The 72,089-nt window shown below is 37.8% G+C and overlaps 1 protein-coding gene and 1 pseudogene across 3 annotated transcripts; both read right to left on the reverse strand.

Annotated features, from left to right (window-relative positions):
- Positions 1–3,542: 3,542 nt before the first annotated feature.
- STAM2 (signal transducing adaptor molecule 2) lies at positions 3,543–55,750 on the reverse strand. Of its 3 annotated transcripts, XM_040475082.1 has the most exons (15): positions 55,598–55,704; positions 39,039–39,150; positions 34,508–34,592; positions 33,072–33,147; positions 32,855–32,953; positions 31,779–31,925; positions 29,325–29,394; positions 28,545–28,731; positions 19,310–19,404; positions 16,395–16,477; positions 16,167–16,254; positions 15,101–15,155; positions 11,293–11,446; positions 8,016–8,185; positions 3,543–6,593 (listed from the first exon to the last, which is right to left on the reverse strand). In XM_040475082.1, exons 3-15 carry the CDS (start codon positions 34,543–34,545, stop codon positions 6,365–6,367), a joined length of 1,491 nt encoding a protein of 496 aa, XP_040331016.1. In that variant the 5' UTR covers positions 34,546–34,592; positions 39,039–39,150; positions 55,598–55,704; the 3' UTR covers positions 3,543–6,364. The 3 variants fall into 3 exon arrangements, with proteins under 3 accessions (XP_040331016.1, XP_040331015.1, XP_040331014.1); XM_040475081.1 differs by lacking the exon at positions 39,039–39,150 and having other exon boundaries at positions 16,395–16,474; positions 55,598–55,750; XM_040475080.1 differs by lacking the exon at positions 39,039–39,150 and having other exon boundaries at positions 55,598–55,750.
- A 15,327-nt stretch (positions 55,751–71,077) lies between these two features.
- The window catches only part of LOC121030564 (non-POU domain-containing octamer-binding protein-like), a 1,498-nt pseudogene continuing 486 nt past the window's right edge, over positions 71,078–72,089 (reverse strand).

The following is a 72,089-nucleotide window of genomic DNA, read 5'->3' on the forward strand; positions in this document are numbered from 1 at the left end:
GGACAGTTCTGACCAATGACATGTAGGTGGAAATCCCGAGGGGAAGTTTTCCAGGAAAGAAATATGGTGAAGATTATTTTTGGCTGGGGTTCTAAGTCCCATTTTTTTCTTTTTTAATGTTTTTTATTTTGAGAGAAAAAAAGCATGAGCAGGGGAGGGGCAGAAAGAGAGGGAGAGAGGATCCCAAGCAGGCTCCACATCTACATGAGGCTCCACATCCACATTGACATGAGGCTCAATCCCACGACCCTGGGATCATGACCCAAGCGGAAAACAAGAGTCGGCTGCTCAACCACCTGAGCCACCCACGCACCCCCTAAGTCCCATTTTTCTATTTAGACAATACACTTTTGGGGCACATGGGTGGTTCAGTCAGTGAAACATCTGACTTGGGCTCAGGTCATGATATCACAGCTTGTGGGGGTGAGACCTGTGTGGGGCTCTGTGTTGACAGGTCAGAGCCTGGAGCCTGTTTCAGATTCTGTGTGTCCCTCTCTCTCTCTCTCTGCTCCTCCCCCACTCATGCTCTGTCTCAAAAATAAACATTAAAATTAAAAAAAAAAAAAAGAGAATGCACTTTTCACACTCTTGTTTAATTACTTGGAGGGAAAAAAAAAATCTATGACAACTGAAAATCACCTCTACATACACTGACACCGTTATCGTATCTGTTCACCATGGCGAGCTATCTCCTAACTAGATAGCACTGACTCCTCTTTAGGTATGTGACAGAAGTGATGAGAACAAGGCTGTTACCTTTCAGGACCATAAACTATATAGCTATGGAGTTGATGCATTACAATTATAGCAGTGTCCAAAAGCAGCTGGTAAAATAAGTCTTCAACAAATGGTGTTAGGACAACTGGATATCTATACGCAAGAGAATGAAGTTGGATTCCCTACCTCACATCGTGTATAAAAATTAACTAAAACTGAATCAATGACCTAATTACAAGAGCTACAACCATAAAGATCTTAGAACAGGAGGAAATCTTCATGACTTGGATTTGAAATGGACTCTTTGCAGGAGCAACAAAAGAAAAAAATACATAAACTGGATGTCATCAAAATTAAAAACTTTGTAAATCAAAGAACATCATCAAGAAAGTAAAATGACAACCTACAGAATGGTAGAAAATATTTGAAATAATGTATCTAGTACAAGTTTAGTATCCGGTATATATTAAGAACTCTTACAATACAACAAAGAGACAACCCAGTTAAAAAATAAGCAAAGGATTTACATAGACATGTCTCCAAAGAGGATATACAGTGGACAAAAAGCATGAATGATGCTCAACATCATTAGTCATTGAGGAAATGGAAATAAAAATCACAAAGAGGTACCACTTCACATCTACTAAGATGGCTATGATTTTTTAAAATTAAAAATAAGTGGGGCGCCTGGGTGGCGCAGTCGGTTAAGCGTCCGACTTCAGCCAGGTCACGATCTCGCGGTCCGTGAGTTCGAGCCCCGCGTCGGGCTCTGGGCTGATGGCTCAGAGCCTGGAGCCTGTTTCCGATTCTGTGTCTCCCTCTCTCTCTGCCCCTCCCCCGTTCATGCTCTGTCTCTCTCTGTCCCAAAAATAAATAAACGTTGAAAAAAAATTAAAAAAAAAAAATTAAAAATAAGTGCTGGTGAGGACATAGAGAAATTGGAACTCTCTTGCATTGCTGGTGGGAATATTAAATGAATGGCTCAGCTTTGGAATTTTGACAATTCCTCAAGAAATTAAACATAGAATTACCACATGACCCACCAATTCCACTCCTAGGTATATATCCAAAAGAACTGAAAATAGTACTCAAATACATATACACACATATCCATAGCAGTACTATTCACAATAACCAAAAGATGAAAACAACCCAAGTATCCATCAACAGAGGTATGGATGAACTGATATATGAACCTTATATACTGTGGTACATGTGGAGATGAACCTCAAAAGACATATGGTATGTGAAAGCAGACACAAAAGGTCTCATTCTGGAACTAGAGGTAGTGGTTGCAGAACATTGTAAATGTACTAAATGATACTGAATTGTTTACTTTAAATGGCCATTTTATGTGAGTTCACCTCAGTATCTTAAAAAAGGGAGATGGCTCCCTAGACGAAAAGGTGATCAGTAGAGGTCACTGACTTGCTGTAAAAGTATTGGAAAGCCTTTATTTTCCTCATTAGGATATGAAATGGTGGGGCACCTGGGTGGCTCGGTCGGTTGGGCGTCTGACTTCGGCTCAGGTCATGATCTCGCGGTCCGTGAGTTTGAGCCCCGCGTCAGGCTCTGTGCTGACAGCTCAGAGCCTGGAGCCTGTTTCAGATTCTGTGTCTCCCTCTCTCTCTGCCCCTCCCCTGTTCATGCTCTGTCTCTGTCTCAAAAATAAATAAACGTTAAAAAAAAAAAAGAAAAGATTAAAAAAAAAAAAAGGATATGAAATGGTGTACAATAAGAAGACCAAATTCCATTCTTTAGTAGCCTTTGTGGGAAATACCCATCCACCAGTTTTGTGTCTTCTGTTTGTCTGCTTGCCTTTGAACAGTTCTCCTTTTCATTCAATACTCACTACTCAAGATGGACAGAAGAGTGGATAGTCATAAATTATAATCTTGTTACCATCTCTGACATAAGGAATTATTGAGATGTGATGTAAAACAAACAAACAAAAAATACCAGTAAAATGGGATTATGAGGTTGACAGAGATCAGTTTCATTTATCCATGCAATTTCATTGGAATATAGAAAAGATAATAAAAGTGCTACTACTGGACTGCAGACATTTGTCTCTGAACTCCTGCGATAATCTTACCCACTCTTATGGAAGTTTGAAATGGTTGGTACTCAGATTTTGCTGTATACCTTTATCTATGTTTATTAGATTCCTAGGGCTGCCATAACAAATTTAGTGGTTTTAAACAACATAAATGTCTTCTCAGGTTGAGGCTAGAAATCTGCGATCAGGGGGTCAGCAGGGCTGTGTTCTCTCTGAAGGCTCTGGAGGAGAATCCTTCCGTGCTTCCTCCAGCTCGTGGCGGCCCCAAGCCATCACTGATCCGAGGTAGCATCACTCCAGTCTCTGCTCCATCTTTACATGCCTCGTCTACCTTGTGAGTCTGGGTGTCTCTTCTTATAAGGCTGCCTTAAATCCAGAATGATCTCACCTCAAGGTCCTTAACTTCCAACATCTGCAACCTCTTTTTCCAAATAAGGTCACATTCTGATATTCTAGGCAAACATGAATTTTGGGGGGACACGATTCCTCCCACTACACTATGTAAGCTACATAATTTCTTTTTTTTTGACACAGTAAGGTTTTTAGAGAACTCTAATTCAAACTTAGTTTGGTAAAATTAGAAAAATTCTTCTGGGGAAAATGCAAAAAAAAAAAAACAACCCAACTTTAATCTCCAAAAGAAACTAAATTGTACTAACAACAAAAAAATTAAATCCCTAGAAATGAATCCTCCCTTTATTTACTGACTAAAACTGATGTAAGTAAATAAGAAAAATGTCCTTTCACAGAAACAAAGCATGATAGGTTGGTGCTCTATTATTTATAATTTATTACTTACAAAAATAACTTGAGCTTTCTCATAACAGTTCAATAAATCCTCTCCTAGAAGTCAAGAGACCAGACACTTATGATTTTTACAATGAAAACTTTTTAAAAGATCTAAGCCATAATATTTTTAATATTCAAAATAAATTTTTAAAAATTTTGGAAGGTGAAACTTTATAATCATCTTCAAAATGTAGTGAAATTTGTTATGTGGTCAACTTATCAACTACTTGAAATAGAATCAGATGACAATGTATCTGCAAATAATTTAAAATCCTAATTGATAAATATTGTAATTATTTAATATTCAGGTAATTTTGTAAATTACCAAATTACAAGACAATGTTGGTAGACCATACATTTTCCAAACTATTTTATATATCCCACCACTCCATATATTTTAACACCCAAGGGAAATTCTACATTGATGAAAAGTGATTTTATTATAAATTTTCAGAAATTTTTTCTAATGTACCAAGATTTCATATGAAAATGCAGAAGTTGTTTTTATTTTTTTATAAAACAGCAAGTATGAACCCAATGTAGAAATCTGGTATTAGACAATTCCTTTGGCAGAAAACATTTAATTATAAAGAGATCTTAAAATAAATATAACCCATAAGATCATGGAAAAGAAAGAAAAATAACCCTGTTATTTCCTATTAACACCAAAAATATCATCTTAGTACACAGATTTAGTAACATTTTTATACTATCAACAACCTGCAACACAAAATTCATTACAGTATGGCCAAAATAAAATTGTTTTTAATTTAAGAGGGAGAAGAAACTTCTGGATGTATAAAATTTCACAGATAAATGCCAATATACAGTATTTATATACATGTCACCTGTTATGTTATTCCAAAACTACATTTGGTGAACTTAATTGGCTGATCCCAATTTAGTGGGTGTGCCATATTTCCCCTAGTTCAAAGACTTAAGCAGAATTAAGCTTTTACAATTCAGAACACAATTATACATGAAATATTTACAGAAACATTAAAATAACTTTATTAAATACTGTTTGGGAGGAAAAAACATTAAGATTTTCGATATATATGCAAACATGAACTATTATCAAGAGCAGCTTCGTAAATGCTTTTTATGTTTTTTCTTTAAAGAATAGAAGTTTCGTTTCCAAAAAAATAAGGTGCCATTTTAGAAGTTTTTTTATAAGTGTATAAACGAATTCACACGGAAGAAAAATACTGGATGAAAAAAAGAACGTGACATACTCAAGGTTAAAACTTTTTCAGCTACTTCTATCTGAAATGAGACAATGACAGAAATTAGGCTTTCAAATACTGCTTGTTTTTTCCTTTAAATGTAGACCAAGTAGTATGTAGACTTTTATTTTCGGACAGTTTCTTTGAAAAAAGAACATACTTATCATTAAATTTCTGTAAATAGATAAATGATAAAAATTTCCAGCACACTGTCTTCAAATGGATCCTTGGCAGAAAGATTAAGGGCTTTCTGTAAAAAAACAATTTAGAAATCTTGCTTCCAGGCAAGTAACCACTTCTGTCCTTTGTTTTCCCAGTTTAAGTACCAAGTACCTGTAAGCATATGTATTCACCATCTTCTATTCCATTGTCTAAAAAGTGATAGATGATGCAGTAGTGTATGAATTTTTAGGAGAAAACATTCCCTACTGGTTTACTACCTAACTCCTACAGTATGTGGAATCTATTAGCACTATAAACTAATTTATAAAATGTAGGCTTCAGAAAAACTGTCTTGATAGCTTCCCTATCAATCTATTGCCTGCTATTATCCCACAGGCTCAGAATTATCTCTGAAAGGAATGGCCAAATTTTTCAACAGCCTGGCATAGCAATGGTACTTGAATTGCCTCTTTAAAGAAACAACACAGCAATAAGAACACTTATTATTGGGATATATCACTTGGGATATATCACATCAAATTACTAGGAATGTCTCATGGCTCAAATTCACATGTAATCCGTAAAAAGAAAATGCAGCATCTCTGCACACACCACACTTATTAGAGGATGGCCAACGTCACTTTAAAAGGTCATTAGTGGCAATTCTAAGTACAAGGGAGCCTTGTTAGAAAAGAAATGTTTATCTGCAGGGAGTGGGGCATTCCTTAGCTCACTGCTGGCAGGACTGGGGACTAGCTAAATGCTTTATCATATATCTGCATTTATATGGTCTTCACTGTTAACTACAGAAAACATCTTTGTTCCTTCCAAACTGCTCTTGCTTCTGTCGACAATTATATGCTAATTATTACTCAACATAACCGGAGAGCAAAACTGACAGGACTGCAAACACAACTGCAATTTAAGGAGCCAAGGGAAATATGTTGGCAAGCTAAATGCTCACCCAAAAGGAAGTTCGCCTTTTAAAATAATGGTTTGTGGGGAATACTGAAAAAACATGCAGACAAAAAAAATATTCAAAGGTTTGAGTGCGCTCCCAATTATCATGACATTTTAAGGATTAATGGTTTCTTTAAAGTAAAATTTTATCTCCTGCTGTTTAGTGTCATAAGGCTACTGATTGGGTGTCCAGATTTGTGTAGAGAGATCTGAAAGGAAGACAGGATTAACTGGAAGGTACCTGAAGCTGCCTCTCATCAAAAGTTGACTTCAAACAAATTGGGCTGAAAAAATCCTTTCATGGCCTAGCAGAGTAAGGTAAGTTTTTGTGCTTTACTTATTCATGGTTCTTTTGAGTTGAGAAAAACTATTTTTTAAATATTTTCAGATTTGAATCACTGGGGTCAAGTAATACACATATGAAGGCTTTGGAGAAAATGCTTGCTTTGTTCTAAAGAAGAGGCTGCTGATGGTAATTTGTTTGCTGCTGTGCAACTGAATGAGCGGGAGCCGCCACCGGAAAGCCTGCCAGTTGCGGCAAATTGGAAGTAGCGTTCCGGTACGATGACATATCCACAGACATCCCCATCTGCTGTGTGTAAGCAGCTGTACCAGCAGCTGATTGAAGGTTAGAGTTCTGGTTCATGTAAGTAGGGTTGGAAACAGTGTCTTGTCCAGTGCTACAAACAAAATTTTGAAAAGAAAACCAGATTTACTTTGCATTATCAAGGTCATGGTCAGAGATCAATCATGAGACAATAAAAATTCCTTTTTCCATCTTTGTAAGTTTATGTAACTCTGCTGTTCCGATTATGACTTCATTATTCCAACTAGCCAACACTGTGAATGTAATTTTTAAATTTGGTAAGGAGAAAGTACTCAAAAATGAAACAAAATATAAGATTATATGGCCTATTTAATTTTGTTTTCTCCAAAATCTATCACTGCAAACATATAAAAAATCTTTTGAGGAGGTGCAGACTGTGTTTCTCACAGTGGTATCCTTGGTCAGCTATAACGAGAACCGAACTCCGCTCAAGTATACCTTCAGCCATATTCTCCCTTACGCTGTCTCTCAATCCAGCATGGAGGAGACCACCTCTTTTCCTCACAGACTCTTTACACTTTCCTTTGATAGGACACTTTCAGAGCTGCCCTGCTAACTTAATCTGAACCTCTACATAAAAATAATAAGGGTAGGGCAAACAGTGTAATCCACACAGGACCCTGAATCTACCCTCAAGGTAGTCTTGACCTATAGTTTACTTATTAACACGACACCAAAACAAACAAAAGAACAAGTTGAGAAATCACACCAAACTGCAGGACTCTGCTTGTTCTTGTAATTACCATGGCATACATTTTTTTTTTAAAAAAAGCTTTGTAATATGTAATTTCAAATTACTCAAATACACTGCTTACAGTATAGGAAGATTAATGTCTATACTGCTCCAGTTTTTTTCTCCATAATTTCTAGTCTCACACTGAATAACAAAATTTTACATTTTAATTGAACTAAATACCAATGTGAACAGGTTTACTTAATTTTCAGTTAATATCTAAAGTTTATACTTACGGAATTTGGGTGGGAAGAGACCTTAGAGATCATCTACCCATGACTGTTTGAATGAACATTTTGTATTGCTAAGCAAAGTTAATAGAAGGCAGTAATTTAAATATGATTTTCAAAACAGAAGTGTTAGTATAAAAAAATCAGACCACAAATTCCACAGCTTACACACACTTGGGAGTCAAAGTTTTCTGATATTCAGGAATGCATGCAAATCAACATGCCTGGGACTACTTTACGAGGCTGATTACAGCATAGTGCTGAGTGTATCATGGGCTTGGTCCCTGTAAGGGACAGTTATCTTTATTTTGTCCCAGGGAACCAGACTTTAGGCCATGTTTGGAGTACCATTTTAGTAGAGGTATCAAAGCTAAGAGCAGCACCATTCTGACTTCATGGGTTTATGAATGGGAAGTTCTGTAACTTCATCTCAATTATTATTATTATAAAGAGGTCAATTTATTCTCATTATGAAAGTGTGTGAAACCTTAATGTATGTAATTACAAAATAACACAGCTCCCCAAAACTTACCTTAAATATGGAGTCTGTGCAGGCTGTGTTGTCACTGAGGAATTTACATTTGGAGGCAGAGATCTCAGTGGACCAATCTGATCTGGTCCTAGGCTGTAGCTTTGGGCCACAGTGACTTGGTGAAGGCTTTGACCCATATAGTTTCCACCATGCGATTGAACTGGGTATGTCTGTTAACCAAAGAGAAAAAGTTGACTCACTGATTTCCCAAACATCTGCCTAACATATTTAAAACTTTAAAAAACTTAAATGAAATAAAATGTTACCGTTCTTCAGGGAGCAATCTGGTTCTACCAATCTATCTACCCTAGTACAAAAAGTAGACAGCTTCGAAATTACAGTGCCAAATCTGTGGAAATTTGTGATTTATTTGGTTGTTCTTTTATTCTGCGGGAGGTTGAAAGGAAAGGAGGTGGCATATTTTTCAGCAGCAGGCTGGAGTCCATCTGGGTTGCCTATTGCTCAGTGACCTGCCTTGCTGCAGAGCCACAGGAAACTATACACTCCTCGAAGGGCAGCCCATCATCACTTCAAGTCACCATCCAAATGGTGAACTTCACCCTCATCCCAGGATGACTTATTCAACTCCTTCCTAAGAATGAAACTTGAGAGGATAAGAATAAATAGTATCAGGGGCGCCTGGGTGGCGCAGTCGGTTAAGCGTCCGACTTCAGCCAGGTCACGATCTCGCGGTCCGTTGAGTTCGAGCCCCGCGTCGGGCTCTGGGCTGATGGCTCAGAGCCTGGAGCCTGTTTCCGATTCTGTGTCTCCCTCTCTCTCTGCCCCTCCCCCGTTCATGCTCTGTCTCTCTCTGTCCCAAAAATAAATAAACGTTGAAAAAAAAAATTTTTTTTAAAAAGAATAAATGGTATCAGGGCAGGGCGCAGATGCTCTCTATAACATCTCCTTTATTTTCTGCCTTTACAACAAATAGGACAAAAGCAAAGATGATTTTTAGGTAAAGGAGAAGATGTATCCTCCCTCAGGAAATAGCAAAATGGTCTAAGTCTCTTTGGATATTTCATGTGCCCTACCTAACTTTCAGGGTAGTATCTCCTTTAAGGACCTGCCTACCAAAGACAGCATTCAAAACAATGCACATACTTAATAAATAAATATTGGACAGTGATTATCATCACTCCAATTTTAAACAAAGCTATTTGTTTTTTGTTTTCTTTTTTATCTACATATAAGTTTTTAGTTCACTTACACAGTTATGGGGATTTCTGGAGGCAGTTTGAACTGCACGTAATAAACAAAGCTATTTGTAAAGCCCACTGACATGAAAACAGCATGCTAGAAGTGCCAAATCAACTTTAATGTAGTTGCAATCATACCGCTTCCTTTGTCAACATGTAACAATCCACTGACAATAAGCTGGGAACTGACCTCTGCTGCAGTGTAGGGTTCCTGAGTAGCCTTTACAGATTCAACTAATGGTGTGTTACTCCAACTTTTTTACTATGGACTTTTCTTCTAATTAGAATAGGAACTGTGAATAGTTTAAATGCTATTACACATAAATAGTATATAAAGAAGTTATGTGAAAAATCAGAGAGACAGAAAGCTTAACTTTTTAAAACACTGAGTTGTGCTTGTTAGCAAAACACAGATTGTAAGTAGTATGCAACTAAACACAGAAACCTGATACAAGAATGACAAATAACCCTTTATAGACACACAAAGAAGCAAATAAAACACAGTTCCATCATACAATGGTGGAGACACTTCTTTTTTGTTCCACTTTCACAGGAGCAGCAAATTAACTCGTTGAAAACAGAAGCACTTGGGGCGCCTGGGTGGCGCAGTCGGTTAAGCGTCCGACTTCAGCCAGGTCACGATCTCGCGGTCCGTGAGTTCGAGCCCCGCGTCGGGCTCTGGGCTGATGGCTCAGAGCCTGGAGCCTGTTTCTGATTCTGTGTCTCCCTCTCTCTCTGCCCCTCCCCCGTTCATGCTCTGTCTCTCTCTGTCGCAAAAATAAATAAACGTTGAAAAAAAAAAATTAAAAAAAAAAAAAAGAAAACAGAAGCACTACTGAATAAACTCCAGCTGTCTTTTGCACCCAGAAATCCTTTCTACCCTCACATATAATGATCCTTTCACCATTTTCCAAAGTTTGGGACATGGCATATTTGATAAATGCATCTTGTCTGATGTGACAGTTACCATAGTAACCATTCTTTTTTACTTAATTATGTCATGTCAAGTCATCTAGATTATGCACCCACATTCTATCTTTTCTCCTTGGTGTCTCCTTCACACACTCCTTTACATATCAGTTCCCATAAATTAACATGAATTTTGTTCATCCAAATTCATTCTGAATTCAATTGCTAACTGAGTAAAATTTGAAAAAGGCTTCACAATGCTTGATAATGATTATAAATGTAAGTATTCACTTCAGCAGGAAGCACAGACAAGGTGTAAATCCTGGAAAAAGAAGCTGTTCATGAATGGCTTACGGACCCTGCACCTATAGGCCTGCATCATATCCTTGCCACACATGAATTTTTGACAATATAAGTCATTCATCAAAGGAAAAACAGAGAACATGATCTCAGGATAAAAGAAGTTCATTAACTAATAAGCCTTCCACTAATCATGTAAGTCAAATAAACCTTGAGAAAAAAAATTTTTTTTTAACGTTTATTTATTTTTGAGACAGAGAGAGACAGAGCATGAACGGGGGAGGGTCAGAGAGAGAGGGAGACACAGAATCCAAAACAGGCTCCAGGCTCTGAGCCATCAGCCCAGAGCCCGACGTGGGGCTCGAACTCGCGGACCGTGAGATCATGACCTGAGCCAAAGTCGGCCGCTTAACCGACTGAGCCACCCAGGCGCCCCAATCTTGAGAGAAATTTTAAAAGAAATGGTAAATCTTGCTTGTTGAGCAACAGGAACTGCATCAGTATCTCATAGAGAGGACTTGTGATGGGTCAAGCATTGTCTTAAATCAAAGGACTTAAACTTTTAAATAAAGGATTTGTGCTTTATATTTACAAAAGCAAATGAAGAACCAGAACTCCCATCATATATTTAACGATCTCATTGTTCACGTTAAAAATGAACTAAAATTATTTGTAAAATATCAATATCTAATTTCTCCTGGCAAACGCTAATTGTTTAGCCCATATATTTTTTTTTTTTTTACTATAAAAGATGAGTTTTATGATTTTATTCATGGACCACAGACATTTTGATATTATGCTTTAAGACATTTTTTTGAACTTAAAACTGTTTTCCTCATTTTGAAAAATGTGCTCAAAAATACTCTCACCTGCATTGGAACCCCAGCTGATGAAGGTGGGTAATGTGCTGGAGGATGGAGCTTCGAATAGACTGGATATACTGGTGCTTCATTCACCAACCTGTTATATAGTTCCAGGGCTTCCAAGACTTTTACATTCAATTCAGACAATTCTGAATGCTTCCTGATATAGAAAAAGCACTTTAATTTTCTTCAATGCTTTTCAGCATGTATTTAGGAACATAAACTACTTTTTAAATTTAGCACATTTTCTATTCATATTTTAAAAGGTTCTTTACATACAATGAAATATTCATCATGAAAAATGGGAGGAGGAATTACTGAATTCTCATAATAACTAGGCTAATATGACATAATATTAGGGAAAGTCCCTTCCACACTTCATAAAAATGCAATCAATTCATAATTTTGGTGCCAGGACAATTCTGTTTCACATGTTATAGGTTTCTCTTGAAATCTCAAGTACAAAGAATAATAATTTCTCAATTTTGGAAAAGCCCAAGCTTTAATTAAAAATCTAAGTAAAAGAAAGTACTCAGGCAAGGTCCAGAGCCTGCTCTGAAGCACGATATGACTGAAATCAAAACACACTCACAAACAAAATTACACATTTTCATTTGCTTATATTCACTAATGGATCCAATGAAAAAATCCTAATAATTAACTTTGAAAATGCAAATGAAAACAATGTATATATATAAACTAGTCTCTACTACTCTTGTTTGTTGGTTTCTTTTGAGAAGGGGAGTGAAACCAGATACCTTATTGTGTAAATAACAAATCCAAGTAAGAGCATTCTCAAATTTGCCCAAGGAACTCTAGTTCAAATCCTTCTGACTTGGTACAACTTTGTCTGTTACCCTGGAGAGTAATAAAGAACTCCCATTGCAACTGACAAGTTCATATGAATTAAATGGCCACGTCATGTGGCACCCACAAGCCTATTTATTAAATATAGCTCTTTTTATATATATACAAGGAGGCTAAAAAGACAAGAAGCAGAGGCAGATGACCAGACACAGGGCTACCAAATAAATGACCTGGATTGAGTCATGTTAAGACTTATCATCTTTCCTCTCTTATAATCTGTTATGTCTGAAATAAACAAAAAGATGCAGTTTCCTGTCTTCCATGTGTAACTATATACAGCAAATCAAACTGTTTTCAGAGATATCATTTGTAAACCATACAGAAAGGATGAGAAATTAGTGTCCATGCTAACAAATATGTGACTAAGAATTAACCATGGGTATTTGGTCCACATAACCCAGTATACTGATGAAACACCAAGGAGAACACAGAAATCACCTTTAAAGATTCAAGACATAACCCCAAAGCAATTAAATTTTTACTGAACTGTGTCCAAACACTATACTATCACAAAGAAAATGGAGCAGAAGGTGTGGATCTCTCCTTCAAAGAGACTGCAATCTATTAGACAAGGCTAAGCACATGGAAAATAGCAAACAATATAAGATGGCATATGACTGCAAAATTATATAAAATTATAGGAAACAGAAGAGTTTAGAGGAGGAGGAGGAGACTAACTTGGGTTGTGGTAAACTGAAAAGGCTTTATGAGAAGCTGGGACTTAAATAGGCACCTGAGGAAGGATGGATAGGCCCAAGTAAAAAGGAAGACTAAGATCAGTGGGACAGTGCAAATCAAGTCAGGCAAAAGGAGTGAGGTTACACAATGGAAGAATGAAAAGGGCAATTTGATCACGGTGGTAGACAATGATTTTTGGAGGGCAGTAGGAAATAAGGTTAAAATAGTCTGGGATATTGTTAAGTTCAGACTATGGATCTCTTCAATAAATCTATCTAAACTTTTTTGGAGTCAATTTACATGTTTGCCTGACATAATTTCTTAGTGTGATAAAGTCTATAAAATCTCATTCCAAACAATTACAGATAGAAAAGAAATGTAAAATTTCTTTTTCTGGCAGTAAAGTTGTTTTTATTAGGGAAAACAAATTGATGGTGATCCAGTCAAGGGAAAAAACAGTATTTTATTCATCTTTGAATGCCTGACAAAGATAAAGAGTCAAAATTTGTTGAAGAACAGCAAGCGTTTTCCAGAACAAGAGCTGCATCTGTAGTCAGTGACCATGGGAAAGGAAAATGCCAGCTGGACTACTCAGAAACTGAAACTGAAGAGAGAACTGGTTAACAGGTGAGCTATGACTCAAAAAATTAACTCCTATCAGAAATGGTCGCTCTGATTTTTAACTGTGCTAGACCTTTTCCTTTGAAAATATTCCTTTTATCGATAAAAAAAAAGATTATGTATACTGTCATATCCTCTGCTTTTTCATTACATAGTATATCTTTCTATAATCAATAGATATTTATCAATGATAATGCTTTTTATTGTAGAATGTATGGATGTAATTATTTTTAAATCAATCTCACACTTAAAGACATTTTAGTTACTGCCAACTTGGTTGCTACAAACCTAATTTCAATAATACTGTGAAGAATAAGAGTTAAATCTTTGCATATGTCCCTGTATACTTAGTATGGGCCTGAATTTACTGGGTTAAAGATTATGGACTATTTTTAAGGTCCAGAAAGGTTTATGATAATTGTACTCCTAGCCACACCTAAGGTAATACTGGCATTTTTCTTTTTTCTTTCTTCTTTTGTAAGTTTATTTATTTTTGAGAGACAGCACATGCAAGTGGGAGAGGGGCAGGGAAAGAGAATTCCAAGCACACTCAGCTCCGCCAGCACGGAGCCCCATGTGACTCAAATCCATGAACCATGAGATCATAATCAGAGCCAAAATCAAGATGCAGACACTTAACCCTGAGTCACCTGGGCACCCCTGACATTTTTCTTTTTAATCCTCTCCAGTTTTATTCACTGACCATTAACACCCTTGCACTGAAATAAAAATAGGAGATGTGTTAAGTAGACATTTAATGCTTTTTCCAAAATAAAAATATGATGAAACTACCACCATCATTTCATTAATTTTTGATGGGTATTTATTTTTCATTTCTGTAGAAGATATAAGGAATTTATAAAAAAGGTCTCATGGAAACAGATTATAATCTTCAGTGACTAGAAAAAATCTTGCTACTACCCTTCTCTGGTAAACGCAGATAAGAAGTAGTTCCTGTTCTTTTTGTGCAGTTTTATACTGTAGTTCAATAAACAGATTCCAGAAAGGGATGACAATGGAACACTAAAGCCTTGTCCTTGTCTTCCATTCACCATAGGTTCTCCCTGAGACTTCAAATAGAAAGCTCCGAGGAACCAAAGGAGGCAAAAATCAATGAGAAGTTCCAAATGCTGATAGTCTGTCCTTCAGTGCTGTTGCTGTTTCTAAGGAAGAGTAAGACTACATGGAATAAGGAGATTAAAAGGATAACAGAAATACAAGGGAGAAAAATGAGGAGAGGTATGTGGACTGGAGTTAGCTTCACAAACCCAAGGGAAATTTCATTTGAAAGATTTACAAATACTACTTCTCATCACGGAGTAAGACAATGCTTGCCCAAGATCCCAGTTCTCAATCTGTGCTCTATTCAGTTTTTATTCCTCATTCCTCATTATCCCTCAATTCCAGTCCAAGTAAGAAAATGAAAGTTGGCACCATAAGAGCAAGAACCCACAATTCTACGTATACTATATGGCCATGGAAGAAAACTGCTACCAAAATAAAAAGTACCACCTTACTATTCACTTGTAAGAGTTTTGGAAACTGAGAAACAATTTCAACAGATTGAACAGTTCCACAAAACTCAGTCTAAAATTTTGCCAAAAAACAAGAAAATTATACTTGTTATTCCCTTAACAAAGAATCTCACCGATCAATCTCTTCAAGTTTTTCATCTATCATTGGACCCATCTGTTGGCAGATATCTGTAAATACAAAAATACTTTTGAATCTTGAAACTTAAACCAGTTTAAGTCAATTTCAAAAGCTTTTGACAATGGACCACACCAATATACAACACCATGCATAATACAAAGAAAATGCAATTTATGCTAGAGAAACGACTATGAAAGACCTAATTTTAATACTGTTCATCACCAATATTAATATCATACAACTAAAGGCAAAGTCATAATCAAAAGAGAAATCCCACCATGTCCCACCAAGTAAGTGCTAACATTACAGACTATTAAATCTGGAGTTATCTTAAAATCTGGAAAACTATTATTAGCTACGTATATTAACTTGAGTCACAATGTATAAAATATATAATTATGTACAGATTAGATATGAACTTTTTCATGTATTTAAGCCATTTCAAAATCAAACATTTTGTGCATTTCCAAATGTAAACACTGATACAATGAATAGAGTAGTATCCTGTATTTATAATTAGACTTTATTCTACAAAAAGATTTACGAAGATTTATCCATTTATCAGAGATTTTTCTGATTAAAGGATTAAAAAAAGGCATAAAAACATTTGTTTTAATTGTTTCAAATTTCTGGGGATTAAAAGGACACAGCATGCATCAAATGACTACATTACAAAATTAACACAGACCATATAGAATTTTGCCCTTTAAAATCATGATACAAGAGAATTAAAAGAGAAATAAGAATTGCTAAAATTTTAATTTAATTAATTTAACATGTTCTTATTCTTAATTCTGTCCTTTTTCGGATTGCAAATGTCTTCATCCAGTATCCCTGGTGGGTTTACAGAAAAACAAAGACTTCCTTCTTGAACAGGATAGGCAGGTTTGTAACAACATCTTCCAAATCATATATTTACTATTTTACTATACTGGTCTGTTTTCCACCAGAGAGAGAGTTCTAATTTATAGAAGCAAACACAAAGCAGAAGATATTTAAGACATTATAAACAACTAAAATATTAAATGACAATGAAGTAATCCCTAACACTCATTAAGTACCTTCTAAATCCAAGAGGTCTTGGGAGTCTGGTTTTGAATCTGTTGGATCTATACTCTGGAGTACCTGCAGGGCTCTATCCATCTTATCCTAAAAAAGTAAATGGGCACTTTAAAAACGCAAAAGCTTTCATTTCAATGAACATAAAAATTACTCTTTCCAAGTATTCTCAAGGATAATAGATTTTAAAGTATTGATAGTTTAACTATTAAACAAAAGAAGAACTCTACCTCATCTATATAAACAGGCTCAGGCTCTGATTTCTTAATTTCCTCCTCCTCCTCATCAATTACATTCAATTTGTCCACAGCTGCTATGGAAACAAAGTAAACTTTAAGTTCCTCAGCATTTACTTTGGTATTTTAGTTACTAATATATAAGTAGCCTGTGATTATCCGCAAGAAAAAAAAAAAAAGGAACTCTTCAGTCATCACATTTCATAGGTAACATACATTATTTCATGTGTTCATCCACTCATGCCACCGACATTTATTAGTGTCACGTACTGTTCTAGGCATTGGATATACAGAGTGAATAAAACAGACCAGAATCTCTGCCCCAATGGAACTTACCTTCTAGTGGAACAAGTGAGCAATATTAACGGGAACTGTCATTATAGGCATTTTCTGAAAAACTGAGTGTTTTTAACACTAGGGTTAGAGTCAAATATATGAGCTCCTTCAGTACACTTTCCTTGCTATAAAAATGTATTTCCCATATGAACAAAAAAACACTCGATTTCATCTTCACAATAGGAAAAAAATATCCAATTTAAACCTAATTTTGATAATAGGTTAAAAAAAATTTTTTTAATGTTTATTTATTTTTGAGAGAGACAGAGAGACAGAGTGTGAGGGGGGCAGGGCAGGGCAGAGGGATGGAGACACAGAATCGAAAGCAGGCTCCAGGCTCTGAGCTGTCAGCACAGAGCCCGACACCGGGCTCCAACTTGTGAACTGCAAGATCATGACCTGAGCCGAAGTCAGATGCCCAACTGACTGAGCCACCCAGGCGCCCCACTTTGATAATAGTTTTAAAGCAATAGGAAAAAAAAAAAAAAAAGCCTTTCATAAAGAGAAGGTTAAAAGATAATTCATAAACATACATATCCAGAAAACTATTTAAATGTTCACTAGAGGGGCGCCTGGGTGGCACAGTCGGTTAAGTGTCCGACTTCAGCCAGGTCACGATCTCGCGGTCCGGGAGTTCGAGCCCCGCGTCAGGCTCTGGGCTGATGGCTCAGAGCCTGGAGCCTGTTTCCGATTCTGTGTCTCCCTCTCTCTCTGCCCCTCCCCCATTCATGCTCTGTCTCTCTCTGTCCCAAAAATAAATAAACGTTGAAAAAAAATAAAAATAAAAAAAAAATAATAATAAAAATAAATAAATGTTCACTAGAGTGCTGCTATAATGTACTGTATTTTAATAAATTTTGATAATAAAATTACAATAAAAACCTACCTTGCCCCTAATCCAAAAATCTCTGTGCTCTGTAGGCCACATTGAAGACACTGTGTTCTCTCTGAAGAGTATATAAGGTTTCCAAGAAAATGTATAAATACCACACCCCCCCCCCCAGAAAAAAGAAAAATCTCTATAACCAAAGGATTTTTGAGTCCTGACAGCTGCTTACTTCAAATATGTGGCTAACTTTCAAACAGGTCCTAAGGAGCAGAGCTCAATATAACATGAGGATGTACTGAAAAGCCAGAGTATTTTTTACTTTTAAAACCACAGCTCAATCTCTCCAGCCTATGCCAACGGGAAATTTCTATGTAGGATCCCCTGAGCATGGTCTCACCAAGTTATTAAAAACAGTGCCTCCAATTTTCATAACTACTTAGTTTACAAGAATAAAAAGTACAAATACAGGCAAAGTGCTCAGTCTTTAAATGAGTCTTTACATGTTTCAACTTTAACTGAATGCCATCACTCCATACAAAGATGATATTACACACAATGCACAGAGCTTTCACAATTTAAGTTTTTTCCCTAAAACCGATAATACAGACTAGCACTGACATGTCCCACAAGTCAGTTTAAGTACATCTAAGAGCACACCAGCAGACTTTAGAATCATGGCTCTAGCACCTACTAACCCCATAAACCCTCAGCCTCAGTTTCTTTATCTGTAAAATGGGGTAACAAAAGTACCTATCTCACAGACTTGTGAGGATTAAATGAAATAGTGCAAGCCAAGGACTTTGCACAATACCTAATAAATGAGTACTCAAGAGGAGCCTGGGTGGCTCAGTTGGTTGAGAGTCCAACTTCAGCTCAGGTCATAATCTCATGGTTTGTGAGTTCGAGCCCTGCGTCAGGCTCTGTACTCACAGCTCAGAGCCTGGAGCCTGCTCTGGATTGTGTGTGTGTGTGTGTCTCTCTCTCTGCCCCTACCTGGCTCATGCACTGTCTTTGTCTCTGTCAGCTGTTCTTTACATTCAGTTCCCCCCCACCTTCCTGCCTGTGTAACAAATGGAAGCTTTCTCTGCATGGTTGACAGAAGATCTGAAGCAGGAACCTACAGTCTTAATTATACTGCTGTATTATTGCTTCAAGGTCCCAAGTTCCGTGATCAAATCAAGGTGAGGAAAAGTCTAAAATTTAGGAGTACTCCTAACCCTTGTGATCACACTTGGCACTTGTCAACCAGCCCCCCACCATGCCACCTACTACTCCCTTCAGTACTATGGTTCAGTGATGAATAAAATCCATATTCTACACTGAACTGACACACACTGTCTCTTAAACCATAATTATGCTGATTTAAATATTTACATGGTCATCACAGATTGTTTTATGCCTTCTATGTAACTATGTACATTAATTCTCAAAGGGTGTAAAATAAAATAATTCTTGGAAATTACCTGGGATAAATTAACCCCTTAAGTTGTTAAGAAGTAAGCTAAACTGTAGTGTCTATAAATAATTTAAAACAAGAGTTAAATACCAATCTACTTTGTATTCAAAATTGAACCAGGGCACCTGCCTGGCTTAGTTGGTAGACCATCTGACTCTTGATCTCAGGGTTGTCAGTTCAAGTCCCACGTTTGGTGTAGAAATTACTTAAAACAAACAAACTAAACCATAAACTTCAAGTGTAAAAAACCTTAATAGATTTACTCTTCACCCTTAAAATTTAACTTACCTGCCTCAGACTCTATGTTTAAATTAGTTGTTACAAAATTAGATGGGAAGAGTCCTGTTCCTCTGTGATTTTCTCCTTTCCACCAATTGGCATCACTGAAAATACAGTACAAAAATGTCATTTGTTCCTCTACATTTTAGTACATTAATGGCAAGAAGAATTAAAATAAAAATTATATTCAGCTTATTTTGAAAATACCTCATATCCAACTATATTTAAACAGTTCTTATACTTAATAAAAGATACAAAAAAACACAAATAAAGCAAACATCCATATTCCTATATTAAAATTTAGAACCATTAGCAAGTGATCATATCGGAATCTGGGCTTTAAAAAAATAATAAAAATTATAGGTAACACTGAATCCTCTTTATCAACAACCTCAAGTCCCAATCCCACATCTAACCTGCCAAACCACTACCATAAAGCTGGTATGTGGCCTTCCTGCAAGTGTATATTTTATTTGTTTACAGATACTTATAGCAAAGTCTATAGATATATTAACCATTATAGATTTCTACAATTCACTTTATTATTTTCATATCTTATTTATCCCTTTTAAAGACTCATTATACAAACACAGTATATTTGATTTACTGATCTCCATAATGATGGACACTTAAATATTTCCAGCCTTTCACCATTATAAAGATTGGAGTGATGATCATTCTAGATTCTAGTGCACACAAGCAACAATTCTTGAGGCTTATTCACACACATGGACTTGCTGGGCCAAAGGATATAAACATTTTCCATTTTACCAAATATTGCCAAATATTCTCAAAAGTGGTTGTAGCCATGCACCATCCTACTTCCCTGAGCAACATGTGAGAATGTCTTTTTCCCTCACCTGTGTTAACTGTCCAAGCAACACTTGCTATCAGACAGGAGAGAAACCCTATCTCATGGCTGTGCTCATTTGCACTTCCTGAGCATGTGCATGTGTTGCTGGCCATTCAGACTGCCTCTTCTGTAAACTGCTCATTCATGTTTTCTGTCCATTTTCCTTTTCCCACTGGGCCATTTATTTGTTTTTATGGATCTATAGGGGTTCTTTATATATTCTGGATAGCAACTGTTTGTCTGAATTATGTAAATGCCTTCTCTCTACTTGTCTTTTAACATACATTTATGGTTTCTTTCATCGCATGGTGTATTTTGTTTCATGTAATCAAATTTAGCAATCTCTTACGGTTTATAGTTTTCTTAAATCTTTCACTATCCTTGAGCTTCTAAATCTGTTTTCCTATATATTTAATAGTTTTAGGTTTTCTTTTTTATTTGTCCCCTGCGTGTAAATCTTTAATCATTTGGAATGAAACTGTATGTACTATGTGAAGCTGAATCAAAGTTTTATTTGTACTGTATAAAGAGCTATTAATCCCAGCAAAAATTTATTGAATAGTACATCATTTTTTCTACTGATTTATAATATTCTATCTTAAGCAGGCTGCTATCTGTTCGTGAGCAGATGGATCTGGATTCCATTCTGTTGAACAGTCTATATATTTATTTACTACAGCTTGTTAATATGCCTTGATACTTGGCAGGGAAAGTACTCTGTCTTGCATACTTTCATATTTCCATATTAATGTTAAAATTAAAATGTTTTCAAGTTCTCTGGGGGAAAAAAAAAAGTCCTGTTGGGATTTTAATTAAAAATGCACTGGGGTGCCTGGGTGGCTTAGCCAGTTAAGCACCAACTTCAGCTCAGGTCATATCTCATGGTTTGTGAGTTTGAGCCCCGTGTTGGGCTCTGTGCTGACAACTCTGAGCCTGGAGCCTGCTTCAGATTCTGTGTCTCCCTCTCTCTGCCCCTCCCCCATTAACATTCTGTCTGTCTCTCTCTCAAAAATAAAATAAACATTAAAAAACTTAAGGGGCAACTGAGTGGCCCAGGTGGTTGAGCATCCAACTTCAGCTCAGTTCATGGGTTTGAGCCCCATGTCGGGCTCTGTGCTGACAGCTCAGAGGTTGGAGCCTGCTTTGGATTCTGTGTCTCCCTCTCTTTCTCCGCCCCTTCTCTGTTCATGCTCTGTCTCTCAAAAATAAATAAATATTAAAAAAAAATTGTTTTAAGTTAAAAAAATAGTAATTAGAAATGCACTGAATTTATGCATTAATATGGGAAAAATGACATCTTTAGAACATTAAAGTTTTATTCACCATGAACATGGTATCTCTCTCCATTTATATTTATATAAACGGGTGCCAGAGTGGCTCAGTCGGTTAAGCGTCCGACTTCAGCTCAGGTCATAATCTCACAGGCTGTGAGTTTGAGCCCCGCCCCGTGTCAGTCTCAGAGCCTGGAGCCTGCTTCAGATTCTGTTTCCTTCACTCTCTCCGCCCTTCCTCCACTCATGCGCTCTCTCTCAAAAATAAAAAATAAAATAAAAACATTATATTTATATAAACATATTATATGTATATATTTCTTTACATCTTTCAAAGAATTTTATAACTTTCTCCATAAAGTCCTTATATATCTTTATTAGGTTTATTTATCCCTAGATCATCTATATTTTTTATTACTACTGAGAATGGCAATTTTTTTCTATTTTCTAAAAGCTGTGATTAAAGCACCCACTGATTTCTGTATGTTGAGCTTGTATCCAACAACCATGAACTCTTACCAATTTTAATGGTTTGTCCATCGATTCTCTTGGATTTTCTATATGGACAATCATAGAATCCAGAAAGGATAATTTTGTCCACTCCTTTCCAAAAATTTGACTTATTGAGCAGACATTCTTAAAAATGAAATTTCAGGATGAATTAACTTCTACGATTATGAAACATAATTTGACTTAAAAAGCACCACAAAGTGAACTCCTGGGTGGCTCAAACAGTTGGGCATCCAACTCTTGATCTTGGCTCAGGTTATGATCTCGCGGTCCATGGGTTTGAGTCCTACGTCGGGCTCCACACTGACAGGAGCCTGCTTGAGATTCTCTGTTTCCCCCTTTCTGCCCCTCCCCTGCTTGTGCTCTCTCTCGCTCTCTCTCTCTCAAAATAAATAAATAAACTTAAAAAAAAAAAAAGTACCATGAAGATGCAAGCTATGTATCATCCAAATGTTTAAAACCAGAAAATAATTGATGTATTGACAATTGTAATATATCATGTCTGCTGATGTCTATTTAGAATGAGAAATTCTCTCTTACACACATGCTTTTTTAAATTAAACCTTCCATTTTTTTTTTTAAATTTTTTTTTTTCAACGTTTATTTATTTTTGGGACAGAGAGAGACAGAGCATGAACGGGGTAGGGGCAGAGAGAGAGGGAGACACAGAATTGGAAACAGGCTCCAGGCTCTGAGCCATCAGCCCAGAGCCTGACGCGGGGCTCAAACTCACGGACCGTGAGATCTTGACCTGGCTGAAGTCGGACGCTTAACCGACTGTGCCACCCAGGCGCCCCAAACCTTCCATTTTAAAAAGGACAGCTGAACTCAGAGCAATTTTTATATAAAACCAGAAACTTCAAACCTATGAAATGGACACACAGATTTGAACTTATCAACAATTTTATGTGTAGCCTTTCCCAGGCTTGATGAAACATAAAAGCAGACAAAACAACCAAATGCCATGTCAAAGCATGATGACTCCTTCCTAGCCCTAACCCAGCTCTACATTCTCTCCACTGACAATGAGTTGATTCTTTGGAATGTTAATGATACAAAATACTGTTCAATTTTTAAATTTCTAAATTAAGGTAATTCAGCACAGTAATTTTACACAAACTGATCATTAAACACAGCATTTATATTTAGCTTTTTATATTAAGTAAAAATAAATCACAGCTGAGTGAAAAATGATAAACACAGAAACTTCACTGTCAATGAGCTGATCATTCAGCTAACACTTAGAAAAGACTACCAAAGAGAGGACAAGTGACATTAGACTAAGCAATGAAGTTACAAAGCTAATGGAGATAGGGTTTCTGCCCTCAAGAACGAAAATCTAGTGCAGTATTTTTCAACCCTCTCATACCAGTTAAGAACATGTTACCTTGCTTTACCTTGTAGGATTTGTTTTCTCCTTCTCCCTTCCTCTCAAAATCAACTCATGTAGCAGGACAGACATGTAGAGCAGTGACTGCAGTATAGTATGAAAAATGCCACTATGTTCAGGGATGTATAGCAGCAAAGAGAAACTATTTCTAACTACCGGAAACTAACAGCAGAGAAGATTTAAAGGCTTCTAAGAAGATATAAAATCTACATGGGTTTTGAAGATTAAGCAGGCAGTGCCAGGAAGAAAATGAAATTAGGGTTATGGAAATAAAAATGACATTCTCTATTACCATTATGAATAAGCAAGAAAATAAAAATACAAAGAAACAGAAAACTGCACACTAACAAAAAACAAAGTTATCCTGGCTCATTTTAGGTCTCAAAAAATGAAAACCTGAGCCTCTCCTTTAAGCTATTGACTTCCCAACTAAGACAACTTATTTACTGTCTTTTGTAATAACAATGGCTGAAAATAACTGATGCTCTATTTATGGATATGATAATCATGTGAAAAAAACACAAACATACAAGTAGTGAATCTGGAAATCTTAGTGATCTTGTGGGGATCATTTCCTTAATATACGTATTTTTTAATTTAGGGGACCAATCCTTCTAAAGCCTGGACTCCCTTGCAAATCTTCCTTGCAAGTAAACTTCCTTTTCTTTTCTAAATGTGTCTGCCTCTTTCGACAGGAGTTTCCAGGAATAAAGAATCAAATGTGCAATGCTACACAGGATCTAATCACAATATGGCATTTTTGGAAATGCAAGAATTCTACTTGATTATTTGAAATAATACGTAAAGAGTCAGCAAGGAGTGGTGAGATAAAGCTAAAAATGTAGAAAGTGAAAAGCTTTTTTAGTATACTCTGTTAATAAGAAATGTGTGCCTTTTCTATTAGTTCAGTGTTTCTTAAGCTGAAATCCAAGAATGATGCAGCTTCAAGCAACTTCAAGTTGTGTATGTGAAAATTTTAATTTTGTGCTTTCATTTCCACAGCAATATGAAAACAATGAAGATGGGCATATTCTGAATCATTTAGATGAACTTCTTTCAATTGAAGACTGCCATTTAACTTTTTTTAATTTTTTATATTTTTTGCCATTTAACTTTAATACCCAAGTTTGCATTTGAGCCTAAAAACCTTTGCAAAGATAATCCATCATCCAGAATGATAACATGTAACCTATAGGTGTTAATGAGGTCTATGGCAATTTTAAGATTGGGGTAGCCAATCAAATGACTGTAATCAACCTACATATTCCACCATATTCATGTTGAGTCTCTTAGAAGTTACTAAGATAAAAGTTCTTTTTTATAGTGTTAAGTCTCCACTGAAAATAGTTTTATATGAGTCTAAGTTGTTAAATGTATTTGTGCCTAATTAAACATGTGCGAAAAGACACATGCAGCACAGCAACATAACCCTTTACTCATGGCAAGCCTGTAGACTATAATAGGAGTATAATGCCACGTGAACACCAAATGATGTCAAGGGATACAGTATGCATGATGGATTCATGACAATTACAAAAGAAAAAGTCAGAGAATTGAGTTATTATAGCACAGGGTAGTAGAAGCCTACTGAAGATAAGTGATAAAGTATCTGTGCCATTAATCAGTACCCTGTAAGTAGCAATTTATTTTCGAATATTTTCTCACTAGATCAAATACTCAAAATTTGAATCTTAGAGCAAAAACTACTCATTTTATAGTTTTCTTTCCATTTATTTTATAAATGTCTTTAATTTTCTAGTTGCATAACAGTATTTAAAGTATAAACTTAAGTTCCTTTGTAAATATTCTAACTAAAATTACACTAAGAAGCCTGACATTTCAGACTGTCAGTGTTCAGAGCCCACACTACTTAGTCGTCTTTTTTTTTAATGTTTATTTACATATTTCTTTAGAGAGGGAGACAAAGAATGAGCAGGGAAGGAGCAGAGAGAGAGGGAGACACAGAATCCAAAACAGGCTCCAGGCTCCGAGCTGTCAGCACAGATCCCGACGCAGGGCTCAAACTCACAAACTGTGAGGTCATGACTTGAGACAAAGTTGGACGCTTAACCGACTGAGCCACCCACATGCCCGTTTATTTATTTTTAAGAGAAAAAGAGACAGAGCATGAGCAGGGGAGGGGCGGAGAGACAGGGAGACACAGAACCTGAAGCAGGCTCCAAGTTCTGAGCTGTCAGCGCAGAGCCTGATGCAGGGCTCGAACCCACGAACTGCGAAATCATGACCTGAGCCAAAGTCTGATGGTCAACCGACTGAGCCACCCAGGAGCACCAATATTTATTTACTCTCATTCAGGAGTCATGTGTTCCATTCTCAATGACTTAAAAAAAAATTTTTTTTTCTTAAAAAAAAAGATTATTTTCTTGATCACCTAAGAGACCTTCCTTTTCCTACTCTCAATTTCTTGCAAAATTTTTCCTATCCCATCAAAACCAAAGTTCACCTGAAATGAACTCTCAGCTTAAGCCTTCTTTCCCAGATGCTTGCATCCAGTACAAATCTGGTCTCTTCTGGACCCCAACATTGCCTCTTTTATGGCATTCACAGTCTGCATTCCATACTAATACCTGTATAGAAATTTCAACTCCCTTACTTTAGATTTTATAAGACAGAACCGCATCCTCATTCATTTTTTATATAAACAGAGCCTAGTACATAATACTTTTTCAATAACTATTTACTGCAGCAAAGTAACACTATTTTGTGTATATACTCATTTAAAAATGCACCAGACTAAGCATCCTTACTAAGTTATTTGTAATGGATACCAAATGCATCTGCAATCTCTGTTCACAGTATTAAGCTATTATGTCCACCCTTACTAAATTTCATCAACTTTAAAAAAAATTTTTTTTTTTAATTTTATTTTTTATTTTTTAAAATTTACATCCAAATTAGTTAGCATATAGTGCAACAGTGATTCCAGGAGTAGATTCCTTAGTGCCCCTTACCCATTTAGCCCATCCCCCCTCCCACAACCCCTCTAGTAACCCTCAGTTTGTTCTCCATATTTATGAGTCTCTTCTGTTTTGTCCCCCCTCCCTGTTTTTATATTATTTTTGTTTCCCTTTCCTTATGTTCATCTGTTTTGTCTCTTAAAGTCCTCATATGAGTGAAGTCATATGACTTTTGTCTTTCTCTGACTAATTTCACTTAGCATAATACCCTCCAGTTCCATCCACGTAGTTGCAAATGGCAAGATTTCATTCTTTTTGATTGCCAAGTAATACTCCATTGTATATATATACACCACTTCTTTATTCATTCATCCATCGACGGACATTTGGGTTCTTTCTATACTTGGGCTATTGTTGGTAGTGTTGCTATAAACATGGGAGTGCATGTGTCCCTTTGAAATAGCACACCTGTATCCCGTGGATAAATGCCTAATAGTGCAATTTCTGGGTCACAGGGTAGTTCTATTTTTAGTTTTTTGAGGAACCTCCATACTGTTTTCCAGAGTGGCTGCACCAGCTTGCATTGCCACCAACAATGCAAAAGAGATCCTCTTTTTTCGCATCCTCGCCCTATTTTTTTATGTTTATTTTTGAGAGAGAGGGAGAGACACAGCATGAGCAGGGGAAGGGCAGAGAGAGAGGGAGACACAGAATCTGAAGCAGGCTCCAGGTCTGAGATGTCAGCACAGAGCCTGACGCGGGGCTCGAACCCACAAACTGTGAGATCATGACCTGAGCCGAAGTCAGACACTCAGCCAACTGAGCTACCCAGGCACCCCACATCCTCACCCTATTACATAATACTTTTTCAATAACTATTTACTGCAGCAAAGTAACACTATTTTATGTATATACTCATTTAAAAATGCACCAGACTAAATATCCTTACTAAGTTATTTGTAATGGATACCAAATGCATCTGCAATCTCTGTTCACAGTAATAAGCTATTATGTCCACCCTTTTACTAAATTTCATCAACATTTTTTTTTACGTTTATTTATTTTTAAGACAGAGAGAGACAGAGCACAAGCAGCGGAGGGGCAGAGAGAGAAGGAGACAAAGAACCCGAAGCAGGCTCCAGGCTCCGAGCTGACAGCACAGAGCCCAACGTGGGGCTCAAACTCCTGAACCGTGAGATCATGACCTGAGCCAAAGTCGGACCCTCAACCAACTGAGCCACCCAGGCACCCCTCATCAACTTCTTTTAAAGGCAAAGTAAAAAACAGAATTAGGCCCAATAGAGACAGACCTACCTACCTACCTACATACATTTATTTATTTTAAGTTTATTTATTTTTGAGAGAGAGAGAGAGAGAGAGAGAGAGTGAGAGGAGGAGGAACAGAGAAAGAAGGAGATACAGAATATGAAGCAGGCTCCAGGCTCTGAACTATCAGCACAGAGCCTGACGCGGGGCTTGAACCTACAAACCGTGAGATCATGACCTGAGCCGAAGTCAGATGCTTAACCAACTGAGCCACCCAGGTGCCCCATGATCTACCCTTTTTTAGAAGTTGAAGTGTAGTTGACATACAATACTATATTAGCTTAGGTGTACAACAGATATATTCTTTACTGCAACTTTAAGTGATAGAGTAATTGTGAGGGAGGGTACAGTAGCAGATTTAGAATTAGAGAAGACCTGAGCATAGCTTTTGGTTGCTTTTACCAAAGATAATATAGCTGTATTTCTTCCCAAATTTTTTTACCAGTTTTTTTGATATACACAACTCCCAGTGCAAATGGATTCAGAGGACCAAATATTTATGCTTCACAATTGTGATAAGTAACATTATTTAATACATCTTTTATCCAAGAGAATACTACCAAACTTAACAAAACAATAACAAACTCACATTACCTAGTCTAACTAACTTTTATTTTTATTTTTTAATTTATTTATTTTGAGAGAGAGAGAAAGAGCATAAGCAGGGCAGGAGCAGACAGAGAGGGAGAGAGAATCCCAAGCAGGCTCCACGCTGTCAGCACAGAGCCCGATACAGGGCTTGATGTCACGAAGCATGAGATCATGACCTGAGCTGAGCTCAAGAGTCAGACACTTAACCAACTGAGCCATCCATGCATTTCTGATTAAATTTTATGTTAGAAAAAAATTAAGGTATGAAAAGGCTCTATTATGATTTAAATATACTAAGTCAAAGACCTTAATATCCATATTCTAAATTAAGAATATTATACTTAATAACTTCAAAATATTCCAGAAATAAAGATAGAAAACTTACCTGTCATCCAAAACAATAATAATTTCACCATGTTTAAAAGTAAGTTCATTGTCCTCAACGGCTTCAAAATCGTATAAAGCTCTCACTTTCCTTGCAACTTTATTATTTAACTGAATTTCTGCAGATGGATATAAGGATTTTGTTTCTGTGTGCTGCTGCTTCTGCTCTTGTAATGATAATTCAATAGCTAATTTGAAAAATTTAAATGCAAAAAAACAAGATAGCCAAAATTAATTCTGATTTTTTTAAAGCAAAAAAGAAATACTTTTAATGTAATACTTAATAAAATAAATCAAGTTGAGTATTTTATTTGTCCAATTAAATGCTAAACAGTTAACTTTTCTGGAGTGTGGGAGGACAGGGCAGAGAATCATGACATTTTTTAAAATAAAGTTTTTGCTCATTCCTTATTATCACAGTCTGTCATATACAGCAGCTATTATTTTTATAGCAAACAGATTGTGACATTATAATATGGGTAGCTTTCCATATAGGACAAGCCGTGAACATATTTCTGTGCTTGACTCATAACTTTGGCATTAAAGAAAAGGTGAAATGAAATCTCTCCAAAGGTAAGACACTAAATACGTATTATTGACAATGATTATGAATTAAATCATTCTTGTATCATGTTAATTGTTTTCCTTACTTTTGAGACCCTACTAGATATGAGGCAAAATAGTAAAAGCATACCCAGTTTGATTATAATTTTTATTTAAATAAATTGTTCTGGCAAGGATGTTTTAAGCAATATTAAATTATACACGCTTGAGCATTTACCTTTAGCTATGTCTTCATCTTCTTTGTTTTTGTTCGATGATGTACCATTCTTGGCAGCAGCTGAGACAGTCTGTAAATGTATGAGTAAAATGAACACAACTACTGTTTCAAAGAAAACACAAGCTCTATAATTACTCGCACATGTTAATTTTTAAAAAGCTGACAAGAGTTTCTTCTAAAAGTGAAGTTCTTTGTAAAAATTTAAAGTAGCAGTTTTCAAATACTAAAATAAAATACCATGGTTTTCGAGAAAACATAATAAACTCACAAGGCACAAACTGGCTTACATTATGCATAAATCTTAGTATATGACACAGATCATGGCATACAGAAAATACTGAAACACAAATCTTTCCCAATTGGACTTTCCTAACCTCAACTGTCCAAGGTATTTTATTCAGTGAGGGACACTGAAGTCTAGGAGAGGCAGCAAGAAGCCATAATAATTACTGAAAAGAAGAGGGTGGATGGAGACAATAGGTGCGGTTCTAGGAATACTTATTAAGCTCTTTTAGTACCATTGTACTTGAATCATGGTGGCACCTCAGGCACATCAGAATTAGGAGGCTCATGCTTAAATTTAAAGGCATGGAAGACAGGGGTGCCTATGTAGCTCACTCAGTTGAGCTTCTGACTTCAGCTCAGGTCATCATCTCACGGTTCATGAGTTTGAGCCCCACACTGGGCTCTGTGCTGACAGCTCAGAGCCTGGAGCCTGCTTCGGACTCTGTCTCTCTCTCTCTCTCTCTCTCTGCCTTTTCCCTGCTCAGGTTGCCTCTGTCTCACAAAAACAATTTTCAAAAATAAAAAATAAATTAAAAACAACGTTAAAGCCATGGAAGACAGAGATGTCCAGGATCCTGAACCATCAACCAGTTCATTAAACACAGGTTTTTACCATAAGAGACTCTCCTAAAGACTGAGAACAGGGGCGACTGGGTGGCTCAGTCGGTTAAGTGGCCGACTTCGGCTCAGGTCATGATCTCGCAGTCCGTGAGTTCAAGCCCCGCGTCGGGCTCTGTGCTCACAGCTCAGAGCCTGGAGCCTGTTTCAGATTCTGTGTCTCCCTCTCTCTGACCCTCCCCCGTTCATGCTCTGTCTCTCTGTCTCAAAAATAAATAAACGTTAAAAAAAAAAAAAATTTTTTTTTAAATAAATTAAAAAAAAAAAAGACTGAGAACAAACTGAGGGTTGATGGGGGTGGGAGGGAGGGGAAAGTGGGTGATGGGCATTGAGGAGGGCACCTGTTGGGATGAGCACTGGGTGTTGTATGGAAACCAATTTGACAATAAGTTTCATATTTAAAAAAACACACACACAGGTTTTTAACGACATGCAGAAAGGACAAAGCAGAAAAATGCTTGCTTTTATTACTTATAAGGTTTTTGTCCCCAAATTCTCCCTTGAACCCTTAGTTCTGCTCAGCTATAAAGATTCTTTTTGACTGTGTAGTCTACAGTCCAAAGACAAATAAAATATACAGTACTTCTCTTAGTTTCTTTCCCTAGTCCATATCCCAATATTAACTGGAAGGAAAGAGGCACTGAAGCAAAACTCAAGATAGTGTTTTTCTCCCACACTTAGCCCACTCTGTGGCTTATTATCCTGACCTTCACCCCTGTCCTACTGAAGCTATCTTCCCATCTCCTCAAATAAATTTCTAGTCTTATAGTTCCCCTTATCTATTTGTAAACCATTCCCTGCAGGCATATTCACTCTTCAAAAAATTGGTGTTGAGCTTTCTCAATTCCATAAACTTGTTTGTATCATTCTTCCCCCAGTAGGATCTCCTCTCCTGTCTACATACTGAAATGCATTCCAATCTAAAAATTCTACCTCTTTACCATCCCAGTCTGTAGTTACCTTTCTCTCCTGGCATCCTGTCTTTGTTACCCATCCTACCCATCCCTCATCCATATGTGTCACTTATAATTCAGTTATTTTTCACCTGTCTATAACAATCCAACTTTACTACAAATTTCTTAAACATAAGGGCTCCCTCATACATATATGCCTTTTGCATGACTCTAGACTTAGAGTATCATTAAACAGATTATTTATGGCTGATTCACTTTTCAAAGTTCTGATAAGTATAAGACATTCACTCAAGAGGGGCGCCTAGATGGCTCAGTCTGTTAAGCAGTCGGGTCATGGTTTCGGATCAAGTCATGATCTCACGGTTTATGAGTTTGACCCCACACTGAGCTCTGTACTGACAGTGATAAGCCTGCTTGGGATTCTCTCTTTCCCTCTCTCTCAAAACAATAAACTTAAAACAAAAAAAGAAATTCACTCAACAATTAGAACATCTACTAATATAAGGCGCTATTTCAGATAGGCACCTGGAGAGTGGAGGTGGGAAATGATGATTAAGACAGACTTTGCCCAGCCTTTATATGATACGTACCTTCAAAATAGTATAAGATCAACCATGGGTGTAAGTGAATTTCTCACCTGAGAACCTGCTGGAGGAAAAGTAATTCCTTCTTCTTTCATAGATTTAATAGTTGCAGATATTAGACTAAACTGAGGATCCTTCTGAAATTCTTCTGACCACTCCACCATTAAAGATTTCAGTTTTTCACACACTTTAGGATGAGCCTTTTAAGGGCAATGCAAAGAAAGAAATAAAACTATGGTTAAGTAATGGTTAAAGAACTTGAAACATTTAACAAAGAGAATTACCACCAAAATTAAACATCAACGAAAGTCCAGCAATCCTCAGCCTACATGAGTACTTGGTAAATGCCTATTTTTGCTTTAAGATAGAGTTATTTCTTGTAAAATTACCCTTTTAAACATCAATTTCTAACTCTTACTACAATGACAACAGATTTTTTATATTCAGAGGTTATTTCTTGTTTTCTTAATATGCTCAACATTAGACTAAGCTTTTTATATCAGCCAAACTAAAATTCTGGAATTTTACTAATAGCAAGAGAACGGTGCTTCAGAGTTTCTATCCCAAGGATATCAATAACAACCCTATCGTGAAAACACCCCCCGCCCCCCGTCCCGGCCCTGCTCTAAAGTAAAGACCCCCTTTGCTTGTTATCTCTAATGTGAATCTGGACAGGATAGTGGTGGTTTGGACTTTGAAGGTACGGAAACCTAGATCTGAACCTCAGCTGTGCTACTTACTAGTCACATGACCTAGGACAAGTTACTCAACTTCTCTCTAAGGCTCAGTTTCTGTATTGATAAAAAAGGAATGACAAGAGAATCGAACTTCTAAAAGTTATTAAGAGCATTAAACAAGATAGTATATGTAAAATTCTTAGAGCAGTGACTGCTTACTAACTCTCAATAAAGAAGAGCTATTATCACTAGTATATATGTTTTGGGAAGAAAAACAGGTTTTGGTGCTTCAAATGAAAACATCAAGTTTTACAAAAGGAAGTTTATTTCATCTCAAACTTATCTAAAAATTATTTCATTTATAACAATTTTATTAACGCTATATAGAGTTAAAATGACATACAGTATATGCACTTTTTAATGACTTAAATTCTTCTCTTTTTAAAATTTACCTTATTTTTTATCACAGCACGTACTTCTGTTGCAAAATCACGGGAACATACTTCTAAATGAAATATCTTTCCACAGTTTGCCACACAAGCCCCAAGAAGCTATTAATTAAAATAAAAATCAATATACAAATGTTGAGATATTATCTTATTTAACTTACTGAAATAAATACACATTTAAAATTTGGGTCAAATAATAAATAACATGACTTTTACTTACAGTTAACGCCTGCAGAGCAACATGAGGAACCTTATGATTTACCCTTTTCATTATGGCTTTTAGGCAATCTTTTGCTCTAAGAAAAAAATGAAGAAGGTTAAGGATTTATTCAGAATTTCAACTTAAACATTAAAAATATAAGGCCTACCAAATAACTTTAAATTTAAAAATAAAATCCTGCAAGGGCACCTGGGTACCTCAGTCAGTTAAACTTCTGACTCTTTGGATTTCAGCCCAGGTCATAATCTCACGGTTTGTGAGATCAAGCCCCATGTCAGACTCCATGCTAACAGCTCCCTGGAGCATGTTTGGGATTCTCACTCCTTTTTCTCTGCCCCTCCCCCATGTGTACATGTGCTCTCTCTCTCAAACATTAAAAAAATATTTCCTAAATTGTACACCATAAACTAGTATTACACTGTGTATTAAATAACTGGAATTTAAATAAAAACTTTGTCCCCCCCAAAAAATATTTTCCACTGTCCACTTTCCTGTGCCTTAATATTTACCAATGCCTTCCAGTGATTTAGCACTGCCCTCCCCTGCTTGCTTGCATACACATGCGCACAGGCTCTCTCTCTTTCTCTCTCTCAAAATAACGTTAAGTAAATGAGTAAATAAATAACATCCTGCAAACTTCATTTCATTAAAGGATTAAATCTGTAAAATGATTCTACACAATCTTTCGTTCATAGAACTGCAGAACTCAAAAAAAAAAAAAAAAGGAGCTTGCTGTAAATGTTGTATATTCCCCAATCAAGAGCCAAATCATTTCCAAAAGATCAACACAAAAAAACTATGTCATATAAATTACCTTTTTTCTTCAAGACAGGTTTAGTGTTCAGACAACAAATTCTTATCATAAAAAAAATTACCGAGACATAGTCTTCAAAGTTTTCAGTATAAACATGTATGAAGGTACTTTGAAAAGTTGTAATGTTAAAACAAATACTTTCATCAGTCTGCTAAACTTCTAAAGTATAGATCAGTTCAGCTTACTTATTGCATTCTCTCCCAAAAGCACTCTTTTTTATATTCACTTTTTCATCATATTACTATTTTCATCTATTCATTATCAAAGAGCTTTTTCAGTATATTACCTACTATATTATTATATTTATCTACTTTATTAAAAGGCTCCCATACATGTCTAAGTCACAGGGGAATTCCCTAAACAACTTTCACTGTTAACACGTGTTCCTATTGTGTAAAAGCCCTAATGACATATTTTAATATGTCTCAGGTTTTCAGTTGAACTCTTTTCCATTTGTTCTTTCATGATAAGGTTAGTCCCATAAATCTGGCCACCAGGATCTCTTTACTTTTGTCCCCCAAAAGTAAACAGTAAAATCCCATTTTCCTCTCAAAGTTGTATCAGGCAAAGAGACAGGTAATTAAGCTCCTAGACATTCACCATGCATGACTGGGCATCTTACCCATTAGGAGTGCTCCCAACTTTGTCACATATGTCCATAATAAGACTCCAATCTTCTGTAGTGTTGTACTCATTTGTGGCTTTTTCTATAAAATATCAGCACACACAAAAATTAGGACATGTCTCAATTAACAATAAAATACCAAAAAAGGCACAGTAGTTAAAACCTTTTCTTTTGCCAAATATAAAAGAACTACAGAAAAATTTCAGAAGATAAAGTATTTTCAACTTTAAATTGTATAGCTATATGAATTAAATGTTCTAAGGTACACCAATAAAATTTCTTCTAAACAGTGAAATAATACTAAATAAGTTACAAATCAGCAATAATTCTATAAAATTCTAGGGGCGCCTGGATGGCTCAGTCAGTTAAACGTCTGATTCTTGATTTTGGCTCAGGTCATGATCTCATGGTTCACGAGATGTGCTGTCAGCACAGAGCCCGCTTTGGATTCTCTGTCCCCCTCTCTCTAAGGCTCTCTCAAAAATAAACAAACATTAAAAGCAACAACAACAACAACAACAACAACGCTTTGGGGCTCTTGGGTGGCTCAGTCAGTTAAGTGTCCAGTTAAGCGTTCAACTTCAGCTCAGGTCATCATCTCATGGTTTGTGAGTTGGAGCACCGCGTCAGGCTCTGTGCTGACAGCTCAGAGCCTGGAGCCTGCTTCGGATTCTGTGTCTTCCTCCCTCTCTGCCCCTTACCCACCCTCTCTTTCGCTCAAAAATAAACATTGAAAAAAAAATTTTTTAAAAACCAATGCTTTTGCAAATAGTGAACAGTAATCCACATTTTCTTATATGATGATACATATTTTTAAGGCTTTCTTTCAAATTAGAATTTGATAGGATTTTTTTAAAGCTTATTTTTTTATTTAAAAAAAAATTTTTTTTAAACGTTTTATTTATTTTTGAGACAGGAAGAGACAGAGCATGAACAGGGGAGGGTCAGAGAGAGGGAGACACAGAATCTGAAACAGGCTCCAGGCTCTGAGCGGTCAGCACAGAGCCCGACGCGGGGCTCAAACTCACGGACCGCGAGATCATGACCTGAGCCGAAGTCGGCCGCTTAACCGACTGAGCCACCCAGGCGTCCCTAAAGCTTATTTTTGAGAGAGAAAGAAAGACAGAGGGCACAGAGGAAGGGCAGAGAGAGAGGGAGAGAATTCCAAGCAGGTTCAGCACTCACAGCATGGAGCCCCCGACATGGGGCTCATCTCATGGTTCATGAGATCATGACCTGAGCCAAAGTTAGAAACTTAACCAATTGAGCTACCTGGGTACCCAACAAAAGCATTGTTTTTAAAGGGCAAAAGAGGAAAATGATTAATAAAATAACAGTAAATTCATACAACAGAATATGAAAATTGAGTTATATGTAACTAAATGTTCAAAAAATGTATAAATCCCAAAATATAATGATTTGGTTTATACTGAGTTTAAAAAGCTAATGGCAGAATATATGACATTCACATAAACTTTCTAAACAGCTTTACTGAGATACAGTTCACATCACAACTCACCCAATTTAACGTGTACCATTTGATTTTTTTAGTGTATTCAGAGTTGTGCAACTATCACTATTATCTAATTCTAGAACATTTCACCACCCTAAAAAGAAGTCCATACCCATTGGCAGTCACAGCCCAATCTCCCCCCATAATCCCCACCCTAGATAACCACTAGTCTACTTCATATCTCTATAAATTTGCCTAATCTGTATTTCTCATATAAATAAAATCATACATGGTCTTTTGTGACTAGCTTCTTTCATTTAGTACAACGTTTTCAAGTTCATCTATGCTGAAGTATGCATCAGTACTTCAGTTATTTTTATGACTGAATAATATTCCATTTGTAGATCTACCTCATTGTATTTATCCATTCACCAGTTGAATATTTGGTCATTGTTTGGTTTTATTTTTTTTTAACTTTTTGGCTGTGAGTAGTGCAATGCTACTATGAACATCTCTGTGCAAGTTTTGTGTGGTTTATACCTCTCTCTTTGGTATGTACCTAAGAAAAGTGCTGCGTTATATGGTAAAAAAATTCTGTATTTAACTTTTTTAGGAACTGGCAAAAGTTTTCCAAAGCAGTTGTTCCATTTTACATTCTCACTAGCAATATATGAATGTTTCATATAAGGTTGTAAAACATTAAAACATACACTATAGTCTTTAGTGACACATACATAGGTAGTAAAAATATTTTAGCATACCCATAAGAATGATAAATACCAAACTATCCCTCATCCTAGCAAACTAGGATGAGGGATCAAAACTGGGTACACAGGGGCTTACTTGTATTTATAAAATTTTATTTATTAAGTTGTACATGAAACATCTAGAGATTATTTTATTCTCAGCATGTTTTTGTGGTCTGAAGTATTTCATAATCAAAATAACAATTAAAAAGTGAATTGTTAAAAAGCATGATGAGAGTATCATCACTGAATTATGTTGCATTTTTACTTGATTGACTTTTACAAAATTTCAAAATCAGGAGATACTTCTTTTCTGCTAATATAGAGGGATAAGGATATAAAAATTATGACTTTAGCAATATTTTAAAATCTAATCTCTTTTAATAAACACATAATTTCAAATATGGTCAAACCTGAGTATTATATTCATATGGACTTATCACAGTGATAAGCAGGAAAGATGGTAGAATTCTAGAGCTGTTCCTTTTTTAAAAGGAATAATAAAAGCCAAAAAATAAACAGGCTTAGCAAACAGCTATACTTTACAAGTAGGAGAGAAAAATACAGAATCTAGTTAACCTCAGTTAAATGCCAGAACTCACTTTTAAAAACCATGCAAACTGCTTCACACTATTATAATGGATGGAAAGCAATTATTGTGACAAGTGTAAAAATGACAAGCCAGAAATTTAAGAAATGTAATAGATTTTTACCTAGTATAAGTTCTAGACTCAAACACTAGGCTATGACATGGAAACTATTTGCGTCCAGCTTTTGTCCTTGTACAAAGATGACTAATTCTTCTACATGGGAAGTCAGACCAGGCTGTATATTTTAGAGGTTTAAAATATTTAACCACTTTTTTTTCTTTTCTCTTTTCTTTTCTTTTTTAGAGAGAGAGTACAAGCACAAGTCAGGGAAGAGGAAGAAGAGAGAGAGAGAGAGAGAGAGAGAGAGAGAGAGAGAGAGAGAGAGAGAGAATCTTAAGGAGGCTCCACTCAGCACGGAGCCCAACGCAGTGCTCAATCCCCCGCCCTGCAGCTCGTGATCTGAGCTGAAATCAAGAGTTGGGCGCTCAACTGACTCAGCCACCCAGACGCCCCTTAACAATTTTTTTATGTCATAATAAATTCAGGGGGCCAAGATGGCAGAGCAGCATGGAAGTTCCCGGCTTGTCTCATCCCTGAAATGCAGCTAGATCAGCACCAAACCATTTTGCACACCTAGAAAATTGATCTGAGGATGAACACAACAATCTGCATAACTTGAGCCATAGAACTCGGCAGATACAGAGCTCAGAGAGGTGAAATGGAGGAGAGAAAAGCCACAGGGGGTAGGGAGCTGTTTTTGCGGAGAGGGGACAGAGAAAGGAGGGGAGAGTGCGTGAGAAGCACTCTCCCCAGAAGTAGGTGGAGAGAAAGAGAAAGAGTGGAAACACCCACACGGACTGAACAAGAAAGGGAGAAAGAGGCTTCAATTCCATTAGGACTCTATAAACAGGGGACAGCAGAGTCAGAAATTCTGTAGCTCAGTATCTAGCAGTGCCCTGGTGGGAAGGGCAAATTCCCAGGAGCAGGCAGTGAGATCTGAGGGGTCCGTGGGCCACACAAGAAGCGGTTCCTCTGCTAGGAGGGCATTTGGTAGAGGCCATATGGCCTCCTCACAGGGAAAGGTCCCAGTGGACCCTACCTGGAGAACAGCCACATGTGCTCATATTGGAACAAAGACGCAAGGGTGTGGTGAAACCTGGTGCCGGCCGTGTGTTGTTTTGCCATAATCTCTGAACCTCTGCTGCCGGGCAATTGCACAAACTTTTTCTGGGGCAAGCAGGCACCCAGCCACAATCTCGGAACCTCTGCAACAGTGACCGCACAAACATTCCCAGGGGCGAGCCAGGACCCAACCACTGCTCGGCAAGACCCTCCCCAGAGTGCTGGAGTCAGTCCAAACCACAGGGCTCTCAGAAGTGAGGGGTTTGGAAACAGCCCCATATAAGATATAATTCAGGAGGGAGGTGCTGCTGCCAGGCTGACAGCTTGGAAGCCGACAGCATAGATGTGGGGAGTGAATGGAAGCTGAAGACAAAGGAGGGGTGCTTGATTGCCGGTCACAATTGCTGAGCGCAATTATTCTGGTACCAGAGACTGGGAAGCTGGGTGATGCCATTTTCACCTCTCCCAAGCATGCACACACACCTGCACGTGCACCACAACAATCCACCTCAGTAAGCTAAGCAGCACCATCTAGTGGAGAACAGCTGTTACACCAAGCCCCGTCCAACTGCGCCAACCAAGCTCAGGCCCTAGAGGACCACCACAAGTCTCTCCACCTGCTTAGTGCTTCACAGTTGACTTCCAGGGGAAACTAGATGTAATTTCATTCGGATTTCATTCTGTTCACGGGTCCATCTATTCATTTCTTGTCTTTGTTCTTTTCTTATTCTTGGATACAGAAAGAGAAAAATTTATTTTTATTTTCTGGGGTTTTTTAAATTTTTATTTTTTTTTTTTACTATTTTAACTTTTTAAAACATTTTTTGTGGTTTACTTTCTTCATTTCATTCTATTTTATTGCATACACTTTTTAAATTTTTAAATGTTTTCTTACTTTTTTTCTTTTCTTTCCCACATCTAATGAATTCGGTGAATTCAAAAGTACAGACAAGAAAAAAAAACTTCTACCAACCTCTTTTGAAACCATGATGCTTATCTTTCCAGACATTTTTCTACATGAATATGGAAAAATAAAAATATATGCAAAACTAAATAAAATAGAATTGTATGTATGAGGTGCCTCCAAAAAGAGCACCCAAAAGCTGATACCTCCTTCCCTGCCAAAGTTATGAACAAGTTGAGAAACAAAGAATAAAATATCATTGCTATTACTAACAGATGCTGTAGGTTTATTAGACAAATGGGCTTGCTAATTGTGAACCTCAGAGGAAAGCATGTCTTAGCACTAAACAGGCACAGACTGCTCCCTGCAGGATAAGCCTCTGCACAACTTATTCCATGGAGGAGATGAGAAATCACTCGATGGCTGTGGAAAGACTCGCTAGCTCTGACACATCAATGAAGTGCATCCACTGGGCCAACTAGTCTCAAATTTACCAGTCAGATAAGTCATTACATCAAGGTTGAAATGACTAAGGGAGCCAGAGCAGACTCAGGGTGAACACTAACGGAATTCCCTTCTCAGCAAGGAAACCTCAGAGGTAGAGAAAAAGTATTCCTCACTAATACTTGTGATCATATTAAATGTATTATTTGCTAACTTGCATTTGTACTTATATAAACACCTATGTTCATAATTATACACCTATAACAATATTTTTAAATAACAGTGTGATGTACCATATATACAGAGTGGCCACAAAATACCTATGCAATCAACACATTGATTTTTTTTAAATGCTTTCTCTGCCTTAAGTGCATTGTTTTTTACTATTTTTTTAAGTTTATGTATTTATTTTGAAAGAGAGAGCATGTGCACATGGGCTCATGAGTGGGGAGGGGAAGAGAGAGAGGAAGAGAAAGAAACCCAAGTGTGGAGCCCAATGTGGGGCTTGATCTCACAAAACATGAGATCATGACCTGAGCCAAAATCAAGAGTTGGACGTTCAACCAACTGAACCCCCCGAGGAGTCCCAATACACCGTGATTTTAAATCCACCACGTACTCAGCCTCTCTTATACTCACTGATATCACTCATACTGATGCCCCACATAGAAGAAATATAAGATAATTAAAAGTGGTCAGGATTTCACACAGAGGCCCTTCAGCATACTTTGTCTTTCATATGTCTCCACCCGACCTCTCTTCCTCTCCTCAATCCCAATAATGAAGGTAAGCTCCATGATGGCAGGAATTTTTGTTTTGTTCACTATTATTTCTAGTGCATGGAACAGTCTGAAGCACACAGTAGATACTCAGTAAATTCTGGTTTTGATAAATAAATTGAATGATGCTGGTTGCTCCTCCACATCCTATTGCCGTGTGTACAATGATGCCCAATGTGGTCTTTCTAAAGTGTGCACAAAGTTTTGGACTAGCAAGAGCTTCTGGCCAGCTAGTTTGCTGAGCAAACATCCAAAGGGGCTATACAGGATCAAACTTCACTAGCAACACCATGTGGCAATAAAAGGCAATAGCACTAGTGGGCTTATGAGGTTCCAGTTCTCTGCTTGTTTACTAAAGAGGAATGACAATACCTTTTTGGGAGTCTTAACCAAAAGCCAAGGTAAGTAGGGAAGGGACTGTCTCAAGAAGGAGGCAAAAGGCTTCCTGTGCTGTGATATACAGGTGACTTCAATGGAGTCTGAAAAGCAAATCACATTTATTATACATGACTTGCCAGTCTCATGCTCATCCTTCTCTTTGCTTATGACAGGGTTTTGTTTTTGCTGTACAGATCTAACACTCCTTTTCATACTATCATTTGATACAGTGTTTAGAACTACCTGATGATTCGACATTAAGCTATATTCTCTTTTATATATGTATTATTTCTCGTTAATAGGTAAATCTTTAGTCTCTCTGGAATTTCATTTGGTACATGGAAAGAAGGATAGAAAAATATTTTTACTAATTATTTGTCAGTAGTTCTAACATCTAAGAATCTATCATTTCCTCTTTGATATGAGAAGCCAAGCATCATCATTTACCAAATTTCGTCAGTACACATATGCATACAAAGAGTTGAATCTGATTTGAGACCATCTAATAACCTACCCATTATTGATTACTCGACTTTTAATGATTATTTTTTCAATTTCAATCCTGTGATACACAATTAAATGTGAAATCTATTTAATACCTACCAAAAACCATTCCAACAATTTTAAGTATATCTAAACAGTGTTTTTTATTTTATTTTTATAGAAAATGCAAAAATCCTGATTTGAATACTCTATCCAGCATAGTTTATGGTCTACAAATACAGGGCTCACTTTTTTAAAAAAGTATAAAATCTGAAGACTTTATAATGGTCTGCCAAAAAGGATTTCATTTTTCAAGTGAACTAAGTAACAGTCAAATTATGTACTTAGGAGCATTTTAAACTCCTGGAAAAAATTTTAAATATTATAATTAAGGAACCATTCTTTTATAGCACTGTCACTTTGCCCAGTGTTGGGGGCATACTTCACATTATCCTGTGTCAAATGCATAGAGTGGGAGAGAGTTTAAAAAGCCCTCCTGCGGCCTAAATTCTAAATTTCCAGGGTTTGGTGGGTGTAAGTCATAATGTTTCATCACCAGGTTTTGATTATTGTATATAGAAAGCCTCAAATATCCTGAAATATTTCAGAAAGATTCTAACAATATCATATTCCATCAATACCTATAAAGAACAAAAAGGCGCCCCCTCTACACAGTGCATTGTGTTTAGCATAAAAATTTAAGAAGAATTCAAGTCTACCGAGAAAACTTTTTTTTTTAATTTTTTTTTTTAACGTTTTATTTATTTTTGAGACAGAGAGACAGAGCATGAACAGGGGAGGGGCAGAGAGAGAGGGAGACACAGAATCAGAAACAGGCTCCAGGCTCTGAGCCATCAGCCCAGAGCCCGACGCGGGGCTCGAACTCACGGACCGCGAGATTGTGACCTGAGCTGAAGTCGGACGCTTAACCGACTGCGCCACCCAGGCGCCCCTACACAGAAAACTTTTAATGAAATAGGCTCTACCTGTAATTTTTAAAATTTAACTATATAAAAGAAAAATGCTCAGAAGAGATTTATAAGGTTCCTCCTACTATGTTTGCAAATAAAAACTCACGACTGGTCTGCCTCCAACCATGGCAGAGTGTCCGCTATCAGATTTGCTATTCTACCAAAAACAAGAACAAAACAGGCCACAATATATAATGCAATTGTGTTCAGGAAATGAATAACAGGCAGTGCAGGTCTGAGATCTTTGAGGGAAGGGAAATGTGAAGTAAGCCCCATAATGTCCCTAGTTTTTGCCTGGGAATACTTTCCTGTCCCAACACAAGGAGAACTAGCCCAAGTAGAGCAACAGACCAAATTTCTGAGCACAGGGACTTACCATGGGTCCTCGGTCAAGGGCTAGGCTACTTGAGTCTCTAAGAAGTCTAGCAGAGATCACCGACTATGGGGCTGAAAGGCTGTGCAGTGCAGGGAGTCTTTGCAGTTCTTGTTTGTGTTCCCACAAAATTCAGATATTGAAGCCCTAACCCACAGTGTTGCTGTATTTGGAGAATAAACCTCTAAAGGTTAAATGAGGTCATAAGGATGGGATCTTGATCCAATAGGATTAGTATCCTAATAAGAAGAGAACACAGAGCTCACTATCTCTCTCTCTCTCCATACATGCACCAAGAAGAGGTCATGCAAGCACACAATGAAAAGGTAGCCATCTGCAACCCAAGGGTAGAGACACCTCACCAGACACCAACCCTGCTGGGACCTTGCTCTTGGACTTCCCAATTTCCAGAACTGTGAGAAAATAAATTTGTTGTTCAATTCACCTAGTCCAAGGTAATTTGTTATGGCAGCCCAAGCAGACTAATACTCCACCCAACTAGAGTACAGAGAATATTTCAGGCATTCAACTGAAACACCAAAAGAGAATAAAGGCCCCCTATAATTTAATTCAATATCAAAACAGACCTGTCACACAAAGAAAACCAAAACGATCCTCTAATAACATAATTACCTGACAGAAAAAACTCAGGACTCTTTAAAGGAAGACAACATAACCTAGCCTCCTTGCAAAGAATAATCATAGTGAACAGCATAATATAAAAAATTACCAGTATACGAGAAAGTATCCCATAATCAAGATAAAAGTAATCAATAAAAAGAGATAATAACACAACTGAAATATCAGAAATAGCAAAAGAAAAAAGTACTTTAAAGCAGGTGTTACCAAGAACTTAAACCAAAGGCTGGTGAGTGCTCAGCAGGGAAAAGGAAACTATAAAATTGAATTTGTGGAACTAAACGGTACAATATCAACCAAAAAATTCACCAGATGGGTTTAAAAGCAGAATGGAGACCACAGAAACAGTGAATGTGAAGAAAAATCAATAGCAGTTATCAAATTTGAAGAATAAAAAAAAATTTTTTAACTGAACAGTCTCCATATATTGATTTTTTAAAACTTGCTATGTAACCAATTACTGCAAATTAGTAGTTGAAAACACCCATTATTAGTTCATAGTCGTACAGTTAAAATCTATGCAGCCTTGGCTAGGTTCTATGCTCAGAGTATTACAAGGCTTATTGTTGGTGTTTGATGTTACTTAGCTTAAACATGATAACTAGATTCATGCATATTGGAACTATGTAAAGTGAGGCCTACCTGTACATTAAAGAAAGCCAAGTTTAAATCTTTCCTCAAATGTGCATGAACTATCAAAACCTAGAAATAATCTAGGACAATATACATAATATATTCTCCAAATACAATGCTTTTTTATTAGACCAAATGTAATACCCAACCAGATGGAAATTAACAATGAGGCATATAAATAATTAAGACTGTAACAAAGCAATACAAAAACTTGTTATAAATAGGATATGACATATCAGTATCTTGGGACATAACTAAAGCAATGCTTAGAAGGTAGACAAAATTTGTTTTTTATGTATTAGTAAGAAAAAGACTAATTATTTTTATACCTTAAAATTGTAGTAGGAGAATAGGAGAAAACTGGAAAAAACTTTTTTTCAATAGCAAAAATAAACTGGAAAATGGAAAGTAAATGAATAGAATTCATTTTTGGTTTGTAACAGGAAACCACAGCTGACAGCTTTTACTAAAGATATAAACATGTTCTTTCTTTGGACCAATTCATTATGAACTAAATAATTACTGAAAATATAGTAGAGCCAATTCTTTCTAGTTTGTAAATAAATCATGGGGCACCTGGGTGGCTCAGTTAAGCATCCGACTCCATCTCAGCTCAGGTCATGATCTCATGGTTTGTGAGGTTGAGCCCTGAGTCAGGCTCTGTGCTGAGAGGCTACTTGGGATTCTCTCTCCCCCCATCTCTCTCTCTGCCCCTTCTCTGCTCGCACTCTCTCCCTCTCAAAATAAGTAAATAAACTTTAAAAAATAAAATAAATCATACATGCTTAATGACTAAAATAACAATATACACTTGTTATTAAGTTTCCAGACCGTACAATTTTTGTGTAAATTTACACTAAAAATATTTAAATGTCCAAAGCCTCAACCTGACGTTTATAAATATTTCACCTCTTTCTCTGACTTCAATAACACCCATACTTAGCATTCTACAATACTTGGGTTTAACATACATTTTCTCATTTACTCCTCATTTAATGTCTTGATTTGTTTGGGTATATTTCATTGCTGTAAATCTTCAGTTTACTCTGGGGAAAGCAGTAATATAAATTTTACCTTAAAATACACTGTTCATGGGGAGTGACTCCATCAGTTAAGCATCCCACTCGTGGTATCAGCTCAGGTCATGATCTCATGGTTCCTGAGATAAAGCCTGACATCAGGCTCCACATTAGGCTCTGTTCTGACAGCATGAAGCCTGCTGGGGATTCTCTCTCCCTCTCCATCCCTCTCTCTGCCCTTCCCCCACTTGCATGTGAGCGAACATGCTCACTCGCTCTCTCTCAAAATACATAAACATTTAAAAACATACACTGTTCATTATCTTTTAAAATGAAAACCTACTTACCACTCTGAGTGCTGAATGATAGGTAATAATTTTTTTTAATGTTTATTATTTTTGAGAGAGAGAGACAGAGAACAAGCAGGGGAGGGGGGGGAAAGAGAGAGAGAGAGAGAGAGAGAGAGAGAGAGAGAGAGAATCAGAAGCAGGCTCCATGCTGTAAGCTGTCAGCATAGAACCTGACGTAGGGCTCGAGCCCACAGCCTCATGAGATCATGACCTGAGCTGAAGTTGGGCGCTTAACCCACTGAGCCACCTAGGCGCCCTGGTAATTTAATTAAGAAGTAACAGCTTCAAAACATTTTACATATACTAAACCAGTTACACTTCAATCCAACAAAGTAAGGATTCCCCATATTGTAGATGAGGAAACATACACAGAAAAGTAACACAAGATCACACAACTAGTAAGTAGTAAAACAGGGATTTCAATTTGGGAAGTCTAGCTCAGAGTATCCTCTCTAGTGTAAATATTAAACAAACTGCCTCTTGAGTGCAATTTTTGTTCAAAACTGCTAACGTAGCTCTTCCCAACAAGTTAATTTTCGGTTTCCCTATATACGAATATTTTAAACATACTGAATAGGACAAACACAAATTCAAGTCTTATTTATAAGGAAAGGATCATCCAGTATCATCTAATCTACAGCCACATCATCTAAAAATGCAATATATTTATAGCTTCTTGCTTTGGTAGAATACTTAGAAGAGTGACTGCCACTCTTTTGATTTCACGTGTTACCACTAACATTTTTGGGGGGGACTAGGAAGAGTTAGGTGAGTTAGGCACGTAAGGAAGTTAGGGAGGGGGAAAACCACATCAAAATCACCTTTTACTGCCTTCTAATATTACAAACCATCTGTTAAAAAAGGCAAAAGGTCTGGGCGCCTGTGTGGCTCAGTTGGTTAAGCATGTGACTTAGGCTCAGGTCATGATTTCATAGTTCATGGGTTCGAGCCCAGCATCGGGCTCTGGGCTGACAGCTGAGTCGGGACCCTGCTTCGGATCCTTTGTCTCCCTCTCTCTCTGCCCTTTCCCCACTCACACTCTGTCTCTCTCTCAAAACCAAATGAAACATTAAAAAAAAAAAAATTTTTTTTTAAAGGCAAAAGGTCTAAGACCAACCTTTATATTCCTGCAAGTTCACTTTCTGACTGGCTATTACTTCCAAGGTCCCATCTCTAACCTGTCAGATGAGACCCATACCACCTCCCAACTCCACAAAATGGGCATGCTCATTTCCACAAACACACTTACATTAGGGAAAAAGGAAGAAAACAGAAAGGTAGTAAGCATAATTGTAATTGACCTATCAGGAAACCTCATGTGCAAGCTGGAAAAAAGGAAAAATGAGTCTCCGAAGTAGCCAAAACGTCATAAGCAGAGGAGAATCAAAAGCAGTTAGACTGGACAGGGGATCATATGACCTCTGCAAACTAAGGAAATCATCATGCATACTCTGTATGCACCTGTGAAGTACACATATCACCCATTAAACACTTAAGACCTGTCTTCTATACACCCAGCTCTGAAACTACCTTACTAGCCTAAGGTCTCTAGGTAGGTCACCTCAGCTCAGACACAAATCTGAATCATGTTCTTATTTGTAAAATGGAAATTAAGATGGCTGCCATGCTTAAAAGAGGAGTTGTGAAAAGTAGATGAAACACTTAAACAGATACTTCAAAAAAGAGGCTATTCATTCATTCATTTTTTTAAGTAAGCTCTACATTCACCATGGGGCTTGAACTCACAACTCCAAGATCAGCAATCGTATGCTTCATCAACTGAGCCAGCCAGGTGCCCCTCAAATAAATATGTTCAAAGGTGTCCAACATCAATAGTCATCAGATAAATGCATATTAATACAATAGTGAGGTAACACTAGAATGGCTAAAATTCTTAAAGTATACCACCAGTTACAAATTTCTGACATGAAATTGAAGTCATATGAGCTAAAAATAAATAAATGGCATGCTTCAGAATACTGACTATGTTATGTGGGGCACCTGGGTGGCTCAGTCAGTTGAGTGTCCGACTTTGGCTCAGATCATGCTCTCGCGGTTCCTGAGTTCAAGCCCCACATCGGGCTCACTGCTGTTAGCACAGAGCCTGCTTTGGATCCTCTGTCTCCCCTCTCTACCCTTCCCCAGCTTATGTTCTCTCAAAACTAAACAAACAAACAAACATTAAAAAAAAAACAAAACACTGATTTTCAGAGGACAATGTCTGATCTGTGTCACACTGACCTTCTTAGGTTCAATCCCTAAACTAAATACAAATTAAATATTTATTCACTATCAAGTAAAGCAACAGAGCCTCATTAGGCAATAATGTTAAAAAAAAAAGTTCTTCCCCTTCCACCCTCAAGGGCATAGCACTACTAGGAAAACCAAAACATGTCTATGCTAGATTTAAGCAGAGTTTTTAGAAAAGAATGTTAAGATAATTCATCCCATGACATATGAAAGCAAAAGAAGCTGGTCAGATTACAATAAAAAATCCCTTTTAGTTCAAATGAACTAAATTCTGAGCCACTACAATTATCATGTTGCATGTGAAAATTAATAAATGCTTCATAAAAGAATATTTACTGACCAGAGTCTGAGAGTTTTTAGATACAATAAAAATTTCACTAGCAAACAAGTTTTTTTCATCCTATATCATTATTATCATTTAAAAATCCTATTAAATAGGGATATTGCACATAATACAAATTTTCAATTTTTCATTTCTCTTCATACTTTTATAAAAGACCTATTAAATACAACTTCTGAGGATGCACTGAAAGTCAGTCAGAACTGTAAGTACTTCATGGGATCTTCAGTTTTCAACATTCCTTAACCAGAGGAAACTAAAGAAAATCCTCCTTGAACGGAACAGTGATGGCTGATACAAGCAAGCCTCAATGGTAAAGAAACAGAAGTGGTTTACAGGGTGTTGTAGGAGAGGTGCTTATCCTTCAGACACCAGCAGATATACGCCCATTAAAAAAAATAACGTTAAGGGTGGTCTAAAAGATGGGAGCAAAATTTATTACTCCAAAAGAAAACTGAAGGTGCCAATAAGCCAATGTGAAACTCAGCCCTAAAAAGGAAAGGATACGAGAAAAAGAGGAGCAACATCAAAATGTCTCAGGTTTCTAGAACTATTCTCAGCAATGGGGATTGACAAATATTGCTGATTGACAGATATCTGAAATAGGAAAGAAGACCATAGGTAAAAACATTTTTGAAAACTTTGTAAAAGACAAAGTGAAAAACCAAAAGGAGTCAGGAGGGAAAAGGCTAGATCTGGGGATAAAGGCAACCAAGGAAGGAAAAAAATAAATTTGAAAAAAAATACATATCCTTAAGTTTTATTTTGATATTTAGGGGACAGATGCTCAGAATTATCAGTTGTCGAGTAACCAGACTTTGTTATTCTATACTACACACTATAAATAAGGTCTACTCTTTTATCACTCAAAACACCTTTACGTTTCTTTCATTTAAACAAACAAACAAAAAAAAAAGTGGCATCAAGACACATCCACCTAAGAACACTTCTATGGTATTATGTTGTATATTCATTCACTTGTAGAAAAATTATTCTCTTGCCCTCTTGCCTTACTTTCAAACTACAATCTAAGAAAGCTTAGAACTAAATATTATTGTAAGGAATAAAAACATCTATTTTTAATTACCAACATCATCAATTCACATGAAACAAAAATTATAATGCCTTTTCTCTTAAATTCTAAGAGCATAAAAGAAATTTCCTTTTAGGATTTCACCACTCTGATCATAAACCCAAATGAAAGAACAAAGGCCAAAAACAGCTAAGACAGAGGAACTTGCCCAAGGCCACTGGCATTTCAATGTGGTATTGGTGCAGAATAGATAGAGAATAGTGTAGAAGGACAGGAAGCAGAGACACAGACTTCATAAAAGGAAATGTACTGTAAGGAGAGAGTGTTTCCAAAGTCATGGGGAAAGGACAAACAATGCAATAAGTAGTGATTAGACAACTGATTGTTGCCTACTATAGACTGATTATCCAAATTCCTCCTCAGATCCTATGCAAAGATCAAGTCCAGGTGGATTAAAGACCTAACTATGAAAATCAAAACTCTAAACTTTCAGAAAAAATATGAGAAGATCCTTATAACCTAAGGGTACAGAAGGCTTTCTTTTTTTTTGTAAAGTTTATTATTTATTTTTGAGAGAGAAGGAGAGAAAGAGAGAAAGCAAGCAGGGGAGAAGCAGAGAAAGGGAGACAGAGGATCTGAAGCAGGCTCCGCGCTGTCAGCACAGAGCCCAATGCAGGGCTCGAACCCACGAACCGTGAGATCATGACCTGAGCTGACGTTCCACGCTTAACCCATGGAGCCAGCCAGGTGCCCTGAGAAGGCTTTCTTCAAATAAGAAAAATGAGGGCACCTGGGTGGCTTAGTGTCACACTTCAGCTCAGGTCATGATCTCATGGTTCCATGGGTTCAAGTCCCACTTGGGGCACTGTGCTGACAGCTCAGAGCCTAGAACCTGTTTCAGATTCTGTGTCTCCCTCTGTCTCTGCCCCTCCCTCATTTGCACTCTTTCTGACTCTCTCTCTCAAAAATAAATAAACATTAAAATAAATTAACAATAAATTTATTTTTTTTAATTTTTTTTTATTTTTTTTTTCAACGTTTATTTATTTTTGAGACAGAGAGAGACAGAGCATGAACAGGGGAGGGTCAGAGAGAGAGGGAGACACAGAATCTGAAACAGGCTCCAGGCTCCGAGCGGTCAGCACAGAGCCCAACACGGGGCTCGAGCTCACGGATCGCGAGATCGTGACCTGAGCCGAAGTCAGCCGCTTAACCGACTGAGCCACCCAGGCACCCCAACAATAAATTTAAAAAACAAGAAAAATGAAATCAGACAGTATCACTAAATTAAAACTTAGATTTTCAGGGCACCTGGGTGGCTCAGTTGGTTAAGCGTCCGACTTCAGCTCAGGTCATCATCTCATAGTTTGTGAGTTCAAGCCCCACGTCAGGCTCTGTGCTGACAGCTCAGAGCCTGGAGCCTGCTTCAGATTCTGTGTCTCCCTCTCTCTCTGCCCCTCTCATGCTCTGTCTCTCTCTGTCTCTCAATAATAAATAAACATTAAAAATTTTTTTTTAAATTAAACTTAGATTTTCTTAATAAAAGACATCAGAAAATAAAACACAACAAATTGAGATATACACCTGCAACTGACATAACCAACAAAAGATTAGGAGAGAATGTACAAGGAACTCTAAACTCAGTAAGAAAAAATAACCCAACAGAAAAATAAGTAACAAGCAGATAATGTATAGAAAACAGAATAACCACGAAATAGATGAAAAGATGCTCAACTTTACTAACAATGAAGTTGAAATGAAATGAAAACACTGCCTACCCTATTTCACACCTATCAAATGGGAATAAATTTTAAAAAATATGGCAATACCCAGTGTTTGTAATGATGTGGAACAAGAACGAACTTCACTACCACTGCAGGTGGGAGTAAAATCTCCCACAAGCACTTGGAAAGGCAGTTCTACACTAATATTTTGCAAGTTTTCACTATCTAAACTTTAATTAAGGCATTCTCCTTCAAGACACAATCCCTAGACAATCTCTCACTCATGTAAACAAGAAAACATGAGTAAGAGCCTTTACTGCACTGTTGTCTATAGGAAAAATGGAAAAAACTTCATGTCCATTAATAGGAGAATGAACAAATAATGTGGTACATTTGTACAGTGGAATATTACACAACTATTAAAATTAATGGAAGTAGAGCAATAAATATCAACAGAAATAATCAACAAAAATGCTGAGGTGCATTCACAAAATGCAAATAACAAAGAATGACACTTTTTATAAAGTTTACAAACAAATAAAATACATACAGTATATTTGTATGTATATTATATCTTTTTGGAGTGTTTAACTCTGAGAAGGAAGGAAAAAGAATTGGATCAGGTAGCTACTAAATACACCAGAGAAATTAAACTCTATCAGGAATTTTTCTTAAAAAAAAAAAAAGTGTATAAAATATTAGGCTGGACAGAGTTGGCTGATAGGAAAAGGACTTTATGTCATAACCTATACTTTATGTTAAAATACATTAATTAAAATTTGTAACTATCTGAAAGCTTAACACTGTAAGCAAAATACAGAATGAAATTGGCTGTTAAAGCTACCATTCTCATCCATAAGCAAAAAAATTTTTAATTGTAAGTTTTTGCAAAGATCACAGCAACCTCATTGTGTTCAAGCAAGTATGTTAATAAGTATGTAAATGTTATAAATTTGAACATATTAAGTAAATTGTATTATAGGAATACTATCCATTTTTTATGTAAACATTTTTTTTTAATTTTTTAATGTTTGTTTATTTTTGAGAGAGAGAGAGAGAGAGAGAGAGAGAGAGACAGAGCGTGAGCCAGGGGAGGGTCAGAGAGAGGGAGACACAAAATCTGAAGCAGGCTACAGGCTCTGAGCTATCAGCACAGAGCCCAACGCTTGGCTCGAAATCACACACTGTGAGATCAGGTGAAGTCAGAAGCTTAACAGACTGACCCACCCAGGCGACCCTCTTTGTTTTTTGTTTTTTTTTTTTAAAGTAAGCTCTATGCCCAACCTGGGGCTTGAACTCAGGACCCCCAGATAAAGAGTTGCATGCTCCACCCACTGAGCCAGCCAGATGCCCCTATAAGCATTTCTTATAAAACGTCACTGGAGAAGATTCCATGACCAAAAGCCCAAGTTACCTCATGGGCAAGCTCGTCTAACACAAATGAAAGAAACAGCAATATGTGCATTCAAATGTCACTTAAAAAAGTCTACTTTTAAGATGAAAGTTCGCCCTTCAATGCACTGTGTCAGAAGCATTTTACAGAGATAGAATTTGAGCTCAGCTTTGTGAGACACAAGTTAGTGTATCTGTAAGGGAGGCAATACCAAGGTTGTTGAAAAAAGAAAAAGGTGGGGTGCCTGGGTGGCTCAGTCGGTTAAGTCTCCGACTTCGGCTCAGGTCATGATCTCATGGTTTGTGAATTTGAGCCCTGCGGTAGGCTCTGTGCTGACAGCTCAGAGCCTGGAGCTTGCTTCGGATTCTGTGTCTCCCTCTCTCTCTGCCCCTCCCTCCCTCCCTCCCTCCCTCTCTCTCTCTCTTTCTCTCTCTCTCTCAAAAGTAAAGACAAAAAAAAGAAAAGAAAAGAAAAAAGCTACCACTGAATAGTAAATGGTACAAAGGCAAAGAATGGCAAAAAAAAAAAAAAAAAGAAAAAGGTTGTCTGGCTTGAGTATCAAGAAAAAGGATGTCCGAGTAAGAACCAGACGTGGAGAGTAGAACAGACGTCCTGACTTGGGAAGCAATGTAGGGAAACTGAGAAAATTGGTACAAAATATAAGGAAATGACATCTTCCTTTTTAACACTAACCACTCAATCCTCCTACTGTGGTTCTGTCCCTCATGTTTCACTCTCCCCTTGGAATTCCCTCACAATGGCTGCCCCAACCAGGCTCCACCTCAAGAACGCTTACACACCTTGGGGGTGACGGAGGATGGTGGCATGTGTGTGGATATATTTTTTTCTTCAGCCCAGCTTCAAAGGAATTTTATGGACCAAAAAATAAATGCAGATTTGAAGAAATCCAATAAAATATTTAAAGATCTCTAATGCTACGACAGCTAACATACCCTTCAGGGTTTACAGGATCTGACTCCAAGAAAAAAATAGGAACCTGCCAAAGATCCTTACTTCCTAGGCTTTGGCCTGCTTCCATCTGACAAGTCATTTACCATCAACAACTTATGAATGCCTTCGTAGACATTCTGACCCACTACAGCTTTTTCTCAAGGTCTGAGGAAAGAATTTCTTCCCCACATGAATAATGTCAGAAAGAATTCTCAACCTCCAGTGAAACTGCACCTACAAAAGGAATGTAGTTTCATCTCTAAAAACCCTTAATTATAAAATGACCATATACAATTCTGCAGGCAGAATTGCTGTCAGGAAAGGAGTGGGGGAGAGAGAGAATAATGTCAACACCTTTACAGAGAAAGCATGTGCCTGAAAAGTCCTTGCTGTCTCTTCAGGGAAGTTGACTTTTAAAGAAAAAAGGAATGTAAAGCATCTTGTGTATTTCTAGCACTGTATTTATCACACTATGTGACAATTATCTTTTTATATGTGTATGTATCCTCCATTAGACTGAGAGTTCCTCGAGGGCAGGGATTTCTGTGTCCCCAGAACTTAACACAAATCTGAAACACAGTAATCACTCAATGCCTGTGTGTTGAATGAAAAGTGAACAAAAGAATGACAAAGAAAATAAATATGAACAAAAGAATGACAAAAAAATCTGACTGAATCACAAAGGGTAAGTGAAAAGGCAATGACATTGCAAAGGAACATATTCCTGTAGACATTTTACATTAAATAATAACTTTCTTATATTACTTAACTATTTCAAATTTAAAAGAGATTTAAGTTCTGAAAAATGTGATATATAACTTTTCTTCTGTGATACAGAGTTAAGGGCAATTTAAACTCCTTCCTATTTCATTCCACTTTTTCTTCTAATTCCATTCATTTGTCTAACAGGAGTTAGCGGTGGGCCTTGATCCAACTTGCTTTTACTATCAAACTGACTTTTGGACAGTGACTTCAATCATACTTAAACTAACAAGGACTTGAAGCTCTGGTTGGTGGCACTGCCCATGAAATGATCTCTACACAGCAGTGGTTTTTGTTTGAACAGCAGTGCCTCTTTTACTACAGGGGCATTAAACTGTGATCCACTAAGACATTCAGGGACATCAAGAGTCACTTCGGGGAAGGGTTAGGAAGGCAAAACAGGCAGAGCAACTCCGTCCACTTCTACCAGTTTTCAAACAGAAAACAATAGGCTTCCGGGAAAGATTTCCCTTGAAGAAAGAGTTCTACAGATTTTCAAGTCAGAAAATAATTTGTCTTATTCTATTTTGACTTGTTTGATTTCACTAAGACAAAACGAAAGTCTTCAAATCAGCAATAAAAAGGAGAGGTCTCACTGGAACAACAGAAGACGTCCTTAGGTGTTCCTAAAAGCAGAGCCTGTGAGCCTCGACCTGATGCTTCCTAGATTTATGCCAGTCACCTGTGTTAATCCACCAAGAAAAAAGCTGAAAGAAATTATGGAAATACATAGTTGAAGACTATATAAGGGTCAAAAGATAATCATAAATTTTTTAGGTCTCTAGGAATAGAAGAAGGTTCTAACATACATTGTATTTGACTTTTGAACATGTTTTTGGAATCACATAACACACCAAAATAGGGCACTTTCTATTAAGTCTACTCATCATTAGAAAAATGTAACTGAAAAGGTGGCTCACCGCTTTGATGTGCTGTATTCTATGTGACTGGCAATTTTCAGCCATGGGTTTTTCCATTCCACTAAGTCCTAAAACTCTACCTAGGGTTCTGTTAACTCCTGCTACAGAAATGTATACGTGGCCAGTTTATTTTACTGTTTTTCTCATTCCACAATCACTAAAGACAGCAGCAGCACTCTTACAACTCCAACAAATAAAATAGTAGTTGTTCTGATCTGTTTTGACATTCTAGTGTTATCCTTTTCATACCCTAAGACACAGCATCTCGTAGCACTTGCGCCGTCCATGGATAGAGAGTAACACTCCCAAGCATTGTAAATAAATCCCGAAGCTATGCTATCAGAGCTTGGATGCGTTTGTATGTGAGTGAAGTGAAGTGAAATGGGTTTCTCCTACTGAACGGAGGCAAGTCGAGGTCCCTAGTGTTGCGCTGCCTCAGACAGCTGGGTCTGTCCACCGCTGCACCATCTCAAAGCCGGGGGTGAGGGGTGAGGGGAACGGTAATGAGCCAACTATAGAGGGAGCAGGAAGTTTGTATCATAAACTCCGCAATTGCTTAATTAGTCCAGTCCCCTGCGAGCCACAGGCTCTTCCCTATTCCTGCGATTGGCAAAGGGAAATAACCTCTTTTTCAGGGTGTCCAATCTCAGGTAAGAGGTACTCTCCAGGCTGCCAGCGACGCGCCAAGGTAGCCCCACTGAAACGTCCCCGCGACTAGGCAGCGGCGCCGCCCCCTTCTCTCCCTTTGCTTGGCTTTCCAGTCCTCGGAGTCGCCACCGCCCACTTTCTAGCACGACAAACAGCGTCCTGTGCGCGGGCCCAGCACTTACCCACGTCTTGCTCAAAGGGGTTTGCAGTGAACAGAGACATCTTGCCGGTGCCCAAGCCCTAAACGCTGTGGTCTGGCCGAGGCTCGGCGGCTGCTCCGAGCTGGGTGACCCGCGGCTGCCGCTTCCTAGACGGCTCCGCTCCGACCGCGTCCTCGCACTTCCGCCACCGCCACTGTCCAGCCCCCGCCTGACAGGCCAGCTGCCGATTCGCACTCCACCCCCTCGCTCCGGCCTAACTCCCCTCCCGGAACGAGGTCCCGCCGGCGCGGGGATTCTTTCAGCGCACCTGTCGCCTCCGCCTCTCAGGAAGAGGCAGCAGCCCTGTCCCAGACGTTCGTGGGGGGGGTCAGGCGGCCGCCGCGGCCACCTCTCCATCGCTAGGACCCCGGCAAGCCACGGAGCAGGGGACCTTCGGGGCCGGAAGTTGTCGCGCCTAGAACTGGGCAACCCTAGAGGCCCGGAAGCCGCTGTGCGTGCGGCGACACCCGGAGGGCCGCGGTGTTGCCGGATTTTCCGCCTTTGGAGTCTCTAGTTCTCGCTAATTTAATTCGTTCCTAAACTGCAGCCTAGTCCCTGGAGGGCGGACCAGTGGCTGCGTTCGCGTCACAGTCCCGTTGCCCTGGAAATGGATGGAGCCTCCGCGCCTAATCCCTGCTGGAATAACCCTCCTGGAAATTGGTGGTGGACCTATGGCTCTGTGGGGGACTCCCTAACTTTTCGCTTTCCATCGTGTTCTCTGAACACGTGATCACACTCCTTGACTCTGGGAATCCAAAGACGAATGAGGCACACACTCCCTGTTTTCAAGTTGCAGACAGTTTTGTAGGGCCAGTGTATAGCTTACACAAGACCGTATATTACGATCCTAATAGAGGGGTCACAAACTCAAATATCCATAGGAGCCAGCCAGATACTTAGATGAATGTAAAAGTGCAAGCATGCTTCCCAACCACACGCTCCCTATCCCTCGTACCCCTGCTTTCTTTCTCTGTAGCATTTATCACTTTCTAATAATTTACGTAATTACTATGTTTTCTGTCTCTCCTCTTTAGAATACAAACTCCGTTACCAGTTTTGTTGATTGCATTATCCCCAGCATCCAATACAGTGTCTGGCAAGTAATGGGTGCTCAAAAAGTACTTTTCGAATGTAATTGTGACTATCCAACTGAACAGTACATATCTAAAGATGGCAGCTTCTAGTGAACTTTAGCCATTTGTTGCAGTGTGGGCCCCACTAGAACTTAAATGATTTTAAAATGTTTAGAATTACTTTCACATTTTAACAATGGGTTAAACAAAACCATTTTACAACCTTTAGTATAAAGAAGATGTATAGAAGAGTGAACCCTTGCACATGGAATACTTCAGAACAGTGGTTGCATATACTATAAAGATAGGTGCACAAATAAACATTTGTGCTGGTTTTCAAAAACTGAACTTAGGATATTAAAGATATGTTTGGAGACTGTAGATGGATTTGTCTAGGATTAAGACTTAGGGTTGGAAGGGAAAACTAGGTAAAGAGGAAATAGATTGGTAAGAGCCTTAAAGAAGCTAAGATTTTAATTTTAGCATATAAGACACTAAATACTCATTTAATGATTTTGAGCAGCAGAGTAACATGCGAGAAAGAGTTCCTGGATAGTAATCTGACATCAGCATGCATGATGTATTTGAAGAAGCAGACCCTGGCAGAACAGTTTCGGAGGCTATGGCAGCACTTGAAAGCCATTAGAAGAGGTACTGTAGAGGAGCTCGTGTTGAGACAGGAAGGAGCACAGGGCTGAGGATTAGCAGTGGAAAGCATTAACATTTTAAAGACAGTCCTCTGCATCTTTAAGAGCAAGCATACCCAAGAATCTATAGGGATTTATCTTTCTCTGGGTGTCCTCAGTCTCTTCGTGAGTTCCTCCAATTAACAAATTTCCTAATGGTCACTAAGAGCCAGACTCTGTTAGAAACGAGAGGATACAAAGATTGTCTGTTGCTACTTCACCCAATGAAGTTATTGAGGAATTAAAAGATATGTCAGTGACTGCTCACAAATTCTGGTGTGTAAAGAAATGCAACTTTTTCATTTTTCTATAATGCAACCTCTTTTGAGGCCCCTAACAGGGGCTCCCTGATAACAGAAAATGATCTTATGAATTTCAGTTCAATTCAGTTCTTTAGTTTTCTTGGTTATTTTGGGTTTACGCTCAACAAATATATAATATCCTGACCTCAGACCACTTTCCCTGAGCATATACCAAGATCCATCCCCAGCCATGTGTGTTCTTCCAGTTCTGCCAGTAAATGTTTGGTGAAGAATCTTTTTTCTTTCAAAACAGGGACAGTGCTTCCCCAGTAAGACCATAATGAGAGCTGACCCTAGTTACTGGTCTAGAAACACTGGAGATGGTTGTGGCAAATCTCAAGAAGGGAATCTAACATCTTGGAAGGCATCTTGATAAGGTGAGACTTCTGTGTGGTCTTCAAAACAAGGTCACTATTCTATAGCAAGGGTGAGTGTCTCTAGTCCAGAGGACTGAGGTAAATCTATCCACTAAAAATTCTCAAGAGTATCCACCCAGGTATCTCCATCCTAGGTCTTAGGGTGTCAGGGTCTCAGTCTTCTCCCTTCGGAGCCCTGACTTTAATTTAGGAGATATGCGGTGAGTTTCTGAATTCAACCTTCTTCCAAATTCTGTAACTCTCAGAGTCAGGTCCTGAGTTTAATTTTTTTTTTTTTAAACTATCATCTGTCCCTCTGGCTATAGTAAATAAAGCACTCTCATCCCCCCTCCTCATTTTTTTCTTCGTGTTTCAGTTGGATAATCTCTCCCTCTTTCTCTGATGAATGGTATATTCTTTTCCATGAATTTCCAAAGCATTTTGTTTGTGTTATTTTTTAAAATAATTTTTTTTTTATTTTGGAATAATTTTAAATTTACAAAAAAGTTACAAAGATAGTATAGAGAGTTCTCATTTACCCCTCATCCTGTTTCTCCTATTGTTAAGATCTTATGGTTCCATGATACGTTTGTCAAAACTAAGAAACCAACATTGGCTCATTGCCATTAACTAAACTCCAAACTTTATTTGTACTTTACCAATGTTTACATTAATGTCCTCTTTTTTTCCCCAGGTATGTCAGGGTTCCCCAAGACCATCCCAATTTCAAAGACTTGCCAGGACTCAAGAGTCAACATGCAGTCATCCTCATGACAATGATTTATTACAGTGAAAGGATTAAAAAACAAAATCAGCAAAGAGAAATGGTACATGGGGTGAAGCTCATTGCAGATTCAATGCCTAGGATTTTTATTAGGGCTAGTCACACAGGCACCCTCTAGCTAACATGCACCCAAATTTCTAGACTCTCAGAAGGAAAGCAGGTGTTCTGCATAAACCGTGTTGTTTCTATAGTTTAGGTGCCATGAATCATTCTTATAAGGGAATTGTGGGAGTTCTCCCAAAAATCTAAGCTCCCAGACACTAGTCAAGGACCAACCTTGCAAGCAGGCCTTTTATAAAGATAGCAATCTCAAGACTGCAATATTATCTCTTTTCTGCATACCAAGGTACCACATATCATTTAGTGGCCATGCCTCCCTAGTTGTCTCTGGTTTGTGGCAATTTATTAGTCTTGTTTTTCATGACCTTGATAGCATTGAGGAGTGCTGATCAGATATCCTGCAGAGTGTCCCCAAATTGAAGTTTGTCTCATGTCTTTTTTGTGCTTAAATAGGCATTACAGGGTTTTGGAAAGAATACCTCTGAGGTGAGGTATCCTCATCACATTATTGTAGGGGGTACATGATGTCCACATGATTTCTGGTGATGGTAACTGTTCAGCACTTGGTAAATGTACCAGCTGCCAAGTTCTTCCGCTTTATAGTTAATAGTTTTCTCTTTCCATACTCTATTCTTAGGAAGCAGGTTACTGATGGGGTACTGGGTGGCTCAGTCGGTTAAGCATTCGACTTCGGCTCATGTCATAATCTTGCAGTTCATGAGTTGAAGCCCCACATCCAAGCCTTGCCTAGGGCTCTGTGCTGACAGCTCAGAGCCTGGAGCCTGTTTCCGATTCTGTGTCTCCCTTCCTCTCTCTCTCTCTCTCTCTCAAAAATAAATAAACCTTAAAAAACATTTTTTAAATTTAAATTTAAAGGAAGCAGGTTACTGAGTCTAGCCCATCCTTAAAGGGAAGAGAGGGAATTAAGCTTTACTTTCTATAAAGGTGAATATCTAAATATATTATTAGAATTCTCCTGTAAGGAAAATTTGTCTCTTTTCTCCTATATATGTATTTATTAAATTGTTTAATTATGTCCAGGATGAACTCATGTATTTTATAGTTTGAGTTGAAATCCAATAATATGTTTTGTTATTATTGTTGCTGTCTTGTTTGGTTTTGCTCAAATTGTTCCAGCTTTGGTCACTGGGGGCTCTTCTTTTTTTTTTTTTTTTTTAATTTTTTAACGTTTATTTATTTTTGAGACAGAGAGAGACAGAGCATGAACGGGGGAGGGGCAGAGAGAGAGGGAGACACAGAACCGAAGGCAGGCTCCAGGCTCTGAGCCATCAGCCCAGAGCCCAATGAGAGATCGTGACCTGAGCTGAAGTCGGACGCTTAACCGACTGAGCCACCCAGGCGCCCCACTGGGGGCTCTTCTAAATGACTTCTAAGTACCCCCCATTTTTTTTTTGAGAATTTCTTTACTTTCTGGTACTACAATGCTTCAGGCTCATCTTGTATTTTCTCTGCCTCAGTCTTAGATGCAACCATTTCTCAAAGGAACCCAGGTTCTGAAAGTCTCTTTAAAGGCTGCCATAGATGATTTCTAGCCTTTATGATATACTTTGAGTAGATAGCTGGCTAACCTGAGCTTGTCATTTCCTGCAGCACATTAATAGCAATTAATAATAATCAACCAACTCCACAGTACTTATAATTGTCTTCATCTTTCTCAACTGCTAGTTAGAGCTATTATAAAACCAGTGCATGCCCTTCACCTATGCTTAACCCCAATTTACCATGGTCTTAGTAATTGTGATGGTACAGAGGTAGTTCTCAAATTTGGCATCCATCAGAACCAGCTGGTGGGGGTTGTTAAAAACACAAATTACTGGACCCTACCTCATAGTTTCTGATTTAGTAAGTCTTTTGTGGAGCACAACCTAACCCCTAAGCAGACAAATATAAAACCCTCCCGCTACAGACCTATTTTCTTCAGTTTCTTTTACTTAGCATATCATGTCTGGCTTTCAGCCAATAATTACAAGGTGTACTGAAAGACAAAACCAACACAAAACAGTAGAAAGAGCAAGCATAGAACCAGACTCAGACATGGCAGGGATGTTAGACATTTCTTAAACTCACAGATTCTTCAGCCATGTCCAGGCTATTGATGACCCCATTAAAAACATTATTTTCTGTACAGTATTTTCAATATTTAGTATTTCCTTTTGATTCTTTCTTCGGGTTTCTGTTTCTTTGCTAATATTACCCATCTATTCTTTTTTTTAATTAGAGTTGAGTTTTAATATTATATTAGTTTTAGGTGTACAACACAGTGATTTGACAATTACATTTGACCTTTGAATAACATGGGGCTTAGGGGTGCTGACATGCTGCAGAGTCAAAAGTCCACATATAACTTTTGACTCCCTAAAAACTTAACTACTAATTGCATTCTGTTGACCAAGGCCTTACCAATAACATAAACAGTTGATTAACACATATTTGGTATTTTATATATACATTATGTGTTGTATTCTTACAATAAAACCAGAGAAAAGAAAATACTATTAATAAAATCATAAAGAAAAGAAAATATCTTTACACTTTTGTACTGTAAAAAAAATCTGCATGTAAGTGGACCCATGCAGTTCAACTCCTGTTGTTCAAGGGTCAACTATATATCCATTACAAAATGCTCACCACTGTTAAGTGTAGTTACCATCTGATTTACCCATCTGCTCTTGCATGACAACTCAGAGCCTGCAGCCTGCTCCATTAGCACCTTTACATATTAATATAGTTAATTTAAATCCTGGTATGATAATTCTAATATCTCTGCCATATCTGGGTTTAGTTCTTTAAAAAAAAAAAATTTATCTTGGGGGGGTGGGAGGGGCAGAGAAAGAGAAGAAAGAGAGAATACCAAGCAGTCTCCACACCATTATGTGGAGCCCGATGCAGGGCTCAATCTCGGGAACTGTGAGATCATGACCTGAACCACAATCAAGAGTCAGACACTTAACCCACTGAGCCACTCAGGTGCCCCTGAGTTTAGTTCTGATGCCTATTTATCTGGTTAAGGGTTAGGCTGTGTTTATTGTTTGCTGTAACTGTAGGTGTCAGAGACTAACTTTCTTCTGATGTGCTTGTTTTTGTCTCCCCTGTTGTCTTTGGGTTGGTTCCTGAGAGACTTTTTTAAAGCATTTATTTAAGTGTAATTGACATACATTATATTGGTATCAGGTATACAACATAATTATTCGAATTTGTGTACATTGCAAAATAATCACCACAATAAATCTAGTTAACATCTGTCAGCATACAAAGTTACATATTTTTTCTTGTGATGAGAAATATTTTGAGATTTACTTTTTTTGCAGTTTTTAAATTTACAATACAATATTATTGATAATAGTCATCATGCCATATATATATATATATGTATATATCCATGACTTACTTATTTTATAACTGAAATTTTATACCTCTTGATCCCTTTCACCTATTCTGCCTGCCCCCTACAACTATCAATTTTCCTTTTTTTTAGAGTAATATTTGATTTTAATTTTTATTTATTTTTCTTTTTTCCCCTTTTTTTAAATTTAAATTTTAGTTAGTTAACATACAGTGTAATATTGGTTTTGGGAATAGAATTCAGTGATTCATCAGTTACATACACTACCCAGGGCTCATCACAAGTGCCCTACTTAGTACCCATCACCCATCTAGCCCATCTCCCACCCACATCCCTCCATTAACTCATAGTTTGTCCTTTATCATTAAGATAAAGATTGTATTGTTTCCCTTTCTTCTCTTTTTTCCCCACCTTCCCATATGTTCATCTGTTTTGTTTCTTAAATTCCATATATGAGTGAAATCATATGGTATTTGTCTTTCTCTGATTGACTTATTTTGCTTAGCATAATACATTCTAGCTTGATCTAGTTCTGTGAAAAATGCTATTGGTATTTTGATGGGGATTGTATTAAATGTGTAGATTGTTTTGGTTAGTATAGACATTTTAATAATATTTGTTCTTCCAGTCTATGAGCATGGAATGTCTTACCATTTCTTCATGTCACCTTCAATTTCTTTCATTGTTGTTTTATAGTTTTCAGAGTACAGATCTTTCACCTCTTTGGTTAAGTTTTTTAAGTTTAAGTGTTTTACTATTTTTGTTACAATTGTAAATGGGATTTTTTAAATTAATTTTACTTTCTGTGGTTTCATTATCAGTGTATAGAAATGAAATATATTCCTCAACAGAGATACTGTGTCCTACAACTTTACTGAATTGATTTATCAGTTCTAGTAGTGTTTTCATGGAGTCTTTAGGGTTTTCCATATATAGTATCATGTTATCTGTGAAGAGTGGAAGTTTTACTTCTTTCTTAACAATTTGAATGTCTTTTTTGTTTGTTTGTTTGCTGTGCCTAGGACTTCCAGTACTGTGGTGAATAAGAGTGAGTAAACATGGTAAGAGTGAACATCCTGTCTTGTTCCTGACCGTCGGGGCAAGCTCTCAGTTTTTGCTCATTGAATATGATGTTCAGTGTGAGTTTTTCATATATGGCCTTTATTATGGCCTCTACACCTACTTGGTTGAGGTGGGTTTTTTTGTTGTTTTGTTTTGTTTTGTTTTTAGTAAGCCCTACTGCCCAATGTGGGGGTTAAAATCATGACACTAAGATCAAGGGTCATATGCTCTACCATCTGAGCCAGCCAGGTGCCCCTTGTTGAGGGTTTTATTTTTTTAATCATGAATAGCTGTTGTACCTTGTTAAGTGTTTTTCTGCATCTATTGAAATGATCATATGCTTTTTATCCTTTCTCTTATTGATTAGATGTATCACATTGATTGATTTGTGATTATTGAACCAACTTTACATCCTTGAATAAATCCCATTTGATCATGGTGAATGATTTTTAATGTATTGTTGGGTTAGGTTTGCTAGTGTTTTTTTGAGGATTTTTGCATCTATGTTCATCAGAGTATCGGCCTATAGTTCTCCTTATTTGTGGTGTCTTTATCTGGTTTTGATATCAGGGTAATGCTGGCCTTATAGAATGAATTTGGAAGATTTCCTTCCTCTTGTATTTTTTGGAATAGTTTGAAAACCATAGGTATTAACTCTTCTTTAAATGTTAGGTATAATTCACCTGTTAAGCCATATGGTCCTGGACTTTTGTTTGTTGGAAGTTGTTTGATTGCTGATTCAATTTCATTGCTGGCAATCAGTCTGTTCAAATTTTCTATTTCTTCCTCATTCACTTTTTTTTATAACGTTTATTCATTTTTGAGAGACAGAAAGGGACAGCATGAGTGGGGGAGGGGCAAAGAGAGAGAGGGAGTCACAGCATCCAAAGCAGGCTCCAGGCTCAGAGCTCAGAGCTGTCAGCAGAGCTGACAGAGCTGCAGGTGTCTTTAGCTGCAACCCACGAACTGCGAGATCATGACCTCAGCCAAAGTCGGGCGCTTAACCGACTGAGCCACCCAGGCGCCCCCTTCCTGGTTCATTTTTGGGAGGTTATATGTTTCTGGGAATGTATCCATTTTTTCTAGGTTCTCCAGTATGTTGGCATTTAATTTTTCATGATATTCTCCTATAATCCTTTGTATTTCTGTGGTATCAGTTGTTATTTCTCCCCTTTCATTTCTGATTTTGTTTATTTGAGTCCTCTCTTCTTTCTCTCTCCCCCTCAATTAGTCTGGCTAGAGGATTATCAGTTTTGTTGATCTTTTCAGAGAACCAGTTCCTGGTTTTATTTATCTGTTCTATTGCTTTCTTAGTTTCTATTTCGTTTATATCTGCTCTAATCTTTATTATTTCCTTCCTTCCGCTGGTTTTGGGTTTTGTTTATTTTTTTTTTCCTAGCTCCTTTACATGTAAGGTTAGGTTGTTTATTTGAGACTTTTCATGCTTTTTTTTAATGTTTATTTATTTTTGAGAGAGACAGAGACAGAATGCGAGTGGGTTAGGGGCAGAGAGAGAGGGAGACACAGAATCCGAAGCAGGCTCCAGGCTCTGAGCTGTCAGCACAGAGCCTGACATGGGGCTCAAACTCAGGAGCTGTGAGATCATGACCTGAGCTGAACTGGGCATTTGACCGACTGAGCCACCCAGATGCCCCAGAGACTTTTCATGCTTCTTAATGTAGGCCTGTATTTCCATAAACTTTCCTCTTAAAACCACTTTTGCTGCATCCCAAAGATTTTGGACTGTTGTATTTTCATTTTCATTTGTTTCAATGTAATTTTTTATTTATTGGTTGACCTCTTCATTGTTTACTAGCATGTTATTCAACCTCCATGTATTTGTGCTCTTTCTAGTTTTTTTTTCTTGTGGTTGATTTCTAATTTTATATTGTTGTGGTTAGAAATGATGAATGGTAGGACTTAGATCTTTTGAATTTGTTTAAGACTTGTTTTGTGGCCTAATAGGCCATCTACTCTAGAGAATGTTCCGTGTGCACTTGAAAAGAATGTGTATTCCGCTGTTTTAGGATAGAATGTTCTAAATATATCTTTTAAGTCCATCTGGTCCTGTGTGTCATTCAAAGCCACTGTTTCCTTGTTGATTTTCTGTTTGGATGACGTCCCTATTGATGTAAATGGGGTGTTAAAATCCCCTGCTGTTATTGCATTACTATTGATTAGTTCCTTTATGTTTGTTATTAGCTGCTTTATGTATTTGGGTGCTTCCAGGTTGAGTGCATAAATATTTACAGTTTTTATTTCTTGTTTTTGGATTGTCCTCTTTATTATTATATGGTGTCCTTTTTTATGTCATGTTACAGTCTTTGTTTTATATTTTGTCTGGAGACTCTTAATGATAGAGAACAAACTGAGGGTTGCTGGAGGTGGGAGGCAGGTAAGAGATGGGCTAGATGGGCGATGGATGTTAAGGAGGGCACTTGTGATGAGCACTGGGTGTTAGATGTGAGTGACGAATCACTAAATTTTACTCCTGAAACTAATATTACACTATATGTTAAGTAACTAGAATTTAAATAAAAACTTGAAACAAAAAATAAATAAAGTCTATATTTCCGACGTGAGTTTTGCTAACCTAGCTTTCTTTTGACATCCATTTACATGATAAATCTTTCTCTATCCTCTTAATTTCAATCTGCAGGTGTCTTTAGGTCTGAAATGAGTCTCTTGTAGACAACATATAGATGGGTCTTGTTTTTTCAATCCACACAGTGGATTAACAGCTTCTAAGCTCCATAGATGCTATACTAGAAATCTTTTTCTCCCTCTCTCCTAGCACAGGCACCACAGTATTTTGGACGAATGTACTGGAAACCCTGGAGTAAGTGCTAACTCCACTATTCTTTCTAAATTTTTCACTTATTTTTTCAAAACTTTTTTGCTGTTCCCTTCCCCCTTTCTCCTTGCCATTGCTTCCATTATATCCCAGGCCATTGTTTCCTCCATGTCTTACAATTCTTCCTGTTGAAAAAGGGTGCCAAATGTAGGGAATACAAAGAGGCTGAGATCAACTTTATGCTTTGTTAACCAAGTCACAAGCCCATAAGGCTGCATGTCTCTCAGAAAGGTCTTTTCTCTTCTAAAGACCTCTACATAAAACCAACTTAATTATCCTGAAACATCATTTTTATCATTTTGTTCCCTTAGTCAAGAGCTTACTGAATTTTTCCTGCCACAGAAAGTTCAATCTAGGATGCCACTGTCTGGTAAAGAACTCATTTTTCCTTACCCAGTAATTTATTTTCCATGGCTTAGTGCATCTGTTTTTATTTATTTATTTATTTATTATTTATTTATGTATTATTATTTTTAATATGAAATTTATTGTCAAATTGGTTTCCATACAACACCCTGTGCTCATCCCAACAGGTGCCCTCCTCAATACCCATCACCCACCTTCCCCTCCCTCCCACCCACCCATCAATTCTCAGTTTGTTCTCAGTTCTTAAGAGTTACTTATGTTTTGGCTCCCTCCCTCTCTCACCTTTTTTTTTTGTTTTTTCCTTCCCCTCCCCATGGTCTTCTGGTAAGTTTCTCAGGATCCACATAAGAGTGAAAACATATGGTATCTGTCTTTCTCTGTATGACTTATTTCACTTAGCATCACACTCTCCAGTTCCATCCACATTGCTACAAAAGGCCATATTTCATTCTTTCTCATTGCCACGTAGTACTCTATTGTGTATGTAAACCACAGTTTCTTTATCCATTCATCAGTTGATGGACATTAGGCTCTTTCCATAATTTAGCTATTGTTGAAAGTACTGCTATAAACATTGGGGTACAAGTGCCCCTATGCATCAGCACTCCTGTATCCCTTGGGTAAATTCCTAGCAGTCCTATTGCTGGGTCATAGGGTAGGTCTATTTTTAATTTTTTGAGGAACCTCCACACCGTTTTCCAGAGCGGCTGCACCAGTTTGCATTCCCACCAACAGTGCAAGAGGGTTCCTGTTTGTCCACATCCTCACCAGCAACTATAGTCTCCTGATTTGTTCATTTTAGCCACTCTGACTGGCATGAGGTGGTATCTCAGTGTGGTTTTGATTTGTATTTCCCTGATGAGGAGTGACATTGAGCATCTTTTCATGTGCCTGTTGGCCATCCGGATGTCTTCTTTAGAGAAGTGTCTATTCATGTTTTCTGCCCATTTCTTCACTGGATTATTTGTTTTTTGGGCATGGAGTTTGGTGAGCTCTTTATAGATTTTGGATACTAACCCTTTGTCTGATATGACATTTGCAAATATCTTTTCCCATTCCGTTGGTTGCCTTTTAGTTTTGTTGATTGTTTCCTTTGCAATGCAGAAGATTTTTATCTTCATGAGGTCCCAATAGTTCATTTTTGCTTTTAATTCCCTTGCCTTTGGAGATGTGTCGAGCAAGAAATTGCTGCGGCTGAGGTCAGAGAGGTTTTTTCCTGCTTTCTCCTCTAGGGTTTTGATGGTTTCCTGTCTCATATTCAGGTCCTTTATCCATTTTGAGTTTATTTTTGTGAATGGTGTAAGAAAGTGGTCTAGTTTCATCCTTCTGCATGTTACTGTCCAGTTCTCCCAGCACCATTTGTTAAAGAGACTGTCTTTTTTCCATTGGATATTCTTTCCTACTTTGTCAAAGATTAGTTGGCCATACTTTTGTGGGTCTAATTCTGGGGTTTCTATTCTATTCCATTGGTCTATGTGTCTGTTTTTGTGCCATATTTTTATTTTTTTATTTTATTAAAAATTTTTAAATGTTTATTTTATTTTTGAGAGAGAAAGACCGCGCATGAGTGGGGGAGGGGGAGAGAGGGAGACACAGAGCCGGAAGCAGGCTCCAGGCTCTGAGCTGTCAGCACAGACCCTGACGCAGGGCTTAAACTCACAAACTGAAAGATCATGATCTGAGCCAAAGTCGGAGCACTTACTATAGCACTTAAAAAGAACAATGGTGGATGACAATGGTGGATGTGTCTTATATTTGCACTTTTCAATACAGTAACCATTAGCTGCCTGTAGCTATTGATCTCTTGAAATGTGGCTAGTGCAGTTAAAGAACTGAATCTTTAATTTTATTTCATTTAAGTTAATTTAAACTTAAATAGCTACATTTGCCAGAGGCTGGCATATTAGAACAGCACTAGACAATATCATTAACATCATTTGAAGGAGAAATAGAAGTGTTTTTTTTTTGTCTGTATCACTTGTGCTTTGTGATATTTCATTTCCAAAAACGCATGCTTTCTTCTTTCCCGTATCTTCATCTTTTACCTCTTTTTGTTTCACATCTGGGAATGTAAGAGCTGATTCAATACCCGCATTGCTCAGTTGCTCCCAATTCACATGTCTTCCACGTCTCTGAAACTTTTATTGAACACATGAACACCATTGCACTACTTGGCAATCAATGTTCCTTTAACCTATTGCATGTGATAGTTGTAACTCCCCAAGAGAACAATATAAGGATCTGTGTGGGCTCTTTAAATTTTATTTTATTTTATTTTGTTTTATTTATTTTATTTTATTCATTTTATTTTATTTTGTTTTATTTTATTTTATTTTACTTTACTTTATTTTAAAGAGAGAGTGAGCAGGGGAGAGGAGCAGAGGGAGAGAAAGAGAGAATCCCAAGCAGGCACTATACTCAGCATGGAGCCCAATGCAGGGTTTGATCCCATGACCCTAGGGTCACAACCCAAGCTGAAAACAAGTCATATGCTCAACCGACTGAGCCACCCAGGCATCTCAGGATCTGTGTGGTTTTTAAATTCTATGCCCCTCCCAAGAAATTAACCCATTTCTTAGAATACTGTAAATACTGAATTATAGATTGAAGGTTTGTGCCCCATCCCCAATTCATACTTTGAAATATAACCCTTAGGAGAATGATACTTGGAGGTGGAACCTTTGGGAGATAATTAGGTCATGAGAGTGGAGTCCTTGTGAATGAGATGAATACCCTTATAAGAAGAGGCCAGGGAGCTAGCTCCCTCTCTTTTCACCATGTGAGGATGTAACAAGAACTTTGCACTCTGTAACCCAGAGAGGATCCTCACCAGAACCTGACCATGCTGGCACGCCAATCTCAGACTTCCAGCCTCCAGAACTGTGAGAAATAAATTTCTGTTGTTTATAAACCACCCAATCTATGCTATTGTGTTATAGCAAGCCAACCGAAGACACACTGAATAGGCCTATGTTTGATTGATTACTTGTCCTTTATTTCTCTAATTCCTTCCTCTCACCTTCCAGTCCTCACTATTGTTCTCCTGAAGTTGGCTGAAAAGAAAAAAGAAGTGCCCAAATATTCAATAAAATTCTTATTACTTTTTTCTTTTCTATCTTTGTATTACTTTATTTTCCCCACTCCATCACAATGAATAAAAGCATTTTTCAAGTGTATTATATTTCTCACATTTCATATAGTAAATATTGGGTGCCTACTATTTGCAAAATACTAGTGGTGGGATAAGGGTTGATGCTGAGGAAGCATGAAAATTATATAATAACTGCTCTCAAATGAGTTATATTCAGATAGGAGGAGTGATTTATGCAAATGACCGATTAATGGAAGAGAATACATAGGCAAAAGACAGAAATACTAACTGTTGGTTCAAGTGAACGATGGTATGTACACATTTAAAATATTTTAGTTGCCTAGTTGAGGGCAGTTAGCCCAACAAATATGGTGTTGGGAATAGTTCTGATTGTAATTGAAAAGATATATCTCAAACTAAACTCTCACAAATTGGGGGCATCTGGGTGGCTCAGTCGGTTGAGCATCCCACTCTTAAACTTGGCTCAAGTCATGATTTCAGAGCTCGTGGGATCAAGCCCCATGTGGGGCTCTGCACTGACAGCATGGAGCCTGCTTGGAATTCTTTTTTTTTTTTCTTTTTTTTAAAGGCTTAAAATATATTTTAATAAGTTGATGCTGCATTACTGCTCCATTTCTCAGAAAAGCTCCAAAGATATCAGGAACAAATCAAGCGTGGCACACCAATAAAAAAATGCACAGCGTAACTACCTAAGATAGGCAAGACTAAGAGCTACTGTCCAACCTTCAGCATACAGCAACCCTGTTCCCAAGATTGTACTAGGCCTATCAAGAAAAGCTGTGAACAGCAACATCATAGACAGAAAAGGGCCATTCCTGAGTTACCCTTACCCAAGAAAAAAGATGGAGGCAACTTAACACAAGATTTTTTTTAAAGATACACTAAAATGAAAATCTCTAAGATAAAATGTCTTCCTTAGGACACGAAGGGGTAATATATGGGATATAACAGAACCGTATGTATGTTGTCTGTGACGTCTGTGGACATTTGCCTGAATTCCCACCTGCAAGTGGAGCAATGGGGCTAAGGTCATTGGGGGATGTTTGTTTTTGTGGTGTAGGTGGCAGTGTCTCTGGGTTTGGAGGGTGTAAGAATGAGAAAGCAAATAGAACAGGATGGAGAAAGAATGGAGTGAGCAAGATTAACAGGGGGTCTAACTGGCTCCATTTTGTCATGGTTCCCCCACCCCCACCCCAGGCCCTCAACAATCACAGGAGACTTCAGGAATGCACTACACAGAATCAATTAGCTAGACGATATACCACACAGAACTGATTTGTTAAATTTTATTGTCCCCCCTTGCCCTCGGCCTCCAGCATACTCCCTTAGAGTAGTACAGGCAAGGAAGACCTAACTATTGGGAGAAACCCCTAACACTCTTCCAGGGCAGAATTCTGGCTAGTCCAGAAAGGGTCCTTCTTTTAAGGGTTTTTGGGAAACGAGACACTGAAATTTTTATTAGTATCGGCAACGTTTGTTTGGAGCAAATTCACCTCCGGGAGCTGCACGGTTGAACGCAGGAGGGGTTCCATCAATGGCCCCAATTCCTTCCATGGTAGTAGCTTGGCCAAAGCGTTCAGTTGTTGGTGGGGTCAATCCCAAGGTTCCATCTGGCATCATAGTGGCAGGTCCTGGAGGAGCTGGGGTACCAGCTGGCACTGGAGCAGGGGGCATGGCGCCTCTGTTGTTTATGCCCAAAGCACCTCCCATAGCCATCTGGCCCATCCGTATCTCCTGTTCTCTGCGTCAGGGAATGTTCCCTTGAATCCTTCCTGCTGTCGCTGCATCATTTCTTCCCGTTGCCGCCGCATCTCTTCTTCATGGCGCCTGCGCTCCTCCTCCTGCCTGAGCTCCAGTTGCTTTCGTTTTTGCACTTCTTGGTTGTGCAGCTCTTCTGTCCTCCGGAGTTCTTCTGGACGCCTCATCAAATCCTGTCTCATTAACATAACTTGGTGTTCATGGCGAGCAGCCTCCATCTCCATCTCCAGCTTCTCACGAGCTTTCTTGATATTGCGATCCACTTGGTCCTGCTGCTGCTTCTCCTCTCAATGAGTGCCTTCCAGCCTACGGCATCCTCATACTCAAAGGAGCCAGGCTGTGCAAATCTGGGTGCCTGTTCTCGCTCCTTATGAAATTGCTGGTTCTTTATAACCAGCTTCTCTGGAATCCCTCTTCATCATCCAACTGGTCCATGGGCTCCACAGCCACAGGCTGAGGAAATGTGGTTAACAAGAAGGAGCCTTCACTGCACCTGTCCAGAGCTTTCCGAGCAGCTGGCTTCCCTGAGAATTCAACAATGCATTTTCCTGAAGGCCTTCCTCAATCATCCACGAAGACTACAGCCCTTTCCATTTGGCCAAACACAGAAAAAGCTTCCTCCAGCAGTTCGTTGGAAACATACCGAGGAAGGTTCCGGACGTGAATGATGCACTATGGCGGGCAAAGTGCACACGCA

The sequence above is a fragment of the Herpailurus yagouaroundi genome, unplaced genomic scaffold, assembly GCF_014898765.1.
Source record: "Herpailurus yagouaroundi ecotype Mexico unplaced genomic scaffold, PumYag 140, whole genome shotgun sequence".
Lineage (NCBI taxonomy): Eukaryota > Metazoa > Chordata > Mammalia > Carnivora > Felidae > Herpailurus > Herpailurus yagouaroundi.

Excerpts from the sequence above, each read along its gene's own strand:
- STAM2 (XM_040475080.1), bottom strand. The coding sequence starts at position 55,637 with ATGTCTCTGTTCACTGCAAACCCCTTTGAGCAAGACGTGG. Across the intron at positions 34,593-55,597 it reads CCCCTTTGAGCAAGACGTGG|AAAAAGCCACAAATGAGTAC; the intron begins GTAAGTGCTGGG and ends GATATTTTATAG. Across the intron at positions 6,594-8,015 it reads GCACAGACTCCATATTTAAG|CACTGGACAAGACACTGTTT; the intron begins GTAAGTTTTGGG and ends TTTTGTTTGTAG.